The sequence below is a fragment of the Periplaneta americana genome, chromosome 4 (assembly GCF_040183065.1).
Source record: "Periplaneta americana isolate PAMFEO1 chromosome 4, P.americana_PAMFEO1_priV1, whole genome shotgun sequence".
NCBI lineage: Eukaryota > Metazoa > Arthropoda > Insecta > Blattodea > Blattidae > Periplaneta > Periplaneta americana.
Genome location: NC_091120.1, coordinates 185,499,655 through 185,571,743, shown reverse-complemented (window position 1 = coordinate 185,571,743; position 72,089 = coordinate 185,499,655).

The following is a 72,089-nucleotide window of genomic DNA, read 5'->3' as shown; positions in this document are numbered from 1 at the left end:
GAACCAGGCTCTTCAAATTTGTTTACAAGCTTCTAATTGGTGACAAATGCTGGAAACTGCGACCTTTTCCGCCACAAGAGTCACTATGGATTTTCCAATGAAAAATCCCAGGCCTGGCAGGGATTCGAACCCGGACAGCTTGGACACAGGCACTCAATTACCGTCGGGGATGAGATTCAATCACACGCATGCTCATTTGATAAAAACGTATAATTCCATCCAAGAGTGCCTGTTGTAATTTCCTTTAAATTTTCTTGAATTCCTTGCTACTTCGCTACTCGATTTCTTCACCCATTCTTATATCCAAACAGAAGCTACATGTATTGGATTTTTTGTGTTCTTGTTTAAAGAATGAAAAATTAGCAAGCTTATCGCTTGAAGCACTGGTCGTGCGCATAATTCGTACGTGCTCTATTTGACGTAATTTATGTAAACGTTGGAGCAACACATAACGTCAGAGCAAGAATATAAATTTCCTGACTTAGAAATGGTCAATAAAAAGAAAACGAAAACATAATGACTCTATTTCTGATAGAAAAATGATGTTTTTATGTTTTCATTTATTGGTAAAAGCATTAAATTCGTTCACAGAATTAAAAAAAATAATAATAATAATGTGCATTAATAGTAATATGCGTTACAAGAGCGGTATGTTGAAGTTTTCATGTTCGAGGAAAAGTTTGAAAAAGCGAAACGTAGTTGAGCTTTTTTAATTTCCGAGAACTGAAAGAAAACATACCGCTCTTGTAACGCATATTACTATTAATGCACATTATTATTATTATTATTTTTTTTAATTCTGTGTGTTAATTTTGTGCGAAGATCGTTTATTACATACCTGAAAGAGGAATTTCTAATTAGTTGCAATGAAATCTCCATCTTCGTTTCTGTTCAATGACGGCAAATTTGTAAAACAAAAATATCTTTCTTCAACATTGTTGCTTTAAAATGTTTTCTGTGTTTACTATACTCCAGCAAGCCGTGATATACGTCTGTCTTTTTTTCCCCCAGTCCATAAATGCGAACTTAAAACAAACGGTAAGGTTATGTAATGATTTATTTTTCATTTTAATATTTTAACAATATTATTTATATAACATATTGCAGTAATAACATCGGCATCTGGAATCTTGTTGATTTTTTCACGGCTTCCTTAATGTTACTTGCATCACGAATGCAGTAATTTTAGTGGAGTTGTAGAGTTTACTTAATTTTTGCAAATATTTAAAAACAATAATTAACAGTGCAATTTAGGTGAAATTGCAGTGGTAAGTTTCCAATTTATAATTATTACTATATTGAACGTCTCTAAAAATAATATGTTAAAAGCCTAAAGCAGTAAAATGAATATCGCGCTTAAGCGGTAAGAAGAGGGAAATTGTTATGTGTGTTAGGTTTGGAATACTGAATGTGGAATTTTAGACTTTCCGCGAATTGGTTTCGTGCGGAAACCAAGCAAATAAGCACGATCTCGCACAATAGTAATATGCGTTACAAGAGCGGTATGTTGACGTTTTCATGTTCGAGGAAAAGATTGAAAAAGCGAAACGTAGTTGAGCTTTTTTAATTTCCGAGAACATGAAAACAAACATACCGCTCGTGTATCGTACATTATTTTGTGCGAAGATCGTTTATTACATACCTGAAAGAGGAATTTCTAATTAGTTGCAATGAAATCTCCATCTTGGTTTTTGTTCAATGACGGCAACTTTGGAAAACAAATATAATTATCTTCAACATTGTTCTTATAAAATGTTTTCTGTGTTTACTATACTCCAGCAGGCCGTGATATACGTCTGTCTTTTTTTTCCCCAGTCTATGATGAGTCTGGAATCTTGTTGATTTTATTCACGGCTTCCTTAATGTTACTTGCATTACAAATGCAGTAACTTTTGTGGTATTGTAGAGTATACTTAATTTTGCAAATATTTAAAAACAATAATTAACAGTGCAATTTAGGTGAAATTGCAGTGGTAAGTTCCCAATTTATAATTATCACTATATTGAACGTATGTTAAAAGCCTAAAGCAGTAAAATGAATATGACGCTTAAGCGGTAAGAATAGAGAAATTGTTATGTGTGTTACGTTGGGAATACTGAATGTGGTATTTCACACTTACCGCGTATTGGTTTTGTGCGGAAAGCAAGCAAATTCGCACGATCTCGCACAAAATAGTTTAGTTGGGTATTTTCATTTTTATAACAGCTACATTTATGATACGTATTCTTTTGAATATTACTAGACAATTTAAGAACAGTTGCTTAGAGACCAAAAACAAAAGATTAAAAGCAAAGCTTAGCATTTTCATATGTATATGAAAAATAATGCGATATAATGCTGAAAAAAATATTTAAGCAAACATTTTGATATTTACAAATTAACTCCAACGAATCACTGTTGATGTGGCAATCAGTACATCATTCAAACAGACTAACTAATTCGTTGTTAATTGAAAGACCTGAAGTGACATCATAACAAGCGTCTATTCAACTGTTTAATGAGACTCTTTCTCTGGAGATTGGGGCTGAAAATAATGCATAAAGTTTATTTTAATTGAAGGTATTGACAACAGAGAGCCAGGCTCCATTCTGAATTAATAAAATAAAATTTCAATTAAACGAAATGTTCAATGTCACTTTGATTTCATTTGGTGGGCATCGAAAAGTTGTGAATCACATCTATATTACTAGATACATTAATCTATTTAGGACAATTATTTTACCTCCATATACATTTAAAATAGAGAAGAGAACAAATCTAATATTCTACTTCACTGACGATCACACAGTTACATAAAAGGAAATATCGTTTATAGAAAAATATTTACGAAATAATATGTAGGCCTACGGCTTTTAAATTTCCAGCTACTTATCTCGAAAAGAACGCATTTGCGAGAATACAGTTTCAAATAAACTATCTTCATTTGAAGAAAGGAAATACGGTAATATTCTTGCTATGATTTATGTCTACGAGACCACCGGTGCAACTCTGGCGGTAAATTCTTAAGCATGCCGATTACACTAGTAAACAATCATTTTGCTGCAAATAAACTCTTTAAATTTTTAGTTCCCCACTATGGAGAGTTACAAAGCCCATATGTAGTTCCATTTCATCAAGTCCAAATTTCTACAAATATTTTTTTTTTAGAAATTCATGAAAATGTCTAAATACTGAAATTATTATATAACCTTAGATAAATTATATAACATTATTACGTTAAAGCTGGAAATTTGCAATATGTCTATCCGTGTTAAATTCTCTATATTTTTCAATTATAATTTCAAGGCTTTAATCTAATTAATGTATATATGGGTCTATATGTTATATGTCTACAAATGTATATTTATTGCCATCGTTAGTCTATTAGTTTCAATTAAAAATTATGAGCGAAGTATCCCCAAATTTCATTTTTCTTGCTTTATATTGCTAGGAAACTTGAAAAAATAATTCACTTCATTTCTACATCTATTCGTATGCCATTCCTTGTAACTGGTAGGTATAAGGCTTAACTGTGAGTTTATTTTGTGAAAAGAAAGTCTTAAGTGGTGCAATAAAATTACTTCTTGTTAAAGTGCACTGCTAAAAAGCAGAATTCCAAAACGGCGCGACATTTTTTTATATCTGAATGGATGTAAGTAATTTTTTAATAACAATCTATAATAAATATAATAAATAATATAATAATGTAGTATTATATTAATTATACAAAAATAATTTTTATTAATGACGATTATTTATTTATTATTTTTATTAATGATTTAAGGTTTAATAATTAATTTTATACTCTCTTGTTCAAACTACATAGGGAGTAATGGTACTTTTGGCTCACACTGTATATATATATATATATATATATATATATATATATATATATATATGTGTGTGTGTGTGTGTGTGTGTGTGTGTGAGAGAGAGAGAGAGGGAGAGAGAGGGAGAGAGAGAACTCCCATATAAAATTTAAAAAAAAAAAAAAAAACTTTACGTTTTATTACAATTTGAATATGTCAATAACTTATTATCTGTACGTATGGTAGTAGCACAGTCTAGTATATACAGTCATGAAGCTCAATACGTAGTAAATACGCATCCATATATAGTTGCTAACCACTAGGCTCGTTAATTTCGCCTCATTACAGACAATGGGAAATAGTACCGGCACAGTCTATTGTTCCTATCATCCTCACAACTCAACCTTCGTGACTGTATATACTAGACCAGCCGTGGCGAAAATGTGACTCACGAGCACATTGTGGCTCGCAATGATAGCTATGCGCTTCCTACCTCCCACAACTCCCACCCTCTCACTGACTGGAGTCAAACTCCGTTCCATTTGTCTTTGTCTCTGACCTACGAGTGGCGTATCGTCGCAATGTCTCTCTCGAAACCATGTACCTCTACAAAGCGAAAGTTTCAAGTAGGATGGGAGGACACATTTTTTGCTGCCAATATGAGGAGAATATTAAATGTATGATTTGTTCACAAGTATTACAGGAAAACGGTTGTATAACATAAAACGGCGTTATACTACATGTTACTGATGAAACATTAAAAGGTTAAGTGTTGTTATTATCATCATCATCATCATCATCATCATCATCATCATCATCATCTCTGTACGTCGATCCTTTTTCAGCAGATGTACGAATAATGCGGTTAGATCTTCAATTCAAACTCACAGATTTACAATGTGATGTTAAATGAAAGCTAGATGTAAGGACTTGCAAAATGTTGAACTTTTCGAATCTTTGCCAAGAAATAAATATCCAAAGCTTCGTTCTTTCGCTTGCTCCTTTGAAGCCATGTTCGCTACAACTTACGTTTGTGAAAAATTATTTTGAAGAATGAAAACAGTAAAAACCAAATTTAGATCACGACTGACAGACAAATGCCTTCGTGATCAATTACGACTGGCAGTAAGTGGCATAATTCCTGATTTTGAAACTCTGTCGCAGAGACATTCTGAAGATCGTTAATTTTAGGTTGTGATAATGTGTCCTATGTTTTCTTATTCATTTCTTTCTTCTTTACACGTACTAAACATTAGTTCGTAACCTTATACTGTACAAAATTATATTTAAATGCTTGACTTAAGGAAAATGAAAATCCGTGAGTAAGTCAGACAGTTGCTCCACTTCCCCTTCTGGTGTCCGCCTCCCTCCATAGGTGCTATGCACGTTGCAGGTTACACAGTGGCTCGGCGCACAATTGCATTTTCGCCATGGCTGTACTAGACTGTGGTAGTAGGACATTGGTAAAGAGTTCTGATACCTCGTATTTCATTTCTCCTTGCTTGTGAGCCACTGCCAACTGAATCGCATCGCCTTCACAGTGTGTCTCCTAGGGACAGGTAATTTTTAATTATTTAAAAGCTCCTTGGACCAAATGGTAATTTTTATGCAATGATAAAATCCCTTCAAAATCTTTCTTAATTGTTATTTTATTCAGATAATTAAAATACGGTCATTTGGTCCAGAGAGCATTTCAATAATTAAAATATCATCTGTCTGTAGAAAACGCGGTAAAGACCAGTAGGCAGTGGAACACAGAGAGAAATGAAATACATGGTAAGAGCGAGGGACCAGAACCCTTTATCATTGCCAGTAGTAGTAATATATTTGAGGTCGTTTAATGATGTTGAGTTTACCTAAACTCAAATATAACTTACATATATAGAAACCCATGAATGTAGCTGCTCTTAATTTTGTGTTGCCTTAAGGGGTTATATACAGCTTACAGCAGTAACATTTTTGAGAATATTCAACATTTTTTTTCCTCCATTACTGTATCTTGTACAATGAAAATTGGTATGTGTAAAACACTGTCCTTCTGCTATATGAGAAAAAAATAGTTTTACGATTAAACACAAATATATATATATATATATATATATATATATATATATATATATATATATATATATTTTAAATTAAAATTAAAATGGTGGCAGTTTACTGTGCAGTGATGAACTCATAAACTTCTTAACTTTTTCATGTTCTCTCTCTTTTATTTTATTGCTGAAATTCATGTTTATAATATCACGCTCTTTCAACTAAATTCCTTAATAAATAATATTTTTTTTTATTTTGTGGTAGAAGGAAATACTGATATTTTACCAATTTTTGAAATGAATTTATTTTTTATCAGATAATCTATCAAAGGTAGAGAAGTGATCTTACATCATATTGTAGATATGACATGCATAAATACACACAAAAAAATTCATCACAGAATTTTGGATAGTTTTTGAGTTATGTGGGAAACGCTTCATCACTGCAAAGTGAACTGAATTTTGAAAAAAAAAAAATGTAAATAATTTTTTTAGATCGTAAAAATATTTTTTTTCATATAGCAGAACGACAGTGTTTTACACACACTAATTTTAATTATTGTACAGATATCAGCAATGAAGGGAAAAAATGTTGACTATTTCCAAAATTTTACTGCTATAAGCTGTACCTAACCCCTTAAGACACAGCAAATTTTAGGTCATGTTTCAGTAATTCAAATAAATTAGGCTGATATAATGTTACAGTAATTTACAATCAAAGACTAAACATGGGAATTCATATGCATGTCACCGTAAGTTATTACTAATGAAAAATATGTTTCCTTTGTGAGAATTTATTGTACACGGGGTCACGTAGTACCCTACCTTGACCAATATGGCGGGAATATCGCCTGAGTTACCGTAAAGCACATTACTCGTATTTTGTGTCCTGAAATTGTATTTCATTGAATAGTATGTAATTTGGAGTGTCGCAGTTTCCATATTTAAGTTTATTTTTCACAGTTGACAAACACGTAAGCACATCGAGCAATTACATTGTGTGAGAAAACCCAACGCCGGGTTACATTGCAAAAAATATTTATCACATTGACAATACATAAACACTAATCTCAATGAGAAATTCAAACTTACCATTGCGATTATTTCCTTTCTGATAAGATGTCGTATTTTTATAACATTATGACTACTGTCATATTTGTGAAAGATAATGAAACACTTTCTGTTAAAACATTAAACTAACCAATTCAATCTTGTACATCTTGCGCCATCTTGTCTAAAGTAAACGTGTCATAATGGTCGATTTCTATAAATTGTTATAATACAGACGGCAGTTGTCTCTTTCGTAACTGATTTCTTAACCAGATGGCAGGCCAGTTCCATCTCGATCACAGCTGTTCTCGACCTTACGGCTAGTTTTTTCGAGTTCGCGCCTTAAAAGCTTCGCGATAACCTGAATAAGCGCGTAAGTACATTAAATTAGTGAAGTGAAACAACAATTATAATTATACCAGCGAAATAATTAAAAGTAAATGATTTTACAAGCCAGTGATACCATTGTTTAACGTAATTACACTGATTTATATTTATTTTCGTTGTAACTTACATGAAAACTAATGTGCTACAACGGACCATATGTAAGAAGAGGAAAATGCATTAAGTGCTGAACTGAGACCCTCAAACATTTAATTCTTTATATTATTCACATTATTTATAAACGCTACCGTGTTTAAAATGTATTTTTATATCAGGGTTCATTTTTGAAACGTATCTACACATCCGTGTGCCCGAAGAAATAGCGTGTCTCGACGTCTGAAGATAGGAAGAGATTCGCCATTAAAAATGTCGTAAGTAAAACATTTGATTTTATGGTTTGATTTACTTGTAATGTAGAATTATCCACATAAACTAAATGCGAGCTAGTCCAAACATTTTAAAAGCGATTGCTAGTCACGCAAGCGCAGTAGAATATTTCTCATTAGGTGCATCTACACGGTTCAAGATTTCTATAAACTTTATGCATTCATGCTATAGAAGTAAGATTGATATTTAATGTTAATTAATATATTATATTTACGTAGTGAATATGACGTTCAAACGGCGAATCATGTAGACACGAAATCTGCATGCATCTTAATTGAATGTGCATTTTAAACTTGATTCTTTCAAAGTTCTTCTCAGATTGCATGAGTACGCGCAAGGAAAATTTTATTGAACCATGTAGATGTAGCTTAAGGGGTTAGGTACAGCTTAAAGTAATAAAATTTTGGAAATATTCAACATTTTTTCTCCATTATTGTATCTTGTAGAATAATGAAAATTAGTTTGTGTAAAACACTGTCCTTCTGCTAGGCCTGTTTAAAAAAATTATTTATATATTATTTTCAAAATTCAGTTCACTGTGCAGTGGTGATGCTTTTCCCACAGAATGTTGAAATTTTTTGTATGTATATATGCATGTCATATCTACAATATGATGCAAGATCACTTCTCTATCTTTGATAGATTGTCTGATAAAAAATAAATTCACTTTAAAAATGGTCAAATATCAGTATTTTATATTACACAAAATTAAAAATAAAAATAATTTATTAAGAAATGTAGTTGAAAGAGCATGATATTGTGAACATGAGTTTCAGCAATAAAATAAAAGAGAGAGAACATGAAAAAGTTAACAAGTTATGAGGGAAACGCTTCATCACTGCACAGTGAACTGCCAACATTTTTAATTTTGAAAAAAAAAAAAATATATATATATATATATATATATATATATAATTTTTTAAATCGTAAAAATATTTTTTTCGTATAACAAAGAGACAGTGTTTTATACATACCAATTTTCATTATTGTACAAGATACAGTAATGGAAGAAAAAAATGTTGAATATTTCCAAAATTTTTTCTGCTGTAAGCTGTACCTAAACCCTTAACAGAGTGTTTCTGAATAGCTGAATCTACACGGTTTTGGTGAGAATATTGAAAGAATCAAGTTGAAAACGCACGTTCAATTAAGGGGAATCTGTACTTCCATATCTTAGAATGTTAAATTCCTCAATTTTGGGTGCCGTTTTCTCAGAAGTTATAAAAGATACAAATGTAGAAAAAATAGGGCATATATAACATACCTTTGTGTATATAACCGGTTAAATAAATTTAAAATTCACTGAGCGGTTAGCAAAAAACTTTTTTCTTTGATAACATTTCTTGCATTATGAATTACTACAAATTATTTTTTTATTCTTGATGGAGATAGAAATAATAATCTTATTTTTTTAACCTACTGTGTAAAATGCCATCACATTGATATTGTATATTAACTTCAGCCTTCTGGGTACAATACTTTCTGAGAAGAGTGTACCAGTGTCACAAAAATAAGAAAATGCAGTAAAATGGTGCCAAAGTTTCCATATCTTACAATGTTAAATTCCTCAATTTTGGGAGCACTTTTCTCAGAAGTTACAAAAGATACAAATGTAGAAAAAAAAGGACATTGTAACATACCTTTACCTATACAATTGGTTACATAAATTTAAAATTCCACTGAGCAGTTGGCAAAAAAAAATCATTGCTAACATTTCTTGCATTAAGAATTACTATAAATTATTTTTTATTCTTGCTGAAGATATAAATAATCTTATTTTTTAACCTATCGTGTAAAATGCCACCACATTGAAATTGTATATTCAGTTCAGCCTTCTGGGTACAATACTTTCTGAGAAAAATGTACCAGTGTCACAAAAAAAATAAGAAATTGCAGCAAAATGGTGTCAAAGTTTTTATAAATTGCAATTTTGAGAGCACTTTTCCCAGAAATGATAAAAGATAGAAATGTAGAAAAAATAGTGCATATGTATCATATTTTTATGTATAGAATCGGCTAAATAAATTTAAAATCCTACTGAGCAGTTGGCAAAAAAATGTTTGTTCATTGATAACATTTTTTTGCATTAAGAATTACTACAATTATTTTTGCTGAAGGTAGGGCTAAAAGCTGACAATTAGAAGAAATAAAGTCACATCATTTTACACATATTAAACTACCGAGAAACGATAACAACCAAAATGTCATGATTTGTCGAAATTCGGTGTACAGACTCCCCTTAAGACGCATGTGGATTGTGTGTCTATATGTTGAACATCACCTCCACTACGTATATAGCCTATATTAATTAATAAATAGTAAATATTAATCCAACACTTAGACCTACTTGGTGCTCAAAATTTTGGTTGAACACTTCGTAGACACTCGTATTTGCGAAAATCTTCAATAAAGCTAATCGTACTTGCCGCCATTTCCAACTTAAAAGGTTCACCATCACCAAACAAAAGAATTCTCAGTTTATCCATGGCCACCTAAAATAATCAACCCGTAGCCGACTCTACATCGGAACAAGCCCGAAACCTAGGAAGTATAATTATGATGGCGAAATGAGTCCGAGGTCCAACGCCGAAAGTTCTCTACAGTATATTGTAGGTAAGAAATGGAACAGATAAGTCATGTAACGGTGAGGAAGACAATATAGACTATTACCGTGATAGACTGGGACTTTGTTTGTCTGTGAATGATTCTCATTTTAAAGATCTGTTGTCGAGTTTAGTTAGTGATAGTGTTTCTTTTATGGCCTACTCAACATGATTTTACATACTTATTTGTCTCAAGTTTGAAGTCCACAAAACAAGTTTAATGAAATAATAGTGAAATGCCATGAAACGAGTCAAGTGATAAAAATTTCTATATATTCACACGTAAAATTTAATAGAGATTCCATATATATGTAAATTTTAATATACCGTGTCATTTAATAGTACATTATGCAACGAGCCTATAATGATAGTAATTAAGACACGAGTATGTTTATGAAACGAGCGCAAGCGAGTTCCATAATTTTCATACGAGCGTCTTAATTACCATTATAGGCAAGTTTCATACGACTTTTTATGCTCGACCATATTTCTAACTTGAAATTATTCAGAAGTATTCATTTTATTTGTATCTGACTGAAGATCGGAAGTGACCTTGTGCATAGCTCGTATATTGTTAGATGTGCGTAGACGCGAAAGTATTGATTTTTTTCCGAGGAACAATAATGTCATTCACCTTGATATAAAGTAAAGATTAACATGAACTAATTTTGATATAACCTGGAAATTGATTTTGAATTGAAAAACGAGATAACAAATTGAATTTATTTGAATATTATTTACAATTAACGCTAATTATTATAGTAACAGAACATAACCTTCTGCGACAATATTGGATTTCCAGCCTGCGTGACGTTTTGCTAGTTGTCTTTCGAATGCATATCCGAGAATAGTCGAAAACCTGAACTTTAATGAATAGGTGTACTTTAATAACATGCATTAAAGGACTGCTACCAGGTGTATAATTACATTTCGGCATGGTCGAGCATAAAAAAATAAAGTTTACTGTCACACTCTACAAGCCTGAATAACTTTTTTCGAACATCTGTATCATATTGTAAGATTTATCTCCAACAGCTTTTTTTATAAAACTTTTTTTTGTAAGCTAAAATTAAAATTTAAGAAGTTATAAGTAGCCATTCTATATATATATATATATATATATATATATATATATATATATATATGATTTTTCTACCACTGTTTTAGGCAAGTCAATAGATTTATGGATAGAATCTTGGTTTTTAAGAATATTTTTAAGAGTTTTAAAATTCTTCTTGGGTAGGGGCGAACCCATTGTACTACAACCATCCCTCGTGGGGACTATTTATTGTGCAAACCCTCCCTCCATTAGATAGACCTATTCTCACCCACAACAGCTGATTAGACTGACAGCTGCGAAACCCTGGTGCGCCGTGCTAAGCAAAACCTGTTTTCAGACGTATACCCGTTATTAAAACCAAATTCTGTAGTAATCCTTCGGCAGTTAGCGAATATTTTACAATAGCAATATTAATTAAATTGAATTTAGAAGGAGGATACTACGATCTAGCACTGCGACCATTCAAAATCTATTGCGCTAACCCTCAAACTAGGCGCATTCCCACAAACTGACTACATTACTTAGAGCAGGAACCCCATTCGTCCCTAAGCCAGTCCCTTGTTGCGTCGCTAGCCGGCGTTCGGGGAATGCTATGGAATGATGACAGAATGGAGAAATGTTGATGGAATGATGTAGATGCTTAATAGGGAAAACAGGAGGGCCCCGAGAAAAACCCTCAACTGCGACCCGTTCGGTACAAGTGTCACTATGACCGGGACTCGAACCCGGGAAGCCTGATAGGCTGGAAGTCTGACAACTTAGCTACCTCAGTATTGTGGGAATATAGCTCCCATGTTGTGGTTATCTATATAGCACGCTATCGGTTATTAGATAAAACATAAAAACTATGTATTGAGGGCTCCAGGCAACATTTTATAGCCATTTCACTCGCACATTAAATTTCAATGGTAAATAATCTCAGTTCATGAAAGCGTTATTAAATAAAATACTCCTGACGATCGCTTTACAGAGGCGATATACAGACAAGGGAAAAAATGGAGCAATGTTAGAACGATAATACAATAATAATCCGTTTTCCTCTTTGTTCTGAAACTAGTAAATAGAATTGTATGATTTCTTTGTGCATTTTAACACATATATAATCCACAAAACTGACAATAATCATGCCCCTCAGTTAAATATTTTGCCTAGAAAAAATAATTTGTGGGCTAAAAAAGCTTGAAAGTCTGTTACATAATTAAAAATATAAATTAAAAATATTGTTCATTAGTTAGAAACCTGATGGCGATCAATTCTGTAGAGCTATCCTTAAGCTTCAAAATGAGAAAAAAAAAACAGAATATAAAAATACTAAAAATGGAATGAGTTAAGAGGGAAACTCTCGATTCAGACATAACGTGTAGCTGCCATTTTGAATAATTAAATAATTAATTTATTGCATGCTAAAATTTAGACAATTGCCTTAATATATTAAAAATGGTAGGTTTATCAGTGTATTAATTTGCAGTTTAGCAGAAGCCATGTGGACGAAGAAAAAAATTTTGAATATGGTCAATTTTTGAGTGCGTTAAGCTATACCTACCCTCTTAAGTCATTTGTCTTTCTTTCTTACCGTTTAGGTCAATGTATAGTATCCACCGGCCACTGAACAAATATTGCACATTTTTATCACTGCCAATGTGGCGCTATAAACCAATTTTCAATACTTTAACACAACCACAACACATTTCAATTCTTATTGTACTATATAGCCTATATGAAATTATTACTACATTAACACATTTAATATACCGGTATCAGAAAACATACACTGAACGAACTAAATGTAATTATATTTTTTTTTTATTTTAGTAGGGTATTTTACGACGCTTTATCAACAGCTTAGGTTATTTAGCTCTGAATGAGATGAAGGTGATAATGCCGGTGAAATGAGTCCGGGGTCCAGCACCGATAGTTACCCAGCATTTGCTCGTAATGGGTTGAGGGGAAAACCCCAGAAAAGACCTCAACCAGGTAACTTGCCCCGACCGGGAATCGAACCCGGGCCACTTGGTTTCGCGGCCAGGCGTGCTAACCGTAATTATTATGAAAGTCGCCATATTTTTTCCTAGAATTACGATCCACTTCCACTAGATGGCTACCGACACTATAAGCAGGGTCGGCAATACATGCAAACGAAATGATATTAAACGTGAGGAATGTTACTACAGGTGTGTAGTATTATGTGACAGGTTAAGCTAGGTTAGATTAGGTTTATATTACTTGTATAGGTTAGATTTGTTAAGGTGTGTAATATTATGAGAGAGGTTAGGTTAGGTTTGATTAGGTGTGTAGTATTATTAATATTTTGGCGACACTGAAATCCACTGTTACATTAACGAAATATGGCCGTATTGTTCATTCACGCACGACGATTTTCGTATATAAGTAAGGTACGTACTTAGGGCGGGTTGGATGGGCTTACAGCTCTCCCAGGGATCACATCAATTTATAGTAATCAATACTATAAATTCAAGGAATTTTGAAGGTATTTTATCAAGTTCCTATAGTGGCTGGGACATAAGTAACCTTCACCGCCGCTTATGACGTATAGTCAATACTACCACCCCCTGAAGTATATACTGTTAATCTTGAATCACCCTGTAACTATCGGAGAAAGCCATTGAAAGTATTTTACAACCTTTTCAATTCAATTTCAATTCAATTCAATTTATTAAGCCATTAAACATACAGTGATAGGCTTCGTCACAAAAAAAACATACATTTGAAAATACACATTAATTGAAAACAGTAATTAGAATGAAAACACAAAACATTTTGAAACTCTAAAATTAATGAAAACACTTCACTCTTATGTAATAATTGTAACTAATCTAAATAACTTTATTTATTAAAAAACAATTTCGTATGAATTTATGTTAAGAAACTTATCTACAGAGTAGAAAGGATTAATTAAAAGCCAATTGTAAAATTTAGATTTGAAACTATTGGTTGGTAACTTAGCCTATAATATTGACTGGGAAGCTTGTTATATAATTTCATCCCTATGACAGAAAAATTTGTACTAGTTTTATGTAATCTACAGTATGGAATATTAATTTGTTCACTATTTCTAATTTCATGATCATGTACCGTATTTACTCGCGTAATTCACGCCATCGCATATTTCACGCACTCAAATTATTTACTATATAATTTAATAAATTAATTTCCTCGTAAATTTCACGCATTTAATATTCGTGAAATACTGTAACAAGTACATGCTGAAACTTGAAGTAATGAGTGTGTTATGTTGAGGAGCCCTGAATGTACGGTATCTTAAATGCCGTAACGAGAGAGTGCATAGCGGTATTTGGGACCGAGCTAAATGTTACAGGCGCACCCTTCTCATCTATGAAAGTCCTTTAAAAATACCGGTATAGGGTATTGACCTCCCCCTACCATTTGAATGGGGGTGGTTTGAAAGCTTTGTGTTGGATCGCATCAGTTGAGTTTGAGACTCGAAAAGGGAAACCTGTCAAAAGCCGTCTGTTGAAAGTTTTAACAATGAATGGTAAATCCCGATATTCGAGTCATACTGCTGTTCTGATGAAGAAAGCACTGATGTACAATCCTAATGAATCCTTATGGATGTAAGTACCAGTAAATAAATTGTAACATTAAAAAAAATTGTAGTTTTGTCATTTTTACCCTTAAAAATACCAGCTTGTGAAATTCCTCGATTAATTCACGCACCCTTAAATTATAGAGCGAAATTGCGGGAAAAAAGTGCGTGAAATGTTCGAGTAAATACGGTATATTGCCTACTAATGAGTAATAATTATCTATATTTTGTCGAGTGTAAAGGACTAGGTCGTATATATATATAAATTTATGACAGTTAATATCTGTGATTGTTTGAAAAGAGGTCGACAATGTTCAAGATAGTTTGATAAAAGACAGAATTCTAATGGCTTTCTTTTGCAAAATCAAGACATTCCCAATTTTGCTACCATTTCCCCAGAAAATTAAGGCGTACCTAATTATTGACTGAAAGAACGAAAAGTAGGCACATCTTAAATAATTTTAAATTTCATTGCCCTGGGAGAAGGGTTGAACTAGCGAACTTTAGATACAACAGCCAATATGGGAACTGCTAATTTATAGTGACGACAAAATTTCGAATTAAAATGTTAAAAGGTGAGGGCATTTGTGGCCTGTTTTTGCCACCCCTGTTTCTGTAAAATCTCTTATTGAACGTACCTCTGAATTACAAAATGTAATCACTTCTAATACATATCTCTTATATAATGTAGATGAGGAAATTTTTTTCTCTCTCCCTATTTTCAGGAAAATTTCTGAACATTTCGTGATCTGTATAATTAGGTTTAAATTTTAATTAAACTTAAGTAAATTAGATTGCCGGGAGGGCCTTCCCAGGACTTGATGCGGTGGAAGCAAGCAACGGGCGAGCGAGAAGCGGTGTGAATAACAGATCCATCTGCCTCAGAGGCGATAACAACGCTGCAACCAATTATCGAAATAACCGTACAAGGCAGTTAAGTCCGCTCCGCCGAAATATGTGATGCCATAAAACGGATCTTAGATGCACGAAGCGAATGGAATCCTTTACTTTTATGACGATAATATATCTACAAAATGGACGAGTATCACGAGAAATAAAGTTTTTACGTGCCAATCTTGCTCTCAGAACTGCGCGAATCCTGAAATGGATTCCACTTTCGATTCAATCAGCGATGATTGATGTGATCAAGCGAAAAGACTTGTGAGTGGATGAATGAGGAATGAACGATTGGGTGAATGAGTGAACGGTTAGCGGAATAGTGAGAGAGCGAGAATAGTTACTGCAGTGAATGAGGAATGATTAATACCTACTAAGTGAACGAGATAAAAGGCGACTGTAACGAATCAATTAGAATGTGTAACAGAATGAACGGTGGGGGCAGTAAATGAATAAATGAATGAATAAATTAAACATTTTGACAGACTCATGAAAGTGTGGACTAGCGATCGGAAGAATGACCAACAAAATGAATCCGAAATGAATAATACAATAAATAAGTGAATGATTGGATTCGTAGGTCAGTGAATATGTGGATGAATAAATGAATGAATGAATAAATTAAACATTTTGACAGACTCATGAAAGTGTGGACTAGCGATCGGAAGAATGACCAACAAAATGATTGCAAAATGAATAATACAATAAAAGTGAATGAGTGGATTCGTAGGTAAGTGAATGTGTGGATGAATAAATGAATGAGTAGGTAATTGAATGAATGAATTTATGAATGAGAAAACGAGTGATCGTACGAAGAATGAATGGCTGAAGTAATTATTGATCCAACGAACAAATTATAGAAATACTTGTTCACTGGAAGAATGACAGAACGTATTGTTTATTGAATGAAAGAATAACTGAAAGAATCATTCGTTGAACCAACGTTTGAACAAATTATTGATAGAACGGACAAATATATGAAATAACTATTAACTGAACGAGCGAATAGCGTAAGGAATTATTTATTGAACGAAAGAATAACTGAAGGAATTATTAATTGAACCAACGATTGAACAAATTTTTGGTAGAATAAACAAATGTACGAAATAATTATTAAATGAACGAGTGAATATATTAAGTAATTATTTATTGAACGAACGAGTAACTGAAGGCATTATTAATTGAACTAATGATTAAACAAATTATTGGTTATTAATTGAACGAGTGAATATATTAAGTAATTATTTATTGAACGAACGAGTAACTGAAGGCATTATTAATTGAACTAATGATTAAACAAATTATTGGTTATTAATTGAACGAGTGAATATATTAAGTAATTATTTATTGAACGAACGAGTAACTGAAGGCATTAGCCTATTAATTGAACTAATGATTGAACAAATTATTGGTTATTAATTGAACAAGTGAATATATTAAGTAATTATTTATTGAACGAACGAGTAATTGAAGGCATTATTAATTAAACTAATGATTAAACAAATTATTGGTTATTAATTGAACGAGTGAATATATTAAGTAATTATTTATTGAACGAACGAGTAACTGAAGGCATTATTAATTGAACTAATGATTAAACAAATTATTGGTTATTAATTGAACGAGTGAATATATTAAGTAATTATTTATTGAACGAACGAGTAACTGAAGGCATTAGCCTATTAATTGAACTAATGATTGAACAAATTATTGGTTATTAATTGAACGAGTGAGTATATTAAGTAATTATTTATTGAACGAACGAGTAACTGAAGGCATTAGCCTATTAATTGAACTAATGATTGAACAAATTATTGGTTATTAATTGAACGAGTGAATATATTAAGTAATTATTTATTGAACGAACGAGTAATTGAAGGCATTATTAATTAAAATAATGATTAAACAAATTATTGGTTATTAATTGAACGAGTGAATATATTAAGTAATTATTTATTGAACGAACGAGTAATTGAAGGCATTATTAATTAAAATAATGATTAAACAAATTATTGGTTATTAATTGAACGAGTGAATATATTAAGTAATTATTTATTGAACGAACGAGTAACTGAAGGCATTATTAATTGAACTAATGATTAAACAAATTATTGGTTATTAATTGAACGAGTGAGTATATTAAGTAATTATTTATTGAACGAACGAGTAACTGAAGGCATTAGCCTATTAATTGAACTAATGATTGAACAAATTATTGATAGAACGAACAAATATATGAAAGAATTATTAATTGAACAAGAAAATAACTTATTTATTGAACCAACGAATAACTGAAGTAATTATTAATTGAACCAACGATTGAACAAATTATTGGTAGAACGAACAAATATATGAAAGAATTATTAATTGAACAAGAAAATAACTTATTTATTGAACGAACGAATAAATGAAGGCATTATTAATTGGACCAATGATTGATCAAATTATTGGTAGCGACCTTCACATTGCATAATATAAACGCGGTTATCTGGCGTATTTCGATGTTGTGCGTCATACATTCTGCTTACCGTAAGTACTTGTAAAAGAGTATATTTGCAATGGAAATGTCCTTCCCTTGTATCTTGAGAGTATGTTGAATGACGCTTCTCTTCAAGCTCCAGGTTCGTTCACTATAAAGATATCAGGTACTCATATGGTTTAAATCCCTTCCCCTAGTGTTTCAAAAAGCTGCGACGTTCTTTCCATTATTATAACACTTTTTTGTTAAAGCTTATGAAATTATGAAAGAAACAGATTCACGTCTGTCCCACTTCTTTTAGCAAATCTTAAACTACAAAACGTAATGAGTACATCGCAAGTGAGTTTTTGAACTCGCTAAAATGTGAAATGAATTTTCTTTAAAGTGTAGGAATAAGAATTATTCCTGAATATGGAATTTTAAATAAAACTTCACAATATTTTGGCTTAAGTTTCCGCTACACTCCGTGAACCTAAGAACGAACTATATTTCTGCATAGACAAAGCAATGCATTAGTTTTCGAGGCCGCTTGCCGACAACGCTTCTCCCTGATTGGTTCATAACACCTCTACAGCCATGGTGACTACAGACATTGAGGGCAGCTGTACACGTAAGCAGACTGTCATAAAAACTTCTGTCTGCTGACAGCTTTGAAGGCGGTAAAATGACACAATGTTATGTATGGATGCTACACAAGGCAGGGTTTATTCATTTTACTTCATATTCACACTAAAATTGTTCATATGAAAGTTTTTAGCCACTGTTTAAATTTGTTGTTATATTTTCGGTTAGGCATATACATTAAGATACGTACAATAATAGGAAAATATGTATTTTCAGCTGACACTTTACATAAAATATATTGTGATAATGTTAAAATGTAATTTAAATACTTTATAATATAAGTTTTGTGCCTTCCGAAACAGGAGAATACACAACAATTGCAATAGTTCACGGGTTTTATTTTGTAGCGAAGATGGGTGAGCGACAGATTCATCTGAAAACAAAGGGTTACAAGATTGGGAAGAAAGTGGATCTGGCATGTTACGAAACGTACTTTCCTCGCATTCTTGGGATCGAACCCCGGACTTTCCGAGTAAAAAAAGATATAATAATCCACATCTGTGGAGTAACGGTCAGCGCGTCTGGCCGCGAAACCATGTGGCCCGGATTCGAATCCCGGTCGGGGCAAGTTACCTGGTTGAGGTTTTCTCCGGGGTTTTCCCTCAACCCAATAGGAGCAAATGCTGGGTAACTTTCGGTGCTGGACCCCGGACTCATTTCACCGGCATTACTACCTTCATTTCATTCAGACCCTAAATAACCTACATGTTGATACAGCGTCGTAAAATAACCCAATAAAATAAATAAAATAAAATATATAATAGCCAATAAATCGCTATGTTAGGTATACATTTTCTAAAAAGTTTAATTAAAAACCTAGCCTATAACAGAAATTAGTTCAGAAACCTAACAATTTGTCCTTAATTTTATTATTTATTAAGGATGTTTTCCCTATGTAGGGGTTCTACTTACTGTACGTATGTTGAAATTCCTTTCAGTGAAGGTTTAACTTTGCTCTAGAAAGTTCAGTATAACAGAGAGAGCTTGGAATTGAACGGGTTACGTCAGCTGTTTGTTTATACGGATGACATGTATATGTTAGGAGATTATTTATTTATTTTTTTTTTAATTTTATTGGGTTATTTTACGACGCTGTATTAACATCTAGGTTATTTAAGCGTCTGACTGAAATGAAGGTGATAATGCCGGTGAAATGAGTTACCTAGTATTTGCTCGTATTGGGTTAAGGGAAAACCCCGGAAAAAACCTAAACCAGGTAACTTGCCCCGACCGGGATTCGAACCCGGGTCACCTGGTTTCGCGGGCAGACGCGCTGACCGTTACTCCACAGGTGTGGACTGTTAGGAGATAATCTACATTATCTACATTAAGGAAAACACGGAAATTTTACCCGAAGCAAGTAATGAGATAGACCTAGGTTTGGAAGTAAATCCCGAAAAGGCAAAGTATATGATTATGTCTCATAACCAGAACATAGTACGAAATATAAATATAAAATTGGAAATTTATTCTCTGAAGAGGTGGAAAAATTAAAATATCTTGGAGTAACAATAATAAAAATTAAATGACACTCGAGAGAAAATTAAGCGCAGAATAAATATGGTAAATGCCTGTTATTTTTCTATTATGGTATTGTTTTCATATTGTTTAGTGTCAATTTTGTTATGCTATTATTTTTTGTAATATGTTAGTATTCTGTTCTTTAACTTGTTGAATTTCACTGCTTGTATACTTCGTGACCTGGTAGAGTGGTAGATTTTATTTTTATTTTAGTAGGTTATTTTACGGCGCTTTATCAACATCTAAGGTTATTTAGCCTCTGAATGAGATGAAGGTGATAATGCCGATGAAATGAGTCCGGGGTCCAACACCGAAATTTACCCAGCATTTGCTCATATTGGGTTGAGGAAAAACCCCGGAAAAAACCTCAACCAGGTAACTTGCCCCGACCGGGAGTCGAACCCGAGCCACCTGGTTTCGCAGCCAGACGCGCTAGCCATTACTCCACAGATGTGGACTAGAGTGGTAGAGTATGGCCTTAACTCTGCCAGTATAAATAAATTATTATTATTATTATTATTATTATTATTATTATTATTATTATTATTATTATTATTATTATACTTACTTATTTACAAATGGCTCTTAAGGAACCCGAAGGTTCATTGCCGCCTTCACATAAGCCCGCCATCGGTCCCTATACCGTGCAAGATTAATCCAGTCTCTATCATCATATCCCACCTCCCTCAAATCCATTTTAATATTATCCTCCCATCTACGTCTCGGCCTCCCCAAAGGTCTTTATCCCTCCGGTCTCCCAACTAACACTCTATATGCATTTCTGGATTCGCCCATGGGCGAATTAGTCTTGTCTAGGCCTATATACACGGTTATATAATACAGCGGACATTATTATTATTATTATTATTATTATTATTATTATTATTATTATACACATCCAAAATAATATATTTTTAGAAATAGTATTTTCACTAAAAATCATAAAAAAGAAACAAAACAAAATAAGTTTAATTTTTTTAAGTGTTTATGAGAAAAGATTGACATTTACAGTGTGTGATTATGATATTGATATGCATATTCAGTAAAAATGTCAATTCGCTAGGTCTAAAATTATGGATTTTAGGAATGTCAGTAACTCATCGCCTTAAAGGAGATAAAGTTTTTAACGTGGCTTCCTCTTGGACAGAAATAAAACTTGTATTCAAACTTCAATTTTATATTTCCATTTCGTACTATGTTCTGGTTATGAGACATAATCATATACTTTGCCTTTTCGGGATTTACTTGCAAACCTAGGTCTATCTCATTACTTGCTTCGAATAAAATTTCAGTGTTTTCCCTAATGTAGATAATGTAGATTATCTCTTAACATATTCATGTCATCCGCATAAACAAACAGCTGACGTATTATTATTATTATTATTATTATTATTATTATTATTATTATTATTATTATTATTATTATTATTATTATTATTATTATTATGCCTATTGTAGAATTGACTATCATTCACAACCGTTTTCATTTCTTTCGTTAGACACACTTAAATCTTACAAAAAATGTATTTTTTCCTAAATCCATTACCCTGATCTTGTGTAGACGCTACACATAATCTCAAGGATTTCCTCAAATCCCCAGTCACTTTTTATAATACCTAGAACTAGTGTTATTTTTGGGTTAAGACTGGATCGGAACTTGAGAGCATCTTGAGCAGAGCATCCCCGATACATCTTATTCCATTCTTGAGCCAAGTATTGACTGCAGCTTTGAGCTCGATGTTTTCAGTTGAGCGTAGTAGTCAGGTCAAGAGGAAATTAGCTGGGGTCTCCATAGAGAAAACCCCCCATAATCAACAGTGCGTATATAGTCCATCAAGCAAAGTTCATTATACAAATAATTAAGGACTACTACCGTCGAGAAATACATGCGATATTTCAGCTATATTAACAAACAAATTATGCATCACTTCTATAAAACTATGATAATAGAAACACGCTAATATCAACATACGAGCTTACAGCACTTTCGTTTTTTTCTTTCTTGATTATACATTGCCTACAAATAGTTCATTTTAGTCAACACTGTGACATTAATATTAAAGACTGAAGCTCATTCAACTCGAAATATTATCAGTACGTAGTAGTGTTTTATTTAACAATGTTTTTATACTGCAAAGGTCATTCTGAGTCGAAATGCAATGTGAGAGAGAAATGGCCGACGAATTTGCCTGAAGCCCTCTCCCAGGGATAATGTTCTCTTACATACGATACCGATGTAACAAGACTACAAGTTTTATTTCTGTCCAAGAGGAAGCCATGTTGAAAACTTTATCTCCTTTAAGGCGATGCGCTACTGACATTTCTAAAATCCATAATTTTTGAGCTAGCGAATTGACATTTTTACTGAATATGCATATCAATATCATAATCACACATTGTAAATTTCAATCTTTTCTCATAAACACTTAAAAAAATTAAAATTATTTTGTTTTGTTTCTTTTTTATGATTTTTTAGTGAAAATATTAAGGTAGGTGTCCCTGATATGGCCATGCTAAGGTTTGAGAATTTTTCTAGCAGCCATTTTGAAAAAAAATGTAAACCACTTTTTTCTTACTCGTTCTCAGTCTAATGGACTTTCTTAAAACAATTTCCTTTCCCCATAAAAATAGCTTTAATTGTCCAAAAAGTCACAAATTCCAAAAGTCTACCTAGTGGCCATAGCAGGAACATGTGCACATGATATGGCCACCCTTGTTCCATATTCTACAAATCGTGATTGTTTTCAGTTTGATAGCGCAGTTGTGCTAAAATTAAATAATTTTGGTATAAAATGAATAAACATGACACTCAATAATTGTGCTAAAATTAAATAATTTGGTATAAAATGAATAAACATGACACTCAATAATCTTTTTTATAATTCAAAAGTGTAGTCAAAACAGGTTTTCCATAAAAAATTAAGTTGTTTTTCTTAAAATACAAAATTTTTGCGTAATCCCAGCTATAAGGCATGTAAATTTGTCAGGTGAAAAAAATAAAAGTGAAATGAACTTGATATGGCCATGGTGCATTTGATATGGCCATATCAGGAGCAGGTAAGCTTTTACGAAAATCGTTTGATTATGAACAACTCATAAAAGATACGCCATCAACGACAACACCAATCAACAGAACATTAAAAACTGAATGGAGTACTATGGTTTTCATGAAACAAGTCTTTGAAAAACATGCATAAAACGAAGGAGACTTACCAGAGAAAAATAAGAAGAGGTCACATGAAACCCGCAAAACAGGCAACTGACGCCATATTGCTCAACCTGACTGGATGGAAAACGATCAAATAACATACCAGGATGCCCTTTCACTGGATCCTGCTGCAATTTAGCGGATTTGTTGGTTAACTAACTACCAATAGGGGGGGGGGGGTGGCCATATCAGGAACATGGCCATAACAGGAGCACCCACCTTATTTCTAAAATATATTATTTTGGATGTGTATAATAATAATAATAATAATAATAATGTCCGTTGTATTACATAGCCTATATATAAAACAGCGTATAGGTATAGGCCTAGACAAGACTAACTGTGGTCACTTTCGAGGAATATCAATTTTGTTGACGTCGTACAAAATTTTGTCCAATATTCTTTTGAGAAGATTAACTCCATATGTAGATGAAATTATTGGGGATCATCAGTGTGGTTTTAGGCGTAATAGATCCACTATTATCAGATTTTTTCAATTCGACAGATATTGGAGAAAAAAGGGAGTATAAGGGTACAGTATATCAGTTATTCATAGATTTCAAAAAGGCGTATGACTCGGTTAAGAGAGAAGTTTTATATAATATCATTATTAATTTAGTATTCCCAAGAAACTAATTAGATTAATTAAAATGTGTCTCTGTGAAACATACAGCAGAGTCCGTATAGGCCAGTTTCTGTCGGATGTTTTTCCAATTCACTGCCAGCTAAAGCAAGGAGATGCACTATCACCTTTACTTTTTAACTTTGCTCTAGAATATGTTATTAGGAAAGTCCAGGATAATAGAGAGAGTTTGGAATTGAAGGGGTTACATCAGCTCCTTGTTTATGAGGATGACGTGAATATGTTAGGAGAAAATTCACAAACTATTAGGGAAAACACGGAAATTTTATTTGAAACAAGTAAAGCGATAGGTTTGGAAGTAAATCCCGAAACGACAAAGTATATGAATATGTCTCGTTATCAGAATATTGCACGAAGTGGAAATATAAAAATTGGAGATTTATCTTTTGAAGAGGTGGAAAAATTCAAATATCTTGGAGCAACAGTAACAAATATAAATGACACTCGGGAGGAAATTAAACGCAAATAAATATGGGAAATGTCTGTTATTAATCGGTTGAGAAGCTTTTGTTATCCAGTCTGCTGTCAAAAAATCTGAAAGTTAGAATTTATAAAACAGTTATATTACCGCTTGTTCTGTATGGTTGTGAAACTTGGATTCTCACATTGAGAGAGAAACAGAGGTTAAGGTTGTTCGAGAATAAGGTGCTTAGGAAAATATTTGGGGTTAAGAGGGATGAAGTTACAGGAGAATGGAGAAAGTTACACAACACAGAACTGCACGCATTGTATTCTTCACTAGGAACATTAAATCCAGACGTTTGAGATGGGCAAGGCATGTAGCACGCATGGGCGAATCCAGAAATGTATATAAAGTCTTAATTGGGAGGCCGGAGGGAAAAAGACCTTTGGGGAGGCCGAGACGTAGATGGGAAGATAATATTAAAATGGATTTGAGGGAGGTGGGATATGACGGTAGAGACTGGATTAATCTTCCTCAGGATATGGATTGATGGCGGGCTTATGTGAGGGCGGCAATGAACCTCCGGGTTCCTTAAAAGTAAGTGAGTGAGTCATCGTTAAGTGCAGAAGTAACCCCATAGAAGAAACGTAAGCAGCTAAAGGAGAAGAAACAGGATATAATAAAAGTAAAAGAAGATTAAAAGAGAGGCACACTTCAGCCACAACAGAATATTCTTTCTTAAAATAACCGTTGTCCACAGTAAAGTATCATTCACAATGAAAATTAAACATAACCGTAACATAAACACAGAAGTTTGTTCCCAGGCTACCAAATGGGATCATTCACAATGATTCACATAAGCATTGACATAAACATTACCGCAAGACGTTAACATGAAAGTTTCCAAACTCCAGACTTTCATGCTTATGCTTACGTGATTTGCAAACAACACAATCGTGGAGCGCTGAAGTATACGACAGAATATGAGGAAATGGCGTCGTTGTTATGTTTCCATGATTACCAAGTATGTTTGCTGTTATGTTTATGTTCCCATCGTGAATGATCTTGATTTTACCGTAACGTTTATATTCTTAAGTTAACGCTTACGTTATGTTTAATTTTCATTGTGAATGAGCCTTAACCTACATTTACACATGTATTTCTATGAGGCAATTTATGTTATAAAATGTACTTCAGTTTTCTCAAGTTTCTACACCTTAAGAAATGGCATGGTCCACACCTGTGGAGTAACGGTCAGCGCGTCTGGCTGCGAAACTAGGTGGCTCGGGTTCGAATCCCGGTCGGGGCAAGTTACCTGGTTGAGGTTTTTCCGGGGTTTTCCCTCAACCCAATACGAGCAAATGCTGGGTAACTTTCGGTGCTGGACCCCGGACTCATTTCACCGGCATTATCACCTTCATATCATTCAGACGCTAAATAACCTAGATGTTGATACAGCGTCGTAAAATAACCCAATGAAATAAAAAAAGAAATGGCATTATGAATTTCATAGTTGAAGTGTCAACAACACCCATGCCATATAGTTTTTTGTTTCTTCTGAAAATTTATGTTTTTGAACCATGGTTGTTTTTTCCAAAAAAAGAAAACCTTCATTTGTAATGTGGATATGGTAACCTAAACTCCGAAGCGATACAGGCTGTTCTCCTAGTGTGAAGTCCGCGGAGTATTGGTGTCATGGCAGGCGGCATGATCGATTGTAACATACTCGTCGCTTTCTGCGCATTAATTGGAGTACAGAATTACATGCAGGTGCTGCATAATTTTATTTGACGAGGACACACGGCTATGATACCAGGTGCCACAAATGCTGTGTGATTTCCATCCCACGGTGACATGGCGGTGCTCGAGGACGAGTTGACAGCACGTCAGTCACCGCGCCAATCACTATCGATTAGACCTTCAACTTTCATACAGAGTGCTGAGTATTGTAAATGAGCTGTACGTAGCACTAGAGAAATTACAAGTACCTCAGTCATCACAAATCTGTGCTTGTCACTCATATATGTTTGTGTGCGACACAGCTTTTCTCTGTTTTTTTTTTTCTATAACTACTCTCAGTCAGTGGCACGTTCAGATATCATTGCAAGGTTGATATGGCTATCACTTTTGTGTTTATTTTCTCATTGTACGAGGGTCATACAGAAAGTCATGAGCAACCCATTGTTATAAATCTTAATTTTTATTTTTTAGACAAACCAGGTACATCATCTTAATCTATAGACTTTTCTCTTACTTTTCAACATAGTCTCCATTTCTTTGCACACATTTTTCCCGCCGTTCTGTGAGTTTTAAAATTCCCTTGCTGTAGAAGTCCGTTTCATCTTCCCGAAAACACTGACGCACTGCTTTCCGGATGTCCTCCAGCGTCTCGTAGCGTTGGCCTCGCAGCTGCTCAATAAGATGGTAGTCAGAGGGTGCCAAGTCGGGACTGTAGGGATTAACAATCGTTTATTTTAAAAACACCACAACCGACATTTTTTTTACAAAACGCGTTTTTTTGTGGATTTTGATTCCCAGCATGAATACGCATCTTTGATATAAAAATCTTATATCTAGCATGGAGCATATCTTGGAGCAACAGTAACAAATATAAATGACACTCGGGAGGAAATTAAACTCAGAATAAATATAGGAAATGCCTGTTATTATTGGGTTGAGAAGCTCTTATCATCCAGTTTTCTGTCCAAAAATCTGAAAGTTAGAATTTATAAAACAGTTATATTACCGGTTGTTCTGTATGGTTGTGAAACTTGGACTCTCACTCTGAGAGAGGAACACAAGTTAAGGGTGTTTGAGAATAAGGTGCTTAGGAAAATATTTGGGGCCTAAGCGGGATGAAGTTACAGGAGAATGGAGAAAGTTACACAACACAGAACTGCACGCATTGTATTCTTCACCTAACATAATTAGGAACTTGAAATCCAGACGTTTGAGATGGGCAGGGCATGTAGCACGTATGGGCGAATCCAGAAATGCATATAGAGTGTTAGTTGGGAGACCGGAGGGAAAAAGACCTTTGGGGAGGCCGAGACGTAGATGGGAGGATAATATTAAAATGGATTTGAGGGAGGTGGGATATGATGATAGAGACTGGATTAATCTTGCACAGAATAGGGACCGATGGCGGGCTTATGTGAGGGCGGCAATGAACCTTCGGTTCCTTAAAAGCCATTTGTAAGTAAGTAAGTAAGTATATCTAGCATGACTGTAACATGTAACATGTAAAAAATTGGACAAGAAATATGCATTTATTGTAAAATCCCCCAACTAACATCACATATGGTGTTTTTCAAATAAACTAGTCTGCCACACTAGCTGACAGCAGCACTGTCGCACTCAACAGCTGATTTCAGTCACAGCCAGATCAGTGTTTTGTTCTGTCTATTGCTGATTAAGTGTTGCCCTTACTATTATTATCTGTTTTGAGTATTTTGTTACAAGATGGTTAGTTCAAGTGATGAAAATGTTGCTAATGAGGATTATTGAGAACTCGTCTAAGTTCAAGGTAAAACGAGTCACAGCTAATGATGTGGTTAACTTTAAAGCTTGGTGGCGAAAATTTTATAAGCTATCTAGCATGTCTGATTCACCTTATGGCCGTAGTGCACCAAAGAATAAAAAGGTACATTTTAAAATTTCGAAGGTGAATGAGTTTTTTCACTGCAATGAACAAAAAGATAAAGTTCTTTGTAAAGAGTTCATTGACAGCATTGTACCGGCAGAAGTGTATATGCTGAAAATTTACCGTTTGAACTGCCAACAGACCTAGCTTATAACAGCTCGAGGCTACCAATCAATGTTAAAAAAATGGAGGACCTTAAGAAGATTTTGCAGTACCTTCTACATTGCAGTGAAAGGATTCTACATACGAACTGTACACATGGCCTACCACCAACAAAGGTAGTAGTAGTAGTAGTAGTAGTAGTAGGAGTAGTAGTAGGAGTAGTAGTAGTAGGTTTATTTTGCCTGGCAGAGTTAAGGCCATGAGGCCTTCTCTTCCACTCAACCAGGTTTCAATAATATACATGAGATACAACATTTGATTACAAAACAACACAAAAGAAAATACCTTAGAAATTACATAAAATATAGTAGGAAATTACAATAGACAAGATCAGTTACATAATATAAAATTACAAATAGTTAAGATCGGTTACATAATATATAAAATAAAGTATAAAATTACACATAATCAAAATCAGTTACATAACATAAGGGGAATACACACACACACAATTTATAAGACCTAAAATGCCCGAGACAGATTGGACGATTAATTTACTTGAGATATATTATTCAGTTAATATACTAATTGGAGAATACATATGGGTGACAATACATAAAATGTTGATTAGCAAAGTCCTACTAAATGGCATACAAACACAAATGATTAAGTAATATATGAAGATAATAAAAAAAGGTAGTAATGACAGTGGAAGCGAAGACTAGAAAAATAGTAAGTCCTGATAAGAAAAATGTCTATTGGAACAGAAAAAAAAAACTTAGTTTTTTTATACATCTTGATTACACAACTTTTAACACTGTACCACTTCGGAATATGTATGATAAGTCTTTCTTGTGTTAAATTTTAACGTACCATGTTAACATGTTTCGACCTATTTTTGGTCATCTTCATAACTGGTCGTTGTTGGTGTTGGAGCCTCTTGTTTCCTGTGTGGGTGCGTTCGTAGTGTAGAGTCAAAGGGTGTATGTGTTTTTAAATTGAGTTGTGTGTTGAGAATATCGTTGGAGTGTGTTTTCGTTTGTCTGTATATTTCATATTGTTCTAGTGTGTTGAGTTTCTGGCTTTTTGGTTGGATGTGCAGTATTTCCATGTCTGTGTTGATGTACCTGTAGGTGTGGTTGGTATTTGTGATGTGTTCTGGATATGTGGAGGTGTTTTGTAATTTTGTTATGGCTGTGATGTGTTCTTTGTAACGTGTTTGAAACGATCTGCCTGTCTGTCCTATGTCGAAGTTGTTGCAGGTGTTACATTTGAGTTTGTATACGCCTGTGTGGTTGTATTTGTTTGTTTGTGTGTTGAGATATTTTTGTAGAGTGTTATTTGTTCTGTATGCGATGTTGTAATTCAATTTCTTGACTGAGGTTGCAATTTTATGTGTGTTTTTGTTTTCGTGTGTTAGTGTGATGTATTTTTTGTGTTCTTGTGTTTGTGTTGTATTCTTCTGTTTTTGTGGTTATGTTTTGTCTTACGTATTATGTTGTCTATTATGTTGGGGTTGTATCCGTTTTCTTGTGATATGTATTTGATTGTGTTTAGTTCTTCGTTGTAATCCTGTTGGTTCATTGGTATGTTGAGTAGTCTGTGTACCATTGTTCGGAATGCAGCTTGTTTGTGTTGTGTGGGGTGGTTGGATGTGTTGTGTATGTGTGTTACTGTTGTGGGTTTTCTGTATACTTTCAATGTGTGTTTGTTGTCTACTTTTGTTATTGTGATGTCTAGAAAATTTATGGATTTGTTGTTTTCAATTTCTAATGTGTAGTGTAGCTTTGGGTGTATTTTGTTTATGTGTTGATGTAGGTTTTGGATCTGTCTTTTGTTTCCTTTGTATAGTATCAGTATGTCATCTACGTATCTGTGCCAATATATGATGTTGTCTGCGTGTTTGTTGTTGTCTTTGTTTAGTATGTATGTCTGTTCTATGTGGTGTAAGAATATTATTTTTTTTGTGATTTTATACTGTAGTTTTTAACATAGATTATAAAGTTTGTTCACACTTACTTTCATTCACTCTGATACTCGGAAAAAAGCAATGCTTTGCTTAGGTTTAGTTTGTTTGTTGGAAAAACCCCACAACATCCTGATTAATTTATTTTTTTGGAGACTTTATATATATTATAAAGCACAACTAATGGTGAATAAACCTCATATTTAGCAACTGATACTAATGGTTAAATACATTTTGACAATAAAAATGAAAGTAATGAAACTAAACAGTTTTTATTGATTTCCCATAAGTTTTGTTTTTGTCACTTGTGAGGTTTTAGAAATAAACGATTCAATTGAAAGTGCAAGACTCCTTCATGTTAGAGCCCAGTCTTAAGCAAAATACTTCTCTTAGAACAGTCTTTGGCTGGAATCGAAAGAATGGCCTTCATAATAAGAAGTTGAACAGTCTGCGCGATAGGTGAAAGTATTAAGAGAATCCACGTCATGTTGCAATGTTTCTAGGGCAGATCTGTTCATTGCAGGGGCTTGCAGGGCGGTGGCACGAGGGTGGGTGGGGGGTAACATGGTTGATTAAGGAAATAGCTTGGATCACAAGAGCATCAGGGTAATTGGCATTATCTCGAGACTAATCATCGTTAATGAGGGGGAGAGGGGTACGGGATAGAGAGAGAGGAATTAGCTAGCATAGTATATTCATGAGATCCAGATTTTCGAGTAGCGAACTGCAGGCTGCCGATGTTATAAGCTAGCTAGAAAATCTCGCTCTCTGCATGCAATAAATCGCCATCAGTAGCCAAGACATTCTAATAACACGAATATAATTAAATTTCAGTACAGTGTGAATTATTTAGGCTTAAGGGAATTGGGTAACCTTAGAGTAAGGCTGTTGTGTATCAGTGAAGAAATTTAGTCTTCAACTTTTGAATCTATCAATTTTCAATTTTTACAGCATTCAAACAATATTAACAGATATATTTTGAAGACTTGTTTGGTCCGACAAGTATAGGGGAAAGTAGCCATCAATGGACCAGCTAACAATTTCTTATTTTATCTAACAAAGACAATGCCTTAATAGTACATTATGCAACGAGCCTATAATGATAGTAATTAAGAAGCGAGTATGGATGTTTATGAAACGAGCGCAAGCGAGTTTCATAATTTTCATGCAAGCTTCTTAATTACCATTATAGGCGAGTTTCATACGACTTTTTATGCTCAACCACATTTCTAACTTGAAATTATTCAGATGTAACTTATACATTTTATTTGTATCTGACAAGATCGGAAGTGACCTTGTTCTAGGTCGTGTATTGTGAGATGTGCGCAGACGCGAAAGTATTGATTTTTTTTTTTCCGAGGAACAATAATGTCATTGACCTTGTGTAATCCCATTAAACTTGGTATAACCTTGATTATTGAATTCGACATTGAAAAACGAGATGACAAATTGAATTTATTTGAATATTATTTACAATTAACGATAATTATTATAGTAACAGAACATAACCTTCCGCGAAAGTATTGGATTTCCAGCCTCCGTGACTTTTCGCTAATTCTCTTTCGATTGCATATCTGAGAATAATCGATACTTGCGGTTTTATAACGGTACAAAGCTAACTTGTTATTGGCTGAACACCTGTGAGCTGAGTTGTCATTGGCTGAAAACATCTGTACTTTAATGAGTAGGTGTACTTTAATGACATGCATTAAAGGACTGCTACCAGGTGTATAATTACTACATTTCGGCATGGTCGAGCATAAAATTCTATTCATAGGCTTGAACAATTACATTACTAATAAGGAATAATAAAATGAAGTTTCAGGGGTACATCCTATTAATATAATATATAAATAGGATGTAGCCCTGAAACTTCATTTTATTATGTTTAAAGATTAGCTCATTTAAAATTCGGCTAGATAGGTTTGGAAGTAAATCCCGAAAAGACAAAGTATATGATTATGTCTCGTGAAGAGAATATTGTACGAAATGGAAATATAAAAATTGGAGATTTATCCTTCGAAGAGAGGTGGGAAAATTCAAATACCTAGGAGCAACAGTAACAAATATAAATGAAACTCGGGAGGAAATTAAACACAGAATAAATATGGGAAATGCCTGTTATTATTCGGTTGAGAAGTTTTTATCATCCAGTCTGCTGTCAAAAATCTTAAAATCAGAATTTATAAAATAGTTATATTACCGGTTGTTCTGTATGGTTGTGAAACTTGGACTCTCACTTTGAGAGACGAACATAGGTTAAGAGTGTTTGAGAATAAGGTGCTTAGGAAAATATTTGGGGCTAAAAGGGATGAAGTTACAGGAGAATGGAGAAAGTTACATAACACAGAACTGCACGCATTGTATTCTTCACCTGACATAATTAGGAACATTAAATCTAGACGTTTGAGATGGGCAGGGCATGTGGCACGTATGGGCAAATCCAGAAATGCATATAGAGTGTTGGTTGGTAGGCCCGAGAGAAAAAGACCTTTGGGGAGACCGAGACGTAGATGGGAAGATAATATTAAAATGGATTTGAGGGAGGTGGGATATGATGGTAGAGACTGGATTAATCTTGCTCAGGATATGGACTGATAGCGGGCTTATGTGAGGGCGGCAATGAAACTCCGGGTTCCTTAAAAGCCAGTAAGTAAGTAAGTAAGTAAAATTCGGGTATTGGTTCAATCAAGGCGACAGGGTTCTATGAATGGACAACTGTGTTCCGATGAATGAACTTAAAAAAAAATCTCAAAATAAAATATTACTTACATGTAGTAAATATTGTAACTATGCTGTTGTAAAATTGACAGTGAATATGTAATGTATATTATTATTATTATTATTATTATTATTATTATTATTATTATTATTATTATTATTATTATTATCAATTACCACTATCATCATTGATATCTCTGTTTCTCTTTCTTTTTTTTTTCTTATATTAGCTCGATGAGAGCTCTATAATGTTCTTTCGACTCTGTTGACTCTCTGTAGGGCTTTAATTTAATTTGTATTATTTTCATCAGCGTCTGTATTTCTTTTTTGTATTTATATGTGCTATCTGATAGGATGGAAGAGAAGGCCTTATGGCCTTAATCCTATCAGATTAAATAAATAAAATGTAACATGTATGGTTATTAAAAATGTAGGTTACGAATCAATATTATAAAATGTAATAACATGGTCACGTGCAGAAACTGCTAAAAAGATGTTGGGGTAGTCACTACCCCGGAAAAAGGACGTAATATAAATCTCTTGAAATATGTGATGTAGCTGGTGAAAATAATTTTATTCTCGACCATGCCGGAATGTAGTAATTATACACCTTGTAGCAGTCCTTTAATGCATGTCATTAAAGTACACTTATTCATTAAAGTTCAGGTTTTCGATTATTCTCGGATATGCAATCGAAAGACAACTAGCAAAACGTCACGCAGGCTGGAAATCCAATACTGTCGCAGAAGGTTATGTTCTGGTACTATAATAATTAGCGGTAATTGTAAATAATATTCAAATAAATTCAATTTGTCATCTCGTTTTTCAATGTCGAATTCAATTTCAAGGTTATATCAAGTTTAACGAGATCATATCAAGGTCGTCGACGTTCGTTTCGGGGAAAAAATCAATACTTTCGCGTCTGCGCACATCTCACAATTTACGAGATTGCACAAGATCAGTTCCCTTCCCATTCACATAAGAATAAAATGAATAGTTATGAATAATTTCAAGTTAGAAATATGGTCGAGCATAAAAAGTCGTATGAAACTTGCCTATAATGGTAATTAAGACGCTCGTATGAAAATTATGAAACTCGCTTGCGCTCGTTTCATAAACATCCTCGCGTCTTAATTACTGTCATTATAGGCTCGTTGTATAATATACTATTATGCTCGACCATGCCGAAATGTAGTAATTATACACCTGGTAGGAGACCTTTAATGCATGTCATTAAAGTACACCTACTCATTAAAGGTCAGGTCTTTCAGCCAATGACGTCTCAGATTACAACTGTTCAGCCAATGGCAGGTCAGCTTTCTACCGCAAATATCGATTATTCTCGGATATGCAATCGAAAGAGAATTAGCGAAATGTCACGGAGGCTGGAAATCCAATACTGTCGCAGAAGGTTATGTTCTGTTACTATAATAATTAGCGTTAATTGTAAATAATATTCAAATAAATTCAATTTGTCATCTCGTTTTTCAATGTCTAATTTAATTTCAATGTTATCTCTGTAGGTTCTTATGGCCTAGCAAGGTCAATGTGGACATCTGTTCCTCGGAAAAAATCAATACTTTCGCGTCTGCGCACATCTCACAACATACGGGACATTGCTCCAGGTCAGATACAATAAAATTAATAATATCAAGTTAGAAATATGGTCGAGCATAAAAAGTCGTATGAAACTCGCCTATAATGGTAATTAAGAAGCTCGTATGAAAATTATGAAACTCGCTTGCGGTCGTTTCGTAAATATCCATACTCACTTCTTAATTACCTTCATTATAGGCTCGTTGCATAATGTACTATTAAAGCATTTATTTATGACAACAAATTTTCGAATTCAATGCCTGAATAAACTCGTATCCTTATTAGCCAAATGGTTGTGATAGTAAATGCAGAAATTTTTCTTCCTCCAGAAAAATGAATTATAGTTTTGTTGGTTACATCCTTATTTCGTGGTGATCTTCAATTATACAGAATTTAGACAAAGTAAAGGTCTATTTGCGGTAATTCGTATCTATGGTCGCGAATCACGAGTTGGGAACTACATTTCTAGAATGTCGCTAATTACCACAAAAGCAAATACCTGTGGATGTCTCGGTGGCCAAGAGGTGTTACAATAAATAAAGAACGCTGCCGGTATAGGGCCCCGCTGTGAATGTGATATACAGCCCAGCAGTAGACGTTGTGTATATCACCTGCTCACTTGGTGTTATTCATTGCACAAAAACATTTTTATGGCTCTGTTGACACTAAGGGCTGGCGGGGTGCGACGTCGCCTATAAATTGAATGGAATCTCAGCCATCATTTATTATTTTGTTATTCATATGGGACCGGTGGTCAGGCCTGTAGACACCCGCTGGCATTAAAGAGCAAATACGAAGGTAGCTGGGACTACTCACATACGTAATTTATCGCTTCCTAATGGAGGTATGTCGCTAGAAATTGGACAGTACAGATGAGAAGAATTCACCCAGCCGTAACCCAATCACTCATTCTAACAATCGATTAGTCATTCAGTAAATCCGTCAATCACCCAGACAGACAGAAAATCAATCAAAATGCGATTTAATCAGATTAACGGTCAATCAGCCAGTCAGGGAATTATTCAATTAGACAATCAGTCAATATGTGATTTAATCAGTTGAACGATCAATCAGCCAGTCAGTGAATTAATTAATCAGTTAGACAATCAGTCAGTATATTTAATCAGATGAACGCTAAATCAACCAGTCAGCGAAATAATTAATCAGTTAGACAGACAATCAGTCAATATTTGACTAAATCAGTTGAACTATCATTCAGCCAGTCAGCGAATTAATTAATCAGTTAACCATACAATCAGTCAATATATGATTTAATCAGTTGAACAGTTAATCAGCCAATCAGTGAATTAATTAATCAGTTAACCAGAAAATCAGTCGACATATGATTTAATTAGTTCAACGATCAATCAGCCAGTCAGTGAATTAATTATTCAGTTAACCATACAATCAGTCCATGTGTCATTTAATCAGTTGAACGATCAATCAGCTAGTCGGTGAATTAATTAATCAGTTAGACAATCAGTAATTATGTGATTTAATCAGATGAATGCTAAATCAACCAGTCAGCGAAATAACTAATCAGTTAGACAGACAATGAGTCAATACTTGACTTAATCAGTTGAACGATCATTCAGCCAGTCAGAGAATTAATTAATCAGTTAAACAGACATCAGTCAATATATGATTTAATCGGCTGAACTATCAATCAGACAATCAGTGAATTAATTAATCAGTTAACCATACAATCATTCAATATCTGATTTAATCAGTTGAACGATGAATCAGTCAGTCAGTGAATTAATTAATGGGTTATACAATTAGTCAGTATGTAATTTAATCAGTTGAATGCTAAAACAACCAGTACCGAATTAATTAATCAATCAGTTAGACAGACAATCAGTCAATGTGTGATTTAATCAGTTGAACGATCAATCAGTCAGTCAGTGAATTAATTAATGAGTTAAACAATTAGTCAGAATGTGATTTAATTAGTTGAACGCTAAAACAACCAGTAACCGAATTAGTTAATCAATTAGTTAGGCAGACAATCAGTGAATGTATGATTTAATCAGTTAAACGATCAATCAGCCAGTCAGTGAATTAATTATTCCGTTAACCATACAATCAGTCAATATCTGATTTAATCAGTTGAACGATCAATCAGCCAGTCAGTGAATTAATTAATGAGTTACACAATTAGTATATAATTTAATCAGTTTAACGCTAAAACAACCAGTCACAGAATTAATTAGAACGCCAAAACAACCAGTCACAGAATTAATTAATAAATCAGTTAGGCAGACAATCAGTCAATGTGTGATTTAATCAGTTGAACGATCAATTAGCCGGTCAGTGAATTAATTAATCAGTTAGCCAAACAATCAGTGAATATGTTATTTAATCAAACAATCAGCTAATTAATTTATAACTTAGACAATCAACCAATATATGATTTAATCAGTTGATCCATCAATCAGCCGGTCAGTGAATTAATTAATCAGTTAGCCAATCAGTCCATAGATAAGACACGGAAGATTATGAAAATACCATCGTCGGAATAACGAGTTAAGTAGAATTAAACTGTTATTGCACACAGGGCCTCAATTTTATTAGAGTGCACTAAAACGTATTTTCTCTAAAAATATTGAAATAAGGAACTTAAAACTTCAACAAAGAAGTAAGGAGAAGAAACTCAGAGTTGCACAAGCCATCTCTCTTCGATTGACTATTGATGGGACTCCCTGTAAATTTTATCATTCGTTCACTTCTATATTGTACACAAAGCCTAGGGTATATGAAAATTGTGTGCATACTTTTTATTGAAGCTGTAAATTGAAGTAATCAAACTGTTTGCAAGACTGTATAGCCGTCTGTTATTTGGCAATGTTACGTGCCCGCATGTAGCATTAAGTGATTCCGCCTAAAATGCACACCGTTCCAGGAGGTATTGTGTTTTATTTCTGTTTTATAAACAGCCCAGACAGCCATTTAAAATAATAATGAAATATGTACACAATACATTCCCCCTCTCTCGCCTCGTATGCACACAATCATTATGAGAAACTGAAAGGTAATTTTTGTGAAACTTTTTTAAAAACATTTTTAGCAGTGTTTGTGTTTAACTTTCATCATATGTACATGTGGTTCGATTGAAAATATTAAATGTTTTGTGTAGTTTTACTAGATCCACTCGACGGACTCTTTCTCCTACAAGCACTCTCGTAGATCCTGAAGTGCGCTGTGATTTGTAAATAAAAACCTACTTCATCTCCCCTCCCCCAACGCTCTTCATTCATTTTGAGTAACGAGTCGTTAATGTTTAATTTGGGCTTCTGTTTCAAGTATCGTCGATGATGAATCTGTTTTTTAAGTTACATATCCACTACATTCCAATTTGAACTTTAGTGTATTGGGCATTTTGTTTCTATTGTTTTTTGTTATATTTCAGCTATTGAGAGTGATTGATTTGATAAGTTACTAACTATGAAATATACCCAGTGCCGGATTTAAATTTTGGCTTCAGGATTCTTTTTGTAAGCCACCAGCGTAGCTCAGTCGACGGAGGCGCTTGCCTTCTGATCCAGAGTTGCGCTCGGGCGTGGGTTCGGTTTCCGCTTAGATCAGTGATGTCAAAGCAAGCGCATTTTTCTGACCTTGACGTCGTGCGCGGGCAACAAGCGCTAAGCACGGAAAGAGGAAGGGTTGTGTATATGAATAAGCAACCTGTTGGATTAAGAAAACAGTGGTGCACAAACTTCAAACGGAACGTAAAATTTTATGTCGTTATTTTTATATGGCGTCTTTCTGTTTAATATTATCTATATTGTCTGTAAAACAAAAGTACTAACACTGATTTCTTAATATTGCACTTGTGTTTTAAATCTTAAAACATAATAGAGGGTTAAGAAGGAATATTCACTTAAATTCCATAGTAGTATAATATTATACTGTATTAAGTGCATGAAACACATCATTCATAAAGAAAGTGATATTCCAAAGAAAGAGATTGAGTATGACATGATAAGTTCGAATTTATATTGATGATATCTTTAGCCTTACAAAAGTAATCAATAAACTAATCAAAACAATATTACAGTACAAAGCAAAGTTACCTAGGTACTGTATCTGTTTTAAGTGTAACTAATATGACATAACAAAACTCTTATCGCATTATGCTTTTAAGGTGATATTTGTGAGCAACTTCCTATCATCAGAATATTAAATTATTTTCTCGAAATGTGCAGAAGCTATAGAGCTGACATTTTTACAACACATGGGCACGTATCTTTTGCTTATGATATAACAGTAGTTGCTTTGTTAATTCATTTCCTTACAAACAATTTCCATGCGAATATTTTCAAAATTTTCAATACACTATCTTCAGTAATACGTATATACGGTATATTAGACTTACGAAAAAATTCTGTAAGGCTACTAAATAAATAGGCCTATACCTGAAAATTTCACTTTTCTATACGAAAAGTTGAGAAAATATTTCTTTTGAATAAAAAAATCAAACTTCTGAAAAATGAGCATTAAAATTAAAACTTACATTCTTATAATGCACTTATACTTCTCAGGCAAATCTAAAAATTTACATGGATACAGTTTTAATAAGTTCTCTTTCCTTTATCTATTGAATCAGTGCTGGCCATCCCTGAATAGCTCGACCAAGCGGCATATACCATTTCTTTCGTCTGTCTCTTTCCTTTCCGCTGTAAAGCGCTCAGGCTCTCCTGGGCTCTAAAGCGCGCTTACTCCTGTGGGCATCAATTGACATGCCTGGCTTAGATTTATTAACTGGTTGGGGTTTTACGAGGTTTTCTCCAACTGTAAGGCGAATGTCAGATAACCTATGATGAATTCTCGGCCTCATCTCGCCAAATACCATTTGACTATCATCAATTCCATCGACGCTAAATAACCTCCGATGCAGCGTCGTTAAATAACCAACTTCAAAAAAGTCCTGTAGTTCTCAACCAGTGGTACGCGTAACCCTTCGGGGTACTTGGAGTAAATCTGAAGGGGTACAATTTTGTCCATGATATTGGTATGGGCTAGTAGACTCATTAGAAATAGAACTCTAGTGGCCGGTTTCTCCAAGTATTGTTAGAACATTTAAGGAATGTTAAACTCTAAATGGCCGGTTTTTCCAAGTATTATTAGAAAATTTAACGACTGTTAACCTCTAAACAGTTTGTTAATTAATAAAATTATATGTTTTCAATACCAGTTTGGTTTAACAGATTGTTAACAGTTTGTTAATTTTAAATGTAGGATTTCGGGCAGTTAACTCGTTTAACAGTTAGTTAAATATGGCCGATGTCTCCACAGCTGTTCGAACAGAAGTTGCGAAATTAATATTTTGTGTCTCTCTGTAGGGAATGTTTAGCATATGACTGGTAATATAACATTTAAAAATACTTTGAATTGTTTAAATACATCCGTGTTATTTTATTTCTTTCGTATTTCGTATCCATAATAGCAATGAGGAAATATAACCTTACTTTGTAATTATTATTCAGCACGTCACCTACAACTTTCATTTGTCAACTGTTTGTTTATGGAGTGTGGCCTACTATAACAGGTTGTCATTTTATGCAAGTTTCGTGACTCACTCTATAATATAGAATTTAAAGATCAATTTTAGCCAATCACAAATTGTCTTACAAGTTAAGTGTTGGTTATCTTAAACAAAATTATGTTGAACAAATGGAAAATACATTAACAAAGCGTTAAAAATGAACAGACTGTTAATTTAACATTCGTTACGCAAAATTAAACATTACTTGGACAAACTGGCCATAAACAGTTTGTTAAATATAGTTTTTTCATGTCTTCAAACTAGTTTTGCTTAACAGATTGTTAAGTGTTTGTTAACTTTAAATGTAGGATTTTATGCAGTTAACTCATTTGACAGATAGTTAAATAGGGCAGATGACACCACAGCTGTTCAAATAGAAGTTGTGAAAATAATATTTTATTTCTCTCTTTAAGCAATGTTTCGTGAATGACTGATAACATAACATTTAAAAGACACTTTAGGAAGCTAATATAGGGAAGATAATCTTCAAAAGTGATCTGATAGTTATATTGGCTGCTTATTTTGATGCTGAACTAGTATTTATTGAATATTTAGAAAATGTGGGATCTTAACGTGGCAAGATAACTAGGAATGATGATTTATATACTACACATGATACTCAATTTGTGACAATATAGATTTTCAAAACAAGTAGGCCTCAAAATTTACAAGAAATTTAAACCAGACTTGAAATCCTACAAACAGAAATAGATCACTTACTCCAATTCAGCTTCTACTATTTACTCTAGATTCTTTTCAACTAATTATAGCCAATGTCAATAGTGTTTCAAAATACACAGTGAGTATTATATTAAAATGTTTTCAGAAAAAATCGCTTCTTTGAGAAGTCATCTATTAGCATTAGTACTATAACCTCACTTTGTAATAATATTATTATTCAATAGTAGTCACCTACAATTTTCATTTGTCTGCTTCTTTATTGATCATGGCCTACTGTACCAGGTTATGATTTTATACATGTTGCATGACTTACTCTACAATACAGAATTTAAAGAATAATATCAGCAAATAAAAATTGCCTTACATGTGCAAAATCACTACCAACTGCTATTGAATGGTTAAAAGAGAAGGCCTGATCACAATCTCTATACTGTGGCCTGATGATCTTAACTCCACCAGAGCAAATAAGTAAATAAATAAATAAATACATCCCAGATATATTGTCCTGACTTGCAGTTGTCTGGACTTTGCTGTCATACACCTAGCCTACATCAGTCGCCATCGCCATGATTCGCGTTTAGCTCGGAAATGTCGATTTCTCGGAGCTGCGATTTTGGAACTGTACTCACAGTCGGAAACAGTGACAAACCTATCACAGCGACAAAATCACAGGTCTTCAAATCACACTCCATCACTACTTCACTGGACCTACAACAGAAATGAGCCACAGTTACATTAATAACGTTATGGGTATAGCTCGCACAAGGAACGATTACCGAAAAACAGCGGTGGCGTTACTGTCTGTTTTCACCTGTGTATGTAGGCACACCGAGGAAGCGACAGGTACGGGCCGATGGAAGCACCGCCTCTTCCAAGAAGATGAACAGATGGGGACATCGCCTGTGGACGAGAAGAGCGTACTAAGAGAAAAATTCGAAGCGAATTAAACGCGCAACATTATGTTTACGAATAAAATAATGATACTCTGCGAGGGAAACGCTCCATCACTACATAATAAAATAAACGCACTTGGAACAAGACACGTATTCACATGCAGTGGAACTGAAACTAAAACCGTAATGTTTCACATCTGCTGCTTTACTACACAGTACAAATTATGGTCCACATCTATATAATTCGATAATAAAATTTCATCCAGAATTGACTACTTTAAGCAATGAAATTTTCAGATCCAGAATTAAAAAATTTATATGACAGACTTCCCTGTAATAATATTATGTACCATGTATTGTAAAACAAGTTTATTTCTATCCTAAGTATATTTTTTCTATCTTATCTTGGTTACTATATCAACACGAGCTGTACTAATTATACTACTACTAATAATTTAATATTAATCCACCAATCTCAACATCGTCTCTTTTTTCACTCAGTTATTACTAGTATTATTATTTACTAATTTTATTATCATCTTTATGTGACCTTTTTGTTAAGTATTTTGTCTACAAAGTATACATATCTATGTAACGGAACTGTCCCCGAACACGAGCTTTGCTCTTTCGGAGTATTTTAATGTAACGTTTTTATGTATAGGGGAAAGTCGGGTAGTATCGGACATCGGGTAATATCGGACAGTGAGTTTCTTTCATCTACCACACGATGATAGTACCTGATTGACATGGTTACATTTCTGTGACGTCGCATAGAGAAACGTAACCATGTCATTCAGGTACTACCATATGGTGGTAGATGAAAGAAACGCACTGTCCGATACTACCCGATGTCCGATACTACCCGACTCTCCCCTATGTTATTATTAAATAAATAAATAGGCCTAAATAAATAAATAGGCCTAAATAAATAAATAAACTATCACAACGCAAGACTGATTCTATCGATGTCGTTTCTCTTCCGACTGTACTCTTGAATATCATTCAAGTTATCTCGTGACATTTCCTGTCGCCCGCTCTTCCTTGTCGAATTGTTTCATTCGCATTCCTGTCGTCGGTAATCCCTGCTTACGAGACCCATACCTCGTAGAAGTCAGTGTTATAGGTCTCGCAAGCATGGAATACCGACGGATGGAATTCGAATCAAACACTGCGATAAGGAAGAGCGGGCGACAGGAAAGGTCGCGAGATAACTTGAATGGTATTCAAGAGTACAGTCGGAAGAGAAATGACATTAGAGAGAATCAGTCTTGCGTTGTGATAGTTACATTACGACTTTAGTTTGTTCCATTGTATGTGAATGCGTGTCTTATATCGCACGGTATTATTATTTCATTCGTAAACATATGCTGCGCGTTTAATTAGCTTCGAATTTTTCTCTTGCTACGTTCTTTATTTCCACAACGATGTCCTCATTTGTTCATCTTCTTGGAAGAGACAGTACTTCCATCGGCTCGTACCTCTCCCTCCCTCGGCCTGCCTACATACACACGTCAAAACAGACAGCAACGCCACCATTGCTTTTGAGTAATCGTTTCTTGCGCAAGCTATAGTTGTTACGAACCGATGAATATATGTGAAAGTGTATCGTCAACGACTCGAAACTCGGATCTGTGGTGAACACGGTAACCAATGAGGATAACAAGAGAACTCTAAATTAATTATACAATCCGTTTTACTGTCTGATGTACATACCTAAACTCTGTCCACACAGAAATGGCGTCTGTTTTAACTTTTTGGAATATTTCTCCAACATATAACAATTTTTATCTCTTTGTTTCATCCCTCCCCCTCCTTCCACCACTTTTAATTAATGTAATACTGTGCACTTTATTTTGGAGGCCACCGCCGCCGCCACCACACTAAACAATGTCATACACTGAATCTTCATTCTGCAAGTCTTGCTAAATTTATGGCGGTTAATTAAATTTTAATTTCAGTTTTGTTAGCGTGGCTGCTTATGTATAAAAGAGGAAAGGTTGTAGAGGTTGTAGGGGAGAGAAGAGAAAGGAGGAGAAGAAGGGTAGAGATGCATACAGGATAAAAAGAATGAGGAATAAAGAAAAGTGGCTGAGAATAAAAGAGTCTGAAATACGTATGAAAGGAAGCAAGATGCATTTTGAAGCGTTTTACCCTCAAATCTCTTTTTTAGAGTCTAAAATTGCTTATATACAAGATACAATCTGATAAAAAGGATTTTTATCTTATTCCCTGTATTATTTTTTAAATTGGAGCTTTAATTAGAAGCTGCTGCCATTATTCCGGTGAGAGATAGAAATTGTGAAAGTGGATTTAATACCTAGGAAAATATTGACCAAATTAATTTAGAAGTTTGCTGTTATTTCTCCACGGCGCATATTGGTTACCTTATTAAGGAACTCACTTTACGTTTAAAGGAACTGTACACACATATTAACTTTTTTAAAAGTCTTCCAGTAATTTCCATAAAACAGGGGCGGGGGATATTACCCTGTGTCCGGTTTAGGAAATGAAACTTGCGCTCCACGTTTTTCGACGTTTAATTAAATCGCCCGACACCTAATTTACCTTCCAGATTTCTCCCATCAGCCTCTAGAACAAAAGAGTAACGACTGGCAATACGGCAATTCTCTATTTATTGTGACAAGGCGCTTTATGGCGATATTAAAACAAACGATTGAGTCCCTTAACAGGTTAATATAAAGGGCTTTCATTACCGACGTAAATTATATTCTTGTCAGCTCTGACTCGCGTGTAAGATATGACGCAAAAAAAAAGTGAAATTAAAGAAAAAACACGTTAATGGACCTGACGTTACTATAGCCGAGAAAATAAGAGTGTTATTGTAATATACGTTACAAGAGCGGTATGTTGACGTTTTCATGGTCGAGGAAAAGATTGAAAAAGCGAAACGTAGTTGAGCTTTTTTAATTTCCGACAACATGAAAACAAACATACCGCTCGTGTATCGTACATTATTTTGTGCGAAGATCGTTTATTACATACCTGAAAGACGAATTTATAATTAGTTGCAATGATATCTCCATGTTGGCTTCTGTTTAATGACGGCAACTTCGGAAAACTAAAATATCTTTCTTCAACATTGTTGCTATAAAATGTTTTCTGTGTTTACTATACTCCAGCAGGCCGTGATATACGTCTGTCTTTTTTTTTCCCCCAGTCTATAAATGTGAACTTAAAACAAACGGTAAGGTTATGTAATGATTTATTTTTCATTTTAATATTTTAACAATATTATTTATATAATATATTGCAGTAATAACATCGGCATCTGGAATCTTGTTGATTTTTTCACGGCTTCCTTAATGTTACTTGTATCAGAAATGCAATAAGTTTCGTGGAGTAGTAGACTTTACTTAATTTTTGCAAATATTTAAAAACAATAATTAACATTGCAATTTAGGTGAAATTGCAGTGGTAAGTTTCCAATTTATAATTATTACTATGTTAAACGTCTCTAAAAATAATATGTTAAAAGCCTAAAGCAGTAAAATGAATGTCGCGCTTAAGCGGTAAGAAGAGGGAAATTGTTATGTGTGTTACGTTGGGAATACTGAATGTGGTATTTCACACTTACCGCGTATTGGTTCTGTGCGGAAAACCAACAAATATGCACGATCTCGCACAAAAACACTAACATATTTGAAGAGTTACAATACAACACTTAACTCAGTATTCAATATAGAATATTTTATATTCTTGTGCCGTGCAATAATATGAGGCGTTTAGAGCTAAAGTGGAACAAGTCACAAATGTTCATAAATTAAGTTTAATTCATTTTCTGATTATCTGAAGTTGGATCTTTTCCGAGCAGTAATGGATTAAGTCTTAATTCCAAGCATTCACCGTCTTAATTCCAGTCACTTTTGGCTCAATTTTTTTTTTGTAATAATTTACTGATCGATCAGCGTTTTTAGCGCTATACAGATAATTTCTAAATAAAATATAAATACAATGCATGACACTGAATTGAGGGCAGCCTAGATTGGGCTCCTCAATGAACAAAAATAATTGTTAATAAATAATTGTTTACATAGGTTGGTGTGATGATAAATTTTGATTATAATATGAGATCCGTTGGAAGTCGGCTCTTGATTCTGGTGGGAAATGTGGACTTCCTTCCGAGAGAGTAGTGGATGGCGCCTGGAACATTTTCTAGGTTGTTATAGAACTTCTTAGCTTGTGAATGAATAAACTGTTTGATTGTGTCAACACCAGTTTCTCTGTGTAGTTGACTGTTACGGACAAACCAAGGAGAATTGAGTGAAATTCGTAGGACTTTATATTTGTTCACGATGTTCTGAGCCATAGTGGATCAAGTCACCAAAGCGTTGCATCAATTAACATCACACTTGTTTATATTTTATAAATCTAGAATTCGTAATGTATTTTTTTACACTGCAAATGGAGAAACACCCGGTGGCAGTGGTACACACAATAAAAACAGTACACAATAAAATTACAATACACAATACAATTAGTACACAATAATTGCAATTAATAATAATACATAAAATAACCTAATTAATAAACGAATATAATTTTACATTATAATCTATATATGTATAGGCCCTACATAAGTTTCACATTGGTACTGATAATAATCTTTCACTTTACTCTCATCTCACTCACTGTAGTGGCACAATGACACAGTTCATTGACACTTTTCACATTTCACTGACACTATACAGGTGTAACAACTTTAATGTTTAGAATTTCTGGAACATGTTCCCTGACACATTCTACGTTGATTAAACCTAACATACCTATATCCGAAATAGAGAGGTTACAGAGATAACAGAGCTGGAAAAAAATAGAACTTCTTGCAGCTCCAAGCATTATACCGTTTATACAAGGCCTACTTTATGGTATTACTAAGTAGAGATACATAAGAAACATTTGAAAAGCAGTGAATGAAGGAAATTTTACTTTTAAGAGAAATTAAATTAAAATTGTTTAGGTTGCTAAGGAAACGAAACAGACAACAGTTTAAAATAACAGTTGTGAGAAAAATAAACCGTATTGTGACTAGTCTTTTTATTGAGTTTTGACCATTAAAACATGCCTTTTGTGTACACACATCAGGAATACGCCGACATAGTTTATGTGTATGGATTGTGTGATGGCAATGCAACAGCAGCTGTTTTGGCATATGAAGCACGGTTCCCAAATCGTAGGATTCCTAGTGCACAGGTATTTTCACGTGCCTATTGGCAAATTTCAAGAAGTACAGTGTTTGGAATCTTAAGGACATTTTTTTTTTTCAACTTTGCACTACTCCTTTCATACTCACAAGTAGTTGATATTAAAATGTAATATGGTAATAATAAAAATAATGACATAGACATGTCACTTTCGGAAATTGGTGTTACTTCTTTCAGTATTCAGCGATAAAATTAAACTCAAAAATTTAACTTTGGGGTACAAATACTCCAAACCTATAGAACTTTGGATATAGGTATGTTAGGTTTAATCGACGTAGAACGTGTCAGGGAACATGTTCCAGAAATTCTAAACATTAAAGTTGTTACACCCTGTATAACACATTTCACTGGCACTATAGAACACTTTTCATTCACACTATAAATTATCACTAATCGAAGCTATTCACTGCACTGTAAAACCATAACTTCACTGACTCACCACGCTTCACTGATACAACAGTTCAAATAAGATAATTGAGGGGTTGGGTGCAAGAAAGGCGCTTCTCTCAAATGCAAGTTTTGAGAAAGTTGATGTAGAAAATTCAAACCGTCACAATGTTACCTATGCACGCCTTTACATTTTGGGTACTCCTGACCTCTATGATCACAGTATTGAACTACAACTTGGTGATCATATGCATAACAGATCAGAGAACACACTAAAGCGTTTTACTAAAAAAGGGCACATCCTCTAAAAAACCCTTCTTGCACCCAGCCCCTCAATTACACCCTTATTCATACGTACAAATAGATCTACATTTAAACTAAACATTTCTATATATTATTTTAATGTACCGAAGTACATATGATATTTCCATGCAGATATTCTGCGTCATCATACGATGCGTAAATCACTTCGTGATTTAAGACGGCGCTTATTCCGTCGGATCCCGGCCAACTAGTCACTCATATCGAGTGCACCTCAGCACATGTGTGGACTTCGGTCCTGCGTTCATAGACATCTATGACGTAGTGCAGAGGGCGGCCACTAGAGGGAACCCAAGAGTTGGAGCTTAATCTGAGACGATTCTATCCGACGCCGGGGTTGTATCCGGTGTGGCTTAGTGGATAAAGCATCAGCACGTAGAGCTGAAAACTCGGGTTCAAATTCCGGCGCCGGAGAGAATTTTTCTCCGTTCCATTACTCTTTCATCGTATAAACATTTCTAGTCAAAAACCCTCTTACAAGATATTTTTAAATAATTTACAATTCAAACCAAGGGAATAAAATGCTAAGTAAATACATGTCGCCTTAAAAATACATATCACCTTAATGTTAATGTTAATTTATTAATTAATTTCAGAACTGAGCAATAAAATTATTGCTAGGGAAATTAGATAATCCACTAAAGCAAGTTAACTTTAAGTCCTGTTATCTCAAAACTACGTCTCATGGACTTGATCCACTTTAGCTCTGAACGCCTCATATATTAGTTAATAGTTTCTATATTCCTAGGCAATAGTATTGCTAACGAATCTAACACCGACTCTCAATTTCTTACCTTTTGTGATAAATTAGCCTGTACAAAGTTTCCATATGTAGGATATTTGTGAGATTTATTCGTGTATTCTTTATTATTAGCTCTACCTGTATTTTCCTTGTTCAGCTTGTCCTTTTGCTCTCCTTGTATTCCCCTTATTCTCCTTGTGTTCCCCTGGTTCTGTTTGTCGTTCTCTTATTCTCTTTATCTTCCCATTTTCCTCCTTGTTTCTCACTTGGTCTCCTTGTCCCCTTGTTCTGTATTTCCTTTGTTCTCGCTTTGTACTCCTTTTGTACCTTTTATATTCCACTTATTCTACTTGTATTCACGTTGTCCTCATTGTATTCTTCTTGTCTCTCATGTATTTCACTTGTTCTTGTCATCCTCTCGTAAAATTCTTTTGCAGACACTCTTTCTAGCACATTTCATTCCTTATTTTGTCTGTCTATTTCACACGCTCCATTGTTCTCCACATCCAAATTTGAAATGCTTCTAGTCGTTTGTCTTCACTTCATCTAATATCGATGTTTCTGCCCCATGTAATGACATACTCCACACAAAGCATTTCACTAGTCTCTTCCTTAGTTCTATTTCAAGAGGTCCGCAAAAGATGCTCTTTTTTCCCTGCCTATAGCGATCCAATTATTAGTCTGTAGCTAAAGTTGCAACTATGACAAGATAATCAGTTACAAAGTTATCCCTTTTTAGTGACTATTTCGTACCTCTATTGCGTTTATTTTCAATTTTATAACAATTAAAAAACACCACCGTTACTTTATTGATACAGTGTATATTTATTACAAATTCCCGAATCTTAACGAAGTGTCTACCTTGCTGTGCTTACAGATTGTAAAAGTCAGTTACCGGCACAATGGAAGCCTGAAGATTTCCAACTCGTCTCCTCACATCCATTGTAAAAGCGACTGAGTTTGATATGCACAGCGTCACTTGATGACTGTAATCTACCAAGTTCCATACTAATTGATTAATCAGGGAATACGCAAACGTGTGCAATGGACGGGGTTCGAATTCACGCTCTCAGACAGCTATACTAGTCATGTCCACCGCGATGCGGCAGAGGAATGGGAGAAATGTATGCGAGAGTGGCATACGAAAGAGTTAGTGTATCGTACGAGTGCCTACAATCTTCAAGCAGAAGAATTACCTCCAATAATAATAATAATAATAATAATAATAATAATAATAATAATAATAATAATAATAATAATAATAATAATAATAATAGGGTAAGTCTGGGGAAGATAGCCATAGGGGAAGATGACCATGGTCTGTATTTATTCTAGGACTGACCGGATGTGAATATACCTCCGTAGGGGCGATTCCATATGAAATCGATCAGTAAAAAACCTCGCATTTTTTATACCCTAATTTAATAATAATAATAATAATAATAATAATAATAATAATAATAATGATAATAATAATGATAGGGTAAGTCTGGGGAAGATAGCCATAGGGGAAGATGACCATGGTCTGTATTTATTCTAGGACTGACCGGATGTGAATATACCTCCGTAGGGGCTATTCCATACGAAATCGATCAGTAAAAAACCTCGCATTTTTATACTCTAATTTAATAATAATAATAATAATAATAATAATAATAATAATAATAATAATAATAATAATAATGATGATAATAATAATGATAGGGTAAGTCTGGGGAAGATAGCCATAGGGGAAGATGACCATGGTCTGTATTTATTCTAGGACTGACCGGATGTGAATATACCTCCGTAGGGGCGATTCCATATGAAATCGATCAGTAAAAAACCTCGCATTTTTTATACTCTAATTTAATAATAATAATAATAATAATAATAATAATAATAATAATAATAATAATAATAGGGTAAGTCTGGGGAAGATAGCCATAGGGGAAGATGACCATGGTCTGTATTTCTTCTAGGACTGACCGGATGTGAATGTACCTCCGTAGGGGCTATTCCATATGAAATCGATCAGTAAAAAATCTCGCATTTTTTTATACTCTAATTTTTTTCCATACTTATACAAGGTGCTGAGGGGAGTGGATTCTCAAAAATATACTATCGAAAGTCAAACGGTTTTCGTATTATTGAGCGACAAATTTAGCGTATTTTATAAAAACAAGCCTCTTTCAGCGCTCAGAACTCTGGAACCATTTACTGCAAAACATTGAACGAGAGCTTATTTAGAAGCTGACATTTGGTAGGTTATGTTAAGAAGTAATCCTTATTTTTATTGTACACAGAGAGACCGATAATCTGATTTCACTTGCTTTTAGGCTTTATGGCCATTTGTAAAAATGTAAAAAAAATATATTGAGAAAAAAACCTTGCATTATTAAGAGGGATTCGGCATTGTTTGCTTAGTGGCTCGGCAATAAGTTTCGAGGGTATTAAATAGATTATTTTCACACGCCTAGATTTGAACGGCGCAGTACCGCACGCACTGGCCGAGAGCTGAAGATAAGCGAGCGTTGGGCGTCATTTTACTCCTGTGTTTATGAAAACCTGTGATAAAGGTAGCACAGCCATGCGCTGCTAGACGACACATCACGTGTTTGTCTCCTGGCCTTGCTTGTCTCGGGGCTAGCTCCCGTCTCACAGTCAGCTGGTTAGTTCACGCGGGTACTATTTATTTTCTTTATTTGATATTTTCAATACTTTCTTATCAACATACCATCAGTAAAAATATGTGTTTATTTGTACTTTCAAAGCTGAAGGCGATATCGTGGGCGTTCAGTGAAGTGTGTCGTCGGTCAAAAAAGGTTGGGAACCACTGCTTTTAGGCATTTATGTTTTGAATAATGTTGGAAATTATTCAGAAGCCCATTTTCAAGAAATACCGCAACGCAGAAGGCAACAGCTGATAGAGTACCACAAAGCATGGGATCTCGTTCTTTAGTGGACGAAGTAATCAAGTTATTCTTAACGGGAGTAATTCACTTGGAGAGACACTTAAAACAAAAAGGGGGGTGGACGTCTAATTAAAGAACCAATATTCAGTAAGTGGATCTATTAGATGGGAAATAGCACTCAACATCCTGCGTGGGTACGATGCCGCCGCCGGCCTTCCCAAATGACATTTGGCACAATATTTTATACCAGCAAACGACATTCATCACGTCCGTGCAGGCTACGTCCTGCACATTGTTCGAAAGCAAAGAGTAGGGCTATTGATGGCTGTAACTCAGTTTCGAGGGCCAATAATACATCTAGAGAGTCTGGAATTAGTCGTCCAGTAGCGTAGTCAATTGGATTAGCAATATAATATTGTAATTCACGTCTATTGTTTGTATGTGGGTATTCGTAACCGAGATTAATTACAGGAAACAAAGGGCTAAATCGATTAATCGTGACTTAACTGTAACTAAATTAGCTGATGACTTCTCATCAAAGGAAGTCGAGGTATGGTGCGGGGATATCATGTGATACTCGCAGTTTACAGAGTGGACATGGCACAGATTTCCTTTGTATATTTTGAAGAAACCTCCTTTCTATGTTATATAAATACAAAATAGATTTTCCTTATACTTTTTTTTGTGTCTCACAACAGTTTTCCACTGATTAGCTCCATGAAAGCATATCCCCAGTAAAACTCATACCTGTTGTGATAATCATCTGGATGAAATGCATGTAACAATTGAGGGGCTTAGAACAAAAAGCAGATAAGTGACGGAAACCTAGTTTTGAGGAAATTACAGTTGAAGTTCTACATGCAATGGAATATTATAATAATAATAATAATAATAATAATAATAATAATAATAATAATAATAATAATAATAATAATAATAATGATTTATTTTAGCTGGCAGAGTTAAGGCCGTAAGGCCTTCTCTTCCACTCAACCAGCAAAAAGTGTATATACATATGCATGAACTTACAAATAATCCAACAATTTGATTTAGATGAGAGTTACATGTATACAAAAGTTATTTACAAATTAAACAACAAAATACTATGAACTATTAATTAAACACTGAAATAAACTGTGTAGCAGAATTAAACTAAAATACATAGAATGTTAATATATTTCAAATAATATTAGATAATAGAAAGAGATTATTACGAGACAATTAAAATACAGCACAATCAGGATGATGTCTAAAGAAAAAAGTAACAATGTAGTCAGTGATAGTTTAAATCAGTATGATTGGAGTGAAATGCTAATAAGGTTATCTTTTAAGCTGTTCTTAAAGGTGTTTATTGTCTTGCAGCCCCTAATACTTTGTGACAAGGAATTCCATTGACGCGAGGTGGATATTGTAAAAGATGATGAATAACAAGATGTTCTATGAAGAGGTATACTTAGCGTGCCACAGATAAGTGATCTGGTTTTTACGTCGTGGCTAGAGTATAGATAAGAGAAACGAGACGAAAGGTAATTTGGTGTTGAAGTGTGCAGAATTCGAAAGAGTAAAGACAAAGAGTGTAAAGTTCTACGTTCTTTAAGTCGGAGCCACGAGAGACTTGCGAAGGACGGTGATATGTGATCATACCGTCGGATGTTGCACACGTATCTGACGCACATATTCTGAGCTCGCTGTAACTTAACTGACAATTCAGAACTTAGGTCACTTAACAAAACGTCACAATAATCGAAGTGCGGCGTTACTAGGGTTTGCACTAGGGTAAGTTTTAGTTGCTGGGGCAAGAAGTTTCTCAAGCGACTCAAACAGTGAATGGAGGAACAGATTTTTTTTATCGTTTCTTTAACTTGAAAATTCCAACTTAGATTATTATCAAAAAAGAAGCCAAGATTTTTTACGACAGATGAATAAGGGATTAGCGTGTTGTTAAGGGTAACAACTGAAAGATTACTGTTATTAAGGGAGTTAACTAAACGCTTATGTATTATACACTAGTTTGGTGAAATGATGCCCATATAGCAGCACTGCGCAGTGTGATCACTTGCCTGATTTTATCCCAAAGAAACATCCTTTTGGGCTATCACAAGACGCACTTACCTCATTTTTTTAATAATGTCACTTACCTGCTTTTTGTTCTAAGCTCCTCAATTGAAGTTTATAAGTCATATGAAGACTTTTTAAAGCTATAGGAACTGTTGCTTCGAAAGTCCTAATTGTCGAGCACATTAACGAACTGATTTCTTTGGACTCTGCCGTTTCATCATTTGTCGATGGTCTTTCAGTACGCATTTTCTCCAACAGGCTTCCAGACTATTTTAACTGCCTATCCCAGCGTTACTCAAACTATGGTCCGCGGACCACCTGTGGTCCTCGAGATCTGCCCTTGTGGTCCTTAAAAAAAGACAGAAGAAAAAATAAAATTAAAACGAATTGCCTATCACACTATAGCTTAAAATCTCAGAGTTTGGAAATGACACATGACAGTCGAATTTCACTTTTTCTCCCAGTACTGCATTTTATGAAATTTATTACCCTACCCGTCTATTGACTTCCCACTCTACTCTCAGAAACAAAAGAGGGATTTAAAGCACTATATACGTGGTGTTTCTCGACATCTTTTCCCTGCACATCTGGCGCCGCGCCTGTAACCCAGCCAGGGACCACCCGAATTCATAACAGATCCAAAGTACCGAACCTTAATTCAATTTTAAAATATAAGTATACTGGTATTAAAATATGCTACGAAAATGATAAATTTGCTTTCGAAGGAAACAAGAGTAAGGTGGTCCGCGGAACTGTTCTGACTTTAAAAAGTGGTCCCCACTTCAAAAAAGTTTGAGAAACGCTAGCCTATCCCCATAACGAATGTTATTCTCGTCATTTTTATTTAACATTATTTACTCAAAATTTATGAAATTATGCTTATATCTCTAAGAAAGTTGTTCATCCTCTACAGTTTGAATGGTTACAGGTATCCTGAAAATTTGAAATAATTTGTACAATTGAAGACATTATTACAAAAACTGCCCTAATAATTTTTAATGAAGTTGAGTTAAGGACACATTTTCTACTATTTCAAATGTTTATAGACTTCATAAATGACACATGTCAGGTGCAATAGCCACAAAGATAAACACCAGTTGTACGGAAACAGCCGACATGTGTTGTTCTATTTATTTTTCTTGTTCTCCCGAAAAATATCAACTTTGACAAGGGTTGTTTGTGTAATAATGTCTTAAATTAGTTCAAGAGATCATGTTTTTAGTTTGAAAAATAGCATCAAAATATTTCCTTTAAATTTTATAAATAAAAATAATCAACTATTACGATAATTATAAATTTGTTGCCGCCAAATGAGAGACCCAAATACCACTTATTTGTGTACAAAAAATGAGAAAGATGTATTGAAGTATCTCTGAGATATTTAAGATTTTGTGACAGGTTTAAATCTGGATCACTGCTACTGTATGAGCCCCTTAAGAAGAACTGCTGGCTATACTAGATTAGACGAGAAGAAAAATTCGTATATTTTGAAAGAATTAAATATTGACTCAATTTTAGAGGAAATTTAAAACTATAGACAGAAATGGAAATCTCGTATATTCAGGATGCCTAGAACAAGGATATGACGCCAAGCACTAAATTACCGCCCTTTAGGAATAAGATCTTTGGGCCGTCCGCTGAAACGATGAGACCGTAACAGGCCACCAGGCTTAATGCGTGATGGGAAGAAGAAGGTTCTCTCTTTAAAAAGTCTTCAATTATTATTATTATTATTATTATTATTATTATTATTATTATTATTATTATTATTGTACGAAATGGAAATATAAAAATTGGAAATTTATCCTTTGAAGAGGTGAAAAAATTCAAATACCTGGGAGCAACAGTAACAAATATAATGATACTTGGGAGGAAATTAAACACAGAATAAATATGGGAAATGCCTGTTATTATTCGGTTGAGAAGCTTTTATCATCCAGTCTGCTGTCAAAAAATCTGAAAGTTAGAATTTATAAAACAGTTATATTATGGTTGTGAAACTTGGACTCTCACATTGAGGGAGGAACATAGGTTAGGCCTAACGGTGTTTGAGAATAAGGTGCTTAGGAAAATATTTGGGGCTAATAGCAATGAAGTTACAGGAGAATGGAGAAAGTTATACACCACAGAACTGCACGCATTGTATTCCTCACCTGACATAATTAGGAGCATTAAATCCAGACGTTTGAGATGGGCAGGGCATGTAGCACGTATGGGCGAATCCAGAAATGCATATAGAGTGTTAGTTGGGAGGCTGGAGGGAAAAAGACCTTTGGGGAGACCGAGACGTAGATGAGAAGATAATATTAAAATGGATTTGAGGGAGGTGGGATATGATGATAGAGATTGGATTAGGGTAAACACTGGTAATTTCGTGGCAGTGGTTATTTCGTGATATTTTTTCTTTGCTCGTTTGTGAACTAACCAATGGTGTTACGAGATCCAAATTTCCGCCAAGGGATGGCATATGTTGTTCAGTTTCCAGAAACATACAGTTAAGCTTTGTATGACTATTGTAGTTGCTTCAGTGAGCTTTTATGTTTGGAGAGAGCAAGTTTGCGTCGACTTCTCAGGCATACAAATTTTGTGGATGTTTGTAATTACATTACAGGCTTATTACTAAAGGTAAGCATATGATATTTGATACAAAGATTTATTCCATCTTCATGAAATTTTAGGAAATGTTTTTGGAATTTTAGATACAGCTGTAGTCGCCATATAGGCTTAGCTTTATTGATAGAAATCTTAGCTGTTTGAGGCGAAATTTTGTTGAGCATTAAGAGTTACAATTTTTAAAATAGTATAAAATGTATTACAATACGAATTTTAGAAATCTGAAGACAAGATGTGATAACAAAAAAGGAAACGGAGACGCAATAGGTTCAGTATAGCTTCTGTTTGATTTGTTATCATGCTAAGTGTCAACGATAAGTGCTAGATGACTTGCAAGAATTGTGACAGAAGATGGAACATGGCTCCACCATTTTGGACCGGAGACAGACGCAGACAATGGAGTGGCATCATGCAAATTCACCAAGGAAATAGAAATTCAAAAGTACACCTTCGGCAGGAAATGTTATGGCTACTGTGTTTTTCGATTCAGAAGGACTCTTGCTTGTGGACATCATGCCACACGGAACCACCATTAATTCTGACGGGTATGTTGCAACTCTCAACAAACTTCAAGTTCGACTGAGTCGTGCTCGACGACATCGGGAGAAGCAGGATGTTCTGCTATTGCACGACAACGCACAGCCATGTCAGTTACAAGACCACAGATCAGATCAGAAAATTCGGATAGACAACACTGAAACACCCGCCTTACAGTCCTGAACTGGCACCGTACGATTACCATCTCTTTGGTAAACTGAAGGATCCCTTCGCGGAACGAAGTTAGAAGATGACTCCCTTGTGTACGCTGCTAAAGAGTGGCTCAGACGTGTTGGTGCAGACTTTTACTGTGCTGGTCTACAGGCCCTCGTTCCTAGGTTACGTAAGTCAATTGAAAGGGACAGGGATTATGTGGAAAAGTGACATTTTGTTCCTTAAGGATGCATCTACATTCTGTGAAAATAGCAAAGCTGTAGGATAAAAATATAATATAATTTTTAAACAAACGTTATGCATTACTTTTGGAGTTACCCTAGTAATATAGGCTATAGTAAAGTCCGTAATAAAAGTGTTCACCCTTTCAGGGCAAAGAAGATGCCTTTTCAATTTCAATTTTTACTTTGAAGTCATTCTTATTATGTGTTGATATGTATTTCTATGTTTTCTTGCTATGAATATTACACGGAATTACTATGTTTGAAGTCTTGTAGCAATAAATGAGAATTTCATTTGACTTTAATGAAGTTTTCTACAATTCTTTTACCTCTCACGAAATTATCAATGCAATATCACGAAATTACCAAGGTTATCACGAAATAACCAACTTTTCAGCTTAAGTTGTAAAAGTGGTTTTTGGCACATATTCAAGAACGTATCCAATCTTTTATGTCTCCAGATTTGTACAGCAACTTATCGTCTTTTAGATGAAAAAATCGGAATAAGGATATATTTACACATTTGCATTTAAAATTAGTTTTCATGAAATTATCACGAAATTACCAATGTTTACCCTAATCTTGCTCAGGATAGGGACCAATGGCGGGCTTATGTGAGGGCAGCAATGAACCTCCGGGTTCCTTGAAAGCCAGTAAGTAAGTATTTATTCGGTGTCTCTCACTACTCCCATTTAACCACTGCTCTTTTATTGCTATAAATTCCCCTATTGCCTTGAATAGCATCCGTAGTTGAAAAGGACGTTAAATATGTGATTGTCGATTGTCAAAATATCGACAAGCGAAGGTTGTTAGTTGTATTACTATCATCTCTCTGTAGGTGCGTAGTGGACCTAAACATTTCCTAAGGCCTTGTTTCCGTTGTGAAGCATTCTAATGAATAATTATAACACTGCTATACTCTAATTAGCGAGCTATTCTTGGGGCAGCAGAGTAATTTTCATAGAGACCAAGTCTCCGACCATGGGCGCTGAATTCATTTACTAGAATTAAAAAAGTTCAAAGCGACCACTTGGACCACCCAGACTCTAATATCGCTACGGAATTCTCTAGCTGGAATCCTCGTGGTTTCGAGATAGTCCTACGTTATAATTACAACAGTACAGAAGTACCAGAAAAAAATGTCCTGCAAACTTCATCATTATTTCGTAGGGGAAGTTTAAATAGGTTGCAAGTGTAGTGAGCTTGGATAACCGGTCCAACTAGCTGCAAATTATTAGCAGCACATGGTCTCTCCTTATATTAAAAGGAATTTTCGTCCTCTCCTCTTTGCGTACAGAATTACTGTGTGAGTTATTTGTATGCATGCAACTTGGTGCTAAGTAGCCTACACTCGGTAAGAGCATGGTTACTCAAATGAATAATAATAATAATAATAATAATAATAATAATAATAATAATAATAATAATAATAATAATAATAATTGCGGGTCCCTATCACCACGGCATGGCGCGTCCTCAGGTTGCGGATAGAGGAGACGGCCTTCAGATATGGAGGGTAGCTGCGAATATATTGAATAAGCGGTCGTGGACAGCCGATAAGGGGTGGTCCTCCAGCTTGGGGGTTGGGCGAAGGGCTAACAACCCATCACCGTAAAAAACAGCTTGTTACGAAACCTAACAGTAAGTGCATGTTATTATTCGGTTGAGAAGCTTTTGTCATCTAGTCTTCTGTCAAAATATCTGAAAGTTAGAATTTATAAAACAGTTATATTACCGGTTGTTCTGTATGGTTGTGAAACTTGGACTCTCACTTTGAGAGAGGAACAGAGATTAAGGATGTTTGAGAATAAGATACTTAGGAAAATATTTGGGACTAAGAGGGATGAAGTTACAGGAGAATGGAGAAAGTTACACAACGCAGAGCTGCACGCATTGTATTCTTCACCTGACATAATTAGGAACATTAAATCCATACGTTTGAGATGGGCAGGACATGTAGCACGTATGGGCTAATCCAGAAATGCATATAGAGTGTTAGTTGGGAGGCCGGCGGGAAAAAGACCTTTGGGGAGGCCGAGTCGTAGGTGGGAAGATAATATTAAAATGGATTTGAGTGAGGTGGGATATGATGGTAGAGACTGGATTAATCTTGCTCAGGATAGGGACCAATGGCGGGCTTATGTGAGGGCGGCAATGAACCTCCAGGTTCCTTAAAAGTCAGTAAGTAAGTAAGTAAGTAATAATAATAATAATAATAATAATAATAATAACAATAATAATAATAAATTTAGCTTCCCTTATGAAAAGGTTGCCAGATTTGACAAAGCGTATCTATATACATAATTTGAACTGGTAATGAAAATTACGGGAAAACGGCTGAACGGATTTTAATAAATGACTCCTCAGTTTGAAGCTTGGAATCTAAAGTTTTTCAGAAAAATAGTAGTTTTCAGTGAAATATCAATTTTCAAGCATCATTTCCCTATTTTCCAAAATCCATCTGTCGCCAGTTTTGAGAAATAATGGCTTTTAGAATAAAACAAAACACACACTACAATAAACAATATTACACGAAGGCCATGACCTGCAGGATTGCTGACATATTTAGAGTTCAGATGGCGTATAAAAAAAAATTATATGTCTGATTGTCTGGTCTGTAGTTTTCTGAGTACAGCTGTGTATTGGATATTAAGAACTACAAAACTTAAGAATGTTTAATGAGATTATTACCATTAAAAATGAAATATTATTATAGTTAATATAATTATGTGACTATACCTACTTGCCACTAATTACATATATTAATGCTATATTGATGATATGAAAGTGAAACCTTTTGAGGTTTTATGTAGGCTTAAGTAGACGCAGAGAAAGAATATTTAAAATTAGATCTTCATTCTTATAATTTACTGAATGACAGCTATATATAATATTACTGAAAACTATAAAACCTACGTAAGGTAACAATATTGTTATTAAAAATGAAATATTTTTTATTGTTATTAATCAAGTGATGTGGGTCTTTCTCATATACTTAATGGCAGTGTGATGTACATATTTATATGTGTGATTCTCTAATTTTCCTAGGTAGTAATGATTCATGTTTCCTATCATGTCTTGAAACTAAATCAAAATTAATTTCATATTTATTTGGTTTAATTGAACCTGAACTTTTCTTAACTCTCACCTATAATCCGCATGATCTGAAATAGCTACTGCATTACTCCCACATGAAAAATTCTCTGATCGTGCTAACATTGTTACTTGCGTTTTCGCATTGAAATTCAAGAACTGAAGATGGTTAAGTTCAAGGAAAAGTATTTGGTATAAAAAGTATTCAGAGGGAGTATGTTTCACTATTATGAAAGCAAATAACTTCCAAAATGTCTGGTATTCTTCATTGGAAATAAATTTGAAAAATTTTAATTTGAACTTCTAATGAACTCATCAGATAGGTTAGAATGATTTGAATGCCATATACCGCGAGAAAAATAATAGTACGGATTTATTGGCATTGATATCTAAACCAATCAACAGCCATCGGTTAAGATAACTCGAAATTTCCATTATCACTCCCATACAAATGATTTCTCAATATCTGAACCGATCCTTTGAGGGCACTAATGGCTATTTTCTTCACAATGCTGTGTGTTAGGCCCGGGTTTTTACATTTGTTGGCAAAGAAGGAGGATATGGTACCTCGTGCTCCCACCATCAGACCTATTACATCAGTGTGGGACAGGCTATATTTATCTTTATAGAACGGGATTGTTGATTCATAGATCCGTTTCTTTTCACTGTCCACCTCATGCGGTTGATCTGCATGTGTCTCAAATCTGATGGTGGGATCGAGAATGTATGCCGAGTTGTTCTTAATGGCAATGATATCAATTCGCCGAACACTTCCTTGTGTGGCTAGTCCCTGGACCTCTTGATGGACTGTAAACCCTGGTTCCTTCAGTGCCTCGGACAGCATGGTGACGGATGTTGCGAAGGGCCTCACTATAGGGGCAGAAGCAAATGTCTACCTTATCCCTACGTTCATTGGACCAAATTAATGTGTATGAGTAATGAGTATGTATGTAACTTATCATTAGAGCCCGGATTTGTATGCAAAATTAAATAGTAAAATATGCATGCAAATATGCTCGAAAAATATAGAAAATATGCACCATTATATGCAAAAACAAATAAACAAAAATCAAATAAATTATTTATTTTGTGGGTAATCTTACCTTGTTCGTGGGTGTTACAGTATATAAGGAAAGTTGTCCTGAGGTTTTCTTGAGTGAAGCTCCTACATCTATCAGTGAAAAAATTTGTATACAATAAAAGTGCCATTTTTTAAAAAATGTGCAAATTTAAGGGTTTATGCAACAAAATCCTGAAAATATACTACTTTATATGAGCCATTCCGAGCAGAAGTGGTGTAAGTCAAAATTGGGTAATGAGGTTTAAAGTAAAAATTCTGTAAAATACAGCACAAAGCAGCAATTAATATTATGTCCTTCGTGCTATCCACTGACTACTAACAGTTTAAATAAATTGAATATTAATTGCTACTTTGCGCTGTATTTTACAGAATGTTTACTTTAATCCTCATTATCCATTTTTGACTTACACCACTTCTGCTCTGAACGGCTCATATGCACAATAGTCTATTATATGCAGGTGCGCCTAAAATATGCAAAAATATGCACGATTAACTTTGCATATTCCACACTACAGACGTTCAAAACATGTATACAAATGTTTTTGCATGACTTTCAATCCATCAGTAAAAATATGCATTTGCATACGAATCCTGACCCTACGTAACAAACCATTTATAATTTTTATACGAGACTTATGCAGAGTTGGGACAGAAAACGTTAGTAATAAACCGTGTATAGGCGGTGGATGTATAAACAGCGTGTACCTGTACACAGGAATTGCTTTTCTGTAGTTATACACACGAAACTCCATGTTTCAGCGTTGTATACAGATTAAAAATAGCCGCTTCTCTAACAGCTGTTCGTATAGATTGTCATTTTATGATGATGTTTGCCTTGTAACAACAGAACAACAAATGAAAGAACATAAGTAATAATTATAATAATATTGTTGTAGCTGTGCTCTTTGATCAAAATACAGCGTGGTAATCGATCAGACCCAGTTTTACAATGGAGTTCAAAGATAGTCTTATCTGACCTATAATTTTCTGATCGTGTAAGTGAACTTTGCAACCACGGGATAAATCAAAACCAAAGATATAACAAGTTGACAAACTTTTAAATAGTTCCGCTAGTTCTCAACAGGTGACACTATTAAAGATGTGTTGGAGAAAATAAATTACTTGAGAATATCAGTGATTTCTCGCTAAACGTGAATTTCGTTTCATAATGTCTGAAAATTATAGAGGAATTAACCTCCTAAATACAGTTCTAAAAATAACGACTAAAATTATCCACAGTAAGCTATCAGAACTTATCACACTAAGTGATGAGCAACAGGGATTTCGGGTAGGCCGATCATGCACTGATGCCATTTTTGTAGTCCGACAGATTACCGAAAAGGCCTTGGAGTTTAACAAACCAGCATTTTTATGTTTTGTCGATTTAGAAAAAGCATTTGACTCTTTGCAGTTAAGTACCATTTTAAAAATCTTAACTAAAAATAATGTACCAGATGGGCTGATTACTCTTATTTTAGATATATATTCAGAAATACAGTAAGGATCAAAGTAAACGATCACATAACAAATGCAATAGGTGTTCGTCAGGGAGACTCATTGAGTCCTTTACTTTTTATTATGGTACTGGAAGAAATAATTAAAGAACAAAGAGTCAGAAAGGATATAATATGGGAAGTAAAGAAATAAAAATGGTATGTTATGCCGATGATGTAATATTGGTAACAGAATGTGAAGATGATCTGCAAAGAATGTTACATCAGTTCAATACCAGCTGTCAAAATTATGGGTTTAAAATATCTACACTAAAGACAAAATCTATGGTCATAAGTAAGAACCCAATACGATGCAAATTAGAATTGGAAAAACAAATAATTGAACAAGTGATGTGCTTTCAATATCTTGGCTTCCAGTTATCAAGCTCAGGCCTTTTACAAAACGAAATTTTAAACCAAGTTACTAAAGCAAATAGAGTATCGGGATATTTGAACGACACCATATGGAGAAATAAATATCTCCACATTGAACCTAAGGTTCGAATTTACAAGACCGTGGTGCGCCCTATTCTCACTTATGCAGTTGAAATAAGACCTGAAACAGCAAAAACGAAACAGATGTTGGATACAAACAGAAATGAAAACCTTAAGTAAAATTGTAGGAATCACAAGAAGGGACCATATACGGAATGATCAGATCAGAGAACAATGCAAAATACAACCAATTAGAGAATGGACGCAAATAAGAAGACAACAATGGAATGAACATGTATCTCGAATGGGAGAGGATAGAATTGCGAGAATCGCCAGGGATAACTACCCATCCGGAAGACGATCCCCAGGAAGACCATTAAGTAGGTGGAGAGATACTCTGGATTAACAGGCCGGAAGCCTAGAGAGAAGAGAAGAAGAAGAATAAGATGTCTGACAGGAGAAGTAAACATTGCCGGCACAGGAGGAGAGAAATATAATTGCTGTTCAACCAATGACAGAGGTCTCATTCCACGCTTATCTTGAAGTTGGGTGGGGGTAGAAGACTTCAGACCGCTCAACTACAAGACAAGCGTGAAATGAGACCTCTGCCATTGGTAGAATAACACTTATCCTTCGTTCTCTCTCTGCCGGCAATGTTTACGCCTCTTGTCACATTACGAAACTTAGTATAGTGCTTTTTACAATTAGGAGGGGATGATTTTTTAATTATTATGATACGGGTATATTTCTGTACTATTAACGACACTTTGCCATCTATTTATTGAAGTAATAACTAAAGAAGGCACACTTACACGAACGAATTTTCGACCACTATCGATTTGTAGGGGTCAGGTATTTTTGAACGCCAGTGTACTATCAATACTTAGCACGGCACACTAGCGCAAACTATCGGATGCAATAAAGATTCTCAGTTATTCTGTTACCTTTCGTAATAACTAAAGAAGGCAGACTTGCACGCACAGATTATCGACCACTATCTATTAGTAGGGGTCAGGTATTTTTGAACGCCAGTGTACTATCAATACTTAGCACGGCACACTAGCGCAAACTATCGGATGCAATAAAGATTCTCAGTTATTCTGTTACCTTTCGTAATAACTAAAGAAGGCAGACTTGCACGCACAGATTATCGACCACTATCTATTAGTAGGGGTCAGGTATTTTTGAACGCCAGTGTACTATCAATACTTAGCACGGCACACTAGCGCAAACTATCGGATGCAATAAAGATTCTCAGTTATTCTGTTACCTTTCGTAATAACTAAAGAAGGCACACTTACACGAACAGATTATCGATCACTATCGATTAGTAGGAGTCAGGTATCTTTGAACGCCAGTATACTATCGATAGCCTACTTAGCACGGCACACTAGCGCAAACTATCGGATGCAATAAAGAATCTCAGTTATTCTATTACCTTTCGTAATAAAATAATAACGAAACTATGACGTAGTTATGTAACAATTGTATTGTTACACATGACCGTGGCTAACGAGAAAGACAGCTACGACGCAAATCGGAGTCACGTGGTTATCATGGTCTAGTCATGGCCACCTTGACAATTGCCTGATGTAAATATATGTTCAAAGTTTTAAAAACAAAACAATTGCTATATTAAACTCATACATAGGCCTACATTTATACATAAAGGTGTTCAATGTTGGCCATGTTCGATGTGTATAGTGATTCATTTCATTCATAGTGTTCTGTCCAAGGGCAGGTCTTTCACTACAAATCCAGCATTCTCCAATCTTTCCTATTTTCAGACTTCCACTTTCTCTCCGTATATGATCCATATATCTTAATGCCGTCTATCATCTGATAACTTCTTCTACCCCGAACTCTTCTCCCGTTCACCATTCCTTCCAGTGCATCCTTCAGTAGACAGTTTCTTCTCAGCCAGTGACCCAACCAATTCCTTTTCCTCTTCCTGATCAGTTTCAGCATTATTCTTTCTTCATTTACTCTTTCGAACACATCTTAATTTCTTATTCTGTCTGTCAACTTCACAACTTCTATTCTTCTCCATAGCCACAATGCTTCTAATCGCTTCTCTTCACTTCGTCGTAATGTCCATGTTTCTGCCCCATACAATGCCACATAAAGCACTTCACTAATCTCTTCCTTAGTTCTTTTTCCAGTGATTAGTCAGGGATTTACACAATACCTATAAACGTGCTATTCACTGTATACGTATGACACAGTTAAACGTCTGTATAAGAGATTTTATTACTAAGATCGTTAATGTATAGAATCTATCAGTCTATATTATTCCTATTAATTTAATTAATATTTTTATTCGAAACTAGCCGTACCCGTGCGCTCCGCTGCACCCGTTAGAAATAAATATAAAGTAATGACATAATTAAAATAGGACATTTGATCCAGGGAACTTTCGTGTTTGATAGAAGGAAAAATCGTTTAATATGTTACTTAATTTAAATTATATTTAAATAATTAAAATGGAATCATTTTGGTCCAGAGAGCACTCATTTGGTGCAATGACAATTCCTTTAACATGTTTCTTAATTTTTATTACATGCATCCATAGTTCAATGAACATTGACATCATTTACATTTAATGTGTATACTTTATTTTACTTGTTATATGTTTCCATTGAATTATGGTAATAACTTAATTTTAACTCTTGTTTTCTACGTATTCAGTAAATGGCGCTTGGCCCACTATGGTTCTGAACCCTTCAAATAACTTAAATAACTTAAATTATATTATATTATATTATATTATATTATATTATATTATATTATATTATATTATATTATATAAAAAGTGTGTTCATAACGGATGTACCCCGATAAGTAAGTTTTCAATTTGTTATGGGAGCTCTTGAATCTCAGGAGGAACAAATTTTATTTTACAACAAGGCAACATAATCTGCTTGGCTCATTACCCAAATTTTTTGCATTGCATTTAATGCATATGTATTTTATGTATTTTAACTCGATTCAATTGAGCATAGTTAAAATTTGGATTATAAAATAATGAAATGCTAAGCTAACATATTATTACTGCATACTAAATCAATACACTCTCGTTGTTCGTTAATTCTCTGAGATAAACATTATTTTAAGAAATACAGGAAACGAATACACAGAATAGCCTATCAAGTTTTCTGTGCATAAGAAGCTATTTTAATCTTACCTGTCCTCAATTCACTCAGAAGTTACTGTAATAACATTATAGCATTATGTCCATACAGAGAAACTACACTTTCCAATGGTGAAATAATAATTAATTATACAAATCGGTTAATTTAGCTTCCGATATTGCTTCATACAAAAACACAGAAACATTTTCTGTTGGCTATGATTCATAGCTTTCGATTGTTGTTGACCAAGGCCCCTTATAGACGAAGTCATTTGTTTATTTAATTACACGGCCTTAGATGGCAGTTATTTCAATTTTAAAACTCATTTATCTCATTAAATATCAGTCCTATCAAACTTTTTCAAGGAATAAAGCTTATCGGAAATTAGTTTTAAAGAAACCTTTGTTATGTAACATTGTTCATAAAAATCAATAATAAGCGAGATATTTCGATTTATTTAATTCAGGCCCCCTTATAACCTCCCTTTTAAATAATGTATTTTGAATGCCATATAGCCTATAATCTAAGTTACAACGAACTTAATTTATATTCCAATTTTCATCGAAATCCGTTCAGCCATTATCGCGTGAAAAGGTAACAAACATCCAGACAGACAGACAGACAGACATACAAACAAAAATTTCAAAAAAGCGATTTTCGGTTTCAGGGTGGTTAATTATATATGTTAGGACCAATTATTTTTGGAAAATCGAAAATTACCAGAAACATTTCGGCTACAGATTTATTATTAGTATAGATGACATAACCATGATCACTGAATACTGGAAGTATGCTGCATTATTTTTTCTTCTATAACTCTTTTCGCTCCATAAAAATAATGTTCTTAACCCTTAAATTGGCAAAACTTCATTTCTCACACTAGTTTATTAAACCGTGTCGGACTGTGAAGAAAACAACTGTCGCAATGTCCACATTTTATGTGTTGTACAATATTAGAGTATTGTGAAATTTTAATTTTCCTACCAATTTTTTTCTATTGTTCTATTACAATTATATTATATAACCTATTAACCTGTTATATCCTATAGGATGCATTGCCAATTTAAGGGTTAACAGTTGTGAGTTTGTAACGTACTCGTAGTTTTTCTTAAGGTACGATCACACGTCGCTACTTTTGCAGCGATGCAGTACAAAAAACTGCGCAACTCTTGTACTGCGACGTGTGAACAACGGTGCAACCCGAAAAGTAGCGGCTGCCGAACCTGCTGCCCGCTACTTTTCCATGCTGCGCGCAGCTTAAAAGTAGCGACGTGTGAACAGGGTTCTCAGGGTTGCAGCCGCAGCATTTTTGATATCGGTTTTCTTGAAACTTTTGCTGCGGTTGCGACCAGTGTTACCACCCAAATATGCCAATGATACTTTTATTGCTTGGATATATTTTAATGTTAAATGTGATAAAAATAAATTATTTGTAACAGTTATTAAATACACAACACAGTTTGAGCGTAATTGGTGACGATATAATTCATTTTTTAAATTTTCCGTAGCGTAGTTCCAAACAGGAGGGTTGCCAACATTGATTACGTGAATATACTGTTGGTTATCATTTAAGTCTATAGGCGTTTTTAAAAGCTTTATAGTAAAAATGTCAATTTCTGAATACTAGATACGACAGAAAGGCAAATAATAAATAAGGAAGCTTTCGCATGAGTTTCTTAATAATGCGAACATAATTATGTTGTGTCAGTGAAGTGTGTTGTATCAGTGAAGAAGTATGTCGTGTCAGTGAAGTGTGCTGTGTAAGTGAAACGTGTTCCTGTCAGTGAAGCTTTATAGAGTGGCAGTGCAAAGTATTTGAACAGTGAAATGTTTTTGAAGTGTTAGTGAAATCAGGATAGAATCAGTGAAATGTGTCGTAGTTCCAGTGCAGTGAGTGAGTTGACAGCGAAATGAGTTGAAAGGTACTTGTGCAGATATGAACATATCATACTCGTGGGTTTTAGTTCGATCTTAGTTTTAAGATACAAATTAGAATATTTCAAATGTTATCTTAAGTGATCGTTGCATTTAATTTAGTATATTCCCTGTTGTTGTTGTTATTATTATTATCAATTATTGTTAGTATTAATTATTAGTATTATTATTAATTGTATTTTTAATTAATAAGTTTATTATTGTCTTTATTGAGTGTAATTAGTTACCACTGCCACCGGGTATATACCCATTGCAGTGTAAACAAATACATGCATACATAACCACAAAATGTATATTGAGAAGTCAACACGGAGATGGAAACCTGCAGCATGACTGCGGCTGCAAAAGTAGCGCCTTGTGTGTGAACAGCCTCGCAACCTCCAGTTGCAACTTTTGCAGCACTCGGGTTGCGCAGCACGAAAAGTAGCGTGCAGCGCGCTACTTTTGGCTTACGTGTGAACACGACACGCAACTTTTGCAGCTGCAGTATAAAAGTAGCGCTGCAAAAGTAGCGACGTGTGACCGCACCTTTATATAGTTAAGGACCTACCCACAGTGAAGTTAATAATGTATGCAGACGACATGGCTCTAGGGTCGCACTGCAAGAGCGATCTGCAAACAGCACTCGAGAGGCTCGAACAGTGGGCCTGCAAAAACAGCTTCGAGATCAACATAGAAAAAACAGTGCATATGGTGAATAATTTCAAGAGAAAAATTGTTCCGGAGCCGGGTATCGAACCCGGGACCTTTGGTTTAACGTACCAACGCTCTACCACTGAGCTACTCGGGAACTCTAACCGACACCGATCCAATCTTTCCCTCTATATCCACAGACCTCAAAGTGGGCTGACAACCGTCAAGCAAACAACTTCGAGTGCACACTAACTCTGTGTGACTTAAATTGTGGCTTTCTGTTAACGAACAGTGACGTGTATTATGCAAATCAAGATTTCAGGTATAACTCCCTGTAAAGTTGATTTGAATAATTTCGAGAGAAAAATTGTTCCGGAGCCGGGTGTCGAACCCGGGACCTTTGGTTTAACGTACCAACGCTCTACCACTGAGCTACTCGGGAACTCTAACCGACACCGATCCAATCTTTCCCTCTATATCCACAGACCTCAAAGTGGGCTGACAACCGTCAAGCAACCAACTTCGAGTGCACACTAACTCTGTGTGACTTAAATTGTGTGACTTAAATTTCTCTCGAAATTATTCAAATCAACTTTACAGGGAGTTATACCTGAAATCTTGATTTGCATAATACACGTCACTGTTCGTTAACAGAAAGCCACAATTTAAGTCACACAGAGTTAGTGTGCACTCGAAGTTGGTTGCTTGACGGTTGTCAGCCCACTTTGAGGTCTGTGGATATAGAGGGAAAAATTGGATCGGTGTCGGTTAGAGTTCCCGAGTAGCTCAGTGGTAGAGCGTTGGTACGTTAAACCAAAGGTCCCGGGTTCGACACCCGGCTCCGGAACAATTTTTCTCTCGAAATTATTCAAATCAACTTTACAGGGAGTTATACCTGAAATCTTGATTTGCAGTGCATATGGTTTTCAGAAAGGGAGGAAAACCAGCAAAAGACGAGAAATTTACCTTGCAAGGAGATACGCTGGAGACCGTGAACACCTTTCGTTACCTAGGTGTATACCTGCAACCGACAATGACTTCCTACAGGATACATATCCAGGAAAGAGCAACTGCAGCCACGAAAGCCATAAACGGAATTCAGAACATCGGCAAACTCTCCCTGACCACAGCAATGTCATTATTTCATGCAGTTATAACACCGAGAAACTGACGAACAACGATCTTGCAAAGTTAGAAAATGTGAAGGCAAGGTTCCTGAAGAGAGTCCTAGGAGTAGGAAAGCAGTCCCCTACCAGGATCGTCTACGTGTTGGCCAAAGAGAGTTTCTTCATAGAGGACCTCAGGCTGGAACTAATGCTACCATCAACGGGCCCATATCAAGCACACCTGGAGACACGGCGTAGGAAGCAAGAAGACATCGACCCGGACTTCTATTGTACAACCGCAATGACGGACCGGAAGTGGACAGAGACGTGCCAGGACCAAAGACACGTGGTAACCAGACTCGCTATCCACGGCTTCCACCACAAGATATGTAGGACGCAAAGATTCCACCATCCAGACGACGACTGCATTTGCTCACTGTGCGACCGAAAGTGCGAACGCTATCACATAATAATGTGTGGAAAAAGAACAAAACCCATAACAGACTACAGTGACTAACGTGTGAAACAAGATCAACATATATAAAAGTCATACTTAATACTCTTTCGAGTGCTCCTTATATGTATTATTATATAGAGTTTTGGTGAACAATGCATTGCCTTTCTCCTCTGGTTGGTAAGGTATTTAACTGGGTTTATAGGGAGTTAGTAATAAGACTATTATCTTTGAAATTAAAGTTATAATTCCACAGTAATTTCGCTCCCAAATTACGCACTCGACTTGCTGCATGAAGTGGAGTGCGCACGCGCTCTGACGTGACTGCAGCAGCGACGTGGTCGGAGTTGGAACCACAGGGTTCAATTAATAACTCAGCACCGGCGGTTTTTTAAAGCTCTCAATTACTTCTAATGAGAGCAGACTAATCCAATTGGAATTGTACGCAATGTAGAACTTCAGTTCCTAATTGTAGAGATTAACGTGTTCCTTGGAGGACGGAGCATTTCGTATGTGCGAGGAGGGTAAAGCGTTGGTTAAAGGGAGATAATCTTACCTGTCGAAAGGCTTTGCTGTGTGCAAATGAATGAATATGTGCGGCCTGCGAATCTGAACAACGCAACTTCCAGGGGAGACCAGAATCCCCTGCAATAAGGAGACTAATTCCGAGATGACGTGGAAACTAATAGGGGAATTCAAACAAGAACTCATTACCATCCAGGCGCAGATCTGCAGTAATTGAACACGTGATTCACCAAGTCATTTTGACGAAAATACAGAAATAATAATAATAATAATAATAATAATAATAATAATAATAATAATAATAATAATAATCTACACTAATAATAAATCTTTAGCCGAAATTTTTCTGGTAATTTTCGATTTTCCAAAAATAATTGGTCCTAACATATATAATTAACCACCCTGAAACCGAAAATCGCATTTTTGAAATGTTTGTTTGTATGTCTGTCTGTATGTTTGTTACCTTTTCACGCGATAATGGCTGAACCGATTTATATGAAAACTGGAATATAAATTAAGTTCGTTGTAACTTAGATTTTAGGCTATATGGAATTCAAAATACTTTATTTAAAAGGGGGGTTATAAGGAGGCCTGAATTAAATAAATCGAAATATCTCGCTTATTATTGATTTTTGTGAAAAATGTTACATAACAAGCGTTTCTTTAAAACTGATTTCCGATACGTTTTATTCTTTACAAAATTTTGATAGGACTGATATTTAATGAGATAAATGAGTTTTAAAATTAAAATAACTGCCATCTAAGACGGTGCAATGAATTAAGAACAAATGACTTCGTCTATAAGGGGCCTTGGACAACAACAATCGAAACAGGGGCCTTGGGCATCAACAATCGAAAGCTATTAAACATAGCCTACAGAGATGTTTCTGTGTTTGTATGAAGTCATATCAGAAGCTAAATTAACCGATTAGTATAATTAATTATTATTTCACCATTGGAAAGTGTAGTTTCTCTAGATGGACATAATGATATAATTTTATTACAGTAACGTCTGAGTAAATCGAGGACAGGTAAGATTAAAATAGCTTCTTATGCACAGAAAATTTGATAGACTATTTTGTACATTCGTTTTCTGTATTTCTTAAAATAATATTTATATACACTCATTTTAATATCAGAGAATTAACGAACAACGAGTGTGTATTGATTTAGTATGCAGTAATAATACGTTAGCTTAGCAATCCATTATTTTATAATTCAAATTTTAACTATGC